At 35.5% G+C, this 72,089-nt stretch overlaps 5 protein-coding genes across 5 annotated transcripts in view; 3 read left to right on the plus strand and 2 right to left on the minus strand.

Moving 5' to 3' along the window:
• The window catches only part of LOC103433526 (rop guanine nucleotide exchange factor 7-like), a 3,637-nt gene extending 423 nt beyond the window's left edge, over nucleotides 1-3,214 (minus strand). Inside the window, exons 1-7 of the mRNA XM_008371791.4 lie at nucleotides 2,415-3,214; nucleotides 2,024-2,140; nucleotides 1,740-1,894; nucleotides 1,292-1,366; nucleotides 922-1,212; nucleotides 487-843; nucleotides 1-395 (exon numbers count right to left, since the gene is read on the minus strand). The exon at nucleotides 1-395 is cut by the window's left edge and continues 423 nt beyond it. Coding sequence (XP_008370013.1) covers nucleotides 1-395; nucleotides 487-843; nucleotides 922-1,212; nucleotides 1,292-1,366; nucleotides 1,740-1,894; nucleotides 2,024-2,140; nucleotides 2,415-3,030 — 2,006 coding nt within the window. The 5' untranslated portion in view covers nucleotides 3,031-3,214. The remainder of the gene's footprint in view (nucleotides 396-486; nucleotides 844-921; nucleotides 1,213-1,291; nucleotides 1,367-1,739; nucleotides 1,895-2,023; nucleotides 2,141-2,414) is intronic.
• A 5,938-nt stretch (nucleotides 3,215-9,152) lies between these two features.
• On the plus strand, nucleotides 9,153-11,022 carry LOC103433528 (probable glutathione S-transferase). Its single transcript, XM_008371793.4, has 2 exons — nucleotides 9,153-9,697; nucleotides 10,380-11,022. Exons 1-2 carry the CDS (start codon nucleotides 9,386-9,388, stop codon nucleotides 10,731-10,733), a joined length of 666 nt encoding a protein of 221 aa, XP_008370015.1. The 5' UTR covers nucleotides 9,153-9,385; the 3' UTR covers nucleotides 10,734-11,022.
• A 7,144-nt stretch (nucleotides 11,023-18,166) lies between these two features.
• LOC103433529 (glutathione S-transferase U8-like) lies at nucleotides 18,167-27,681 on the plus strand. The gene is made up of 2 exons (XM_008371794.4): nucleotides 18,167-18,730; nucleotides 27,116-27,681. Exons 1-2 carry the CDS (start codon nucleotides 18,416-18,418, stop codon nucleotides 27,467-27,469), a joined length of 669 nt encoding a protein of 222 aa, XP_008370016.1. The 5' UTR covers nucleotides 18,167-18,415; the 3' UTR covers nucleotides 27,470-27,681.
• Nucleotides 27,682-31,876: 4,195 nt separating this feature from the next.
• Nucleotides 31,877-33,455, plus strand: LOC103433530 (probable glutathione S-transferase). Its single transcript, XM_008371795.4, has 2 exons — nucleotides 31,877-32,254; nucleotides 32,906-33,455. Exons 1-2 carry the CDS (start codon nucleotides 31,940-31,942, stop codon nucleotides 33,254-33,256), a joined length of 666 nt encoding a protein of 221 aa, XP_008370017.3. The 5' UTR covers nucleotides 31,877-31,939; the 3' UTR covers nucleotides 33,257-33,455.
• An 11,043-nt stretch (nucleotides 33,456-44,498) lies between these two features.
• LOC103433531 (universal stress protein PHOS32) lies at nucleotides 44,499-45,811 on the minus strand. The gene is made up of 4 exons (XM_029101222.2): nucleotides 45,481-45,811; nucleotides 45,180-45,289; nucleotides 44,975-45,093; nucleotides 44,499-44,706 (listed from the first exon to the last, which is right to left on the minus strand). The coding sequence occupies exons 1-4, from the start codon at nucleotides 45,653-45,655 to the stop codon at nucleotides 44,616-44,618; spliced, it is 495 nt and encodes a 164-aa protein (XP_028957055.1). The 5' UTR covers nucleotides 45,656-45,811; the 3' UTR covers nucleotides 44,499-44,615.
• Nucleotides 45,812-72,089: the final 26,278 nt, after the last annotated feature.

Raw genomic sequence — 72,089 nt, forward strand, 5'->3', positions numbered from 1 at the left:
GAATCTGGTTTCTCAATTGGATCACTGTAGTCCTTTCCTTTTGCATCGATGCTAAGATAATCAGTCAGGACTTTTTTAACGCCCAAACCACGTTGAGGGATCTTGCCGCTGGTGATGAATGGTGATCTGTCTCCCCTCAGAGGGCTAACTAGCTGTGAGGGTGAAAAGCTTGGCGTGGTGAAAGGTGTTTTGTATGGAGTGCTTGAGATGGGCACCGAGTATTGAGTAGGAGTGCCCTTGTGTGGAATCATACTGACTTTCGAGATTGATGGGAACTGATCAGAATGTCGTGTCAAGTCATCTACATAAAGCAGGTCATCAATGCGTGCCACGATGTTAAATGCCAGGCTCTCCAAAACCCTTGAATAGCTCTCCAAAATGGATTTCCCGACATCCTAGCAGATCAAAATTGACCAATTAAGTACAAAGAAAAAACAATTAGAAGGCACCAATGAGAACAAAGCTTTTTAGTGGTAAAGTCGGAACCTTATTGTGCTGAATCTTGCTCATATCGAGGGCCGTCTGTGGAAGACCAGGGAAGCGTTGCTTCAAGCACATTAACAGACTTTCTGCTCTTTCTGGAAGCAACTCCTTTTTCTCTGCATCAATCATCAGCTCCTTGACCATTTCCCATGATGACTTCGAACCAAATCTGTTCGCAATACTTGTAGGTTTTGGGTTTGCTTTTTTACGCCACATATATATTGAGGCCTCCACTCTATTCGCAATCTCTATGGCTTGATGTTCAGAGGACAAATCAAGGCAATCAAGCAGGCATTCTGCGGAGAACTGATCTGATGTAATGTATCGATAAATAACATCCCCTAAGCTTACTCTTCCATTCTGAAACCAAGTTAAAACAAAAGTTTAACAACTATGTCTTTGTAATCACATATCACAGGTATCTTGAACGTTTCCAACCTTCGGAAGAGATTCCAGATATGATTCGGGGACTTCCATATCTGCTAGAGTAATACTATTGATTGCCATGGCAGCTTTTAATATTTGGCTCGTGCAATCACGCTTGTGCTGCAATTGCTTTCTTGAATTTTCATGGAGTCCACCAGGAGGAACTCGGGGCACAGGTAGCCACCACTTTTCCTCTTGGCGCTGAAATGCTCTTCGGAAAGAGGTTGACCCATCTGCATCTGGGGCCAGAATCCCTTGATCAACATACCAGAATTCCGTATTGTTAAAGCCATCTAAGATTTCCTGCAAGGATTGGCTAAATTCAGAATGGAACTCACAAACTGGATCTAAGTAGCAGGGGAAAAGTTTTTTAGAACCTTACAAGAAGCATGTTATCCAATTTACGAAGGGCAGGGAGATTAACGTAAAGATCTGAGCGCGGTCTGCAAGTCATGACCTGAATTGAAATATATATGAGTCAGAACAATTTCAAGGAACTGATCATTTATTAGCCCCCTAACCCAACGTTTTCATTGCCCTACCCTTTATAGTTGAGGTTGCTTATCAAAATATCATCACGTGATTTATATGAACATAAAAGGCTCTACGCCTGCATTTCTATTTCAATGAACCACGGTTAAAAATAGCGCACGCTTCATTACTGCAATATACTAGGAATTGCTCACTAAAACTCACAATCGAGACTTTTGACCATTCTTTCAGATGTTTGTTGCCACTCAGTACAATATATAAAGCTGAGCCAAGGGTTTCCATATCGAAAGCTAAATTACTATACTATTCTTTTAATCGATGTTGGAATCAGATCGTACCTCCAATTTGCTTCCATCAGGAAAAGTCTGCCAAGAAGGTATCAACTCAACAATATGATCACTCACACAAAGAAGCCATTCCATCTCTCTTCGCCACATCGATTTCTTCTCTTGCGGTAGAGGTTCTAGTCTCCATAGTTGCCCGAATAGGGTAGCTGCAAGAGGGAACCAGAGAATAATAAGAATTAGCATCAGAATCTATAACAAAATTTTCGTTAAACAACGCCGCAAATCAACCAATCCTTAGTGTTAAGACATTGAGAAAATAAAATAAAAGTGCGTACCGCAAAGATTAGTAATGGCATTTGATATAGCCAATGCTGTGCAAACCCCATTTCCACAACCTGACATATCTTCTCCAAGCAGCAATTTCGAAAACCTCTCCTTCATCAACTCAGTCTCTACAATCCCATAATAAACCAAAACCAAATTATGTTAAATGAAAATGCATCAAATTGACATGTAGCTTGGTTGTCAGGCCCATTTCGAATTGTTTATGTAAGTGTTAAAAGTGCTTTTTGACAACTTTAAAAGTGCTTCAAGGTCCTAAAAGCACTTTAAACCCTAAGTAGGTGCTTCTAACAAGAGCATTTCCATCAAAAGCGCTTATGAGCAAAAGTGCTTCCTACAAAAGCAATCCCAGACCAGTTATGAATTGGAGGGGAATAATAATACCTGATATTGTTGACCCTTGTTTCTCTAGTTTCCTATCATCCGAATGGGTTTTCTCCGCCGCTTCATCACCGTTCTCACTGGTGCAATCCGGCGCCTCACCTTTCTGAACGGGCCAACCCAACGACGGCGGCGAAGACGACTCCTCAGAGCTGCTGTGGCTCTGCTCCTCCTCCTGCCCCGTCGTCTCCGACCTCAAAAAATACGAACTTGAACTGCTCTCACGACCCTTCTCCTCAATCAAATCCTCAAAGCTCCCATCTTTATCCAAAGCTTCAGCAAAAAAATCGCCACTTTTCTCCCCAATAACTTCATCTTTCTCCACCAAACCCTCCATCGAAGCTCCTCCTTCGTCACCAAAACCCGGCAAATCGCAGAAAGCAGAGTTGTTCACCACCATACCATCGTACGGAAGCTTTCCTAAGCAGCAGGAGTTGTAGATTCGAGCTCTGCAATGCAAGTTCCGGAGATACTTCGACGCCCAGAAACAGAAAATAGAAAATGGGTTGCGGCTGTTGAAGCTTCTGAAGCTCAGCAATGGCGGACAGAGCTTGAGTTGATGAAATTGTAGGTGGGTTCTTGATTCTCTTTCTTCTTGGTGAGTGAAAGCTCCATCCATGGGGTCTCAACCATGTCTGACAGCGAAAGGTATGATTTTTCCGGAAGGAGGTTCGGTTTATTTATATGAACAAAAATGTGGAGCTGGTAATGATTAATGGAGCTTGCTCAAACACATGAACAGCGAGAGAGAGAGACGCATTTGAACTTTGAAGAGCGTATGTTTCTACCTTTTATCTTCGCATGGTTCGAACTTCGGATTATCTACTTTTTTAATTAACTTTTTGAAAATTATTTCTGTAATAAAAATTAACTAAAATTAATTAACTATATTTCTCACTCTAACACAGATTTTAAAAAAGTTAATCAAACAGGTAAATGATCAGAATTAAAAGTTGAGTTAACATATAGAATGTTTCCATCATCAAACTACATTACAAGATTAAATGAGAATATCTGAATAAGAAAATTGTCAATATATTCTTTTCACAGTACAAAAGATAAATTTTAAACTAAATTAAGAAATTTTTAAACTCGGATGCAAAGTGAGTGAATCCTCTTCAATCAATGTGTTTTTGAATCAGACCTAAACTGCCGGTGGCTCTCTTTCTCTCTGTTAGCATTTGCTCTGTTTTGCTTAAACAAGGATTAAAATGATAAAATGTGTATTAATAATTCTGACTTGGTTTTGAAAAATACAATAAACAATGCTTCTGGGAATCGTGCAATCGATGGATCTCTCAATGATGCCTACCAATTTATCCTTGGATTCGGTGTCAAGTGACCGCATTACCCTTCCACCTGAAATTGCTAAGCCCAATGTTTCACCACTGGTTATTTAAATTATATTTTATAAATACATGTTGTGATTGTTGATAATTAAATTATAAATAATGATTAACTTTTTTAAGTTAAATTTGCAAACTTAATAATGTTATTGTTGATGATTGGATTATTACTTAAGCGTTGATTAACATGCTTATTTCATATTAGTGACACATCATTTGGTTTGCAAATTTAGTTTAAAATTTCAATCTCCCTAGCATTACTCTTAAATTATTATATTTTTTTTAATAACACTTTAAATTATTACTTAAGTGTTGATTAAAATGCTTATTTCCTATTGATGATACATCACATAATCTACAAATATAATCTAAAAAATTGGTAATCCTGGCATTACTCAATTACTAATCCTATTGGGTGAAGTGTGATCACGGTAAATGGAGGAGATGTGTGGGAATTTTGTTCTATAAATTTTGGGATCTAGTGCTCATACAAGTACATAGTTCCATGGAGTAAGATAGAAGTATGGTTAGAGCATATACGTTAATTATCTTTCATATTTGTTTCTTAAGAAAACTAATGAAAATGGTTTGAAAACTTTGAGTTTTAACGATTTAAACAAAATAAAGGGTAAAGTGAATTGTATCATAATTGACTTTTTTAGTGTAAAAATATGGTTTTTCGTTAAAGTGAACAGTACCGGAAACTTTTCGTTAAAATTCTCTTGTTTCTTATGATTGAAAAACATGTGTTACAGTCGTGATTAAACTAAGATGAAAGATATTAAACATTTAACTATATTCCCATTGTAGTCAAGTATCTCATTGTGTTTTTTTTTTTTAACAAACGATATTATCTAAACTAAGATAGAGGGAGTTGGTTTAGCCTCACAATGGGTTAGTAATAATGTAATTCTAATTCACATTTGACGAGAATCGAACTTAAGATCTCTCACTTACAAATGAAGAAAAATATCATTAGACCGTAGTACTAAATGACAAGAATCTCATGTTCTTAAAAGACCAGTATTAGTGTTTCGTTTCACCCAAAATTAAAAGGCAAGAACTAAAATGAATCTTAGCAAACTCTTGGTAAAGAAATATAACTTTAAAAAAATATCTTAGCAAACTCATTTTGAAAATACAAAGAAACCCCAAAAGAAATGTTTACATGCAGATGAAGTCCGGGTCATTCCAGTAAAACCAGCCTGCTTTTAGAAGCAGAGTTTCCAAGTTCATAGAATGCCAATAAATAATTCGAATTTTAGGGTAAAGTATTTTGGGAACAACAAAACAAAGTAATGGTGGAACATCGTAATCTTCTCAAAGGAGTTTCAAATTGTTTATATAAACATTTTTTTGTTTACATCAACATTATTATAATTAAACTAGCAACTAGTTTTTACTTTAAGTTTACCATATCAGATTAAGTTACTGAATTTGGAATATACTCAATGCTTATTTGTTATTACGGCCCTCGTAAGTTATAACTCTATTCCAATTCTACATTGTCAGCTGAAGCAAAAATTACACCACATCGTTTCTTGAAACTCAATTTTGCATCACTTTCTTACATTATGTCCATTTTATTTAAAAATTTACGCCACTTCGTTTTCTGAAACTCACTTTTTGCATCACTTTCTTATATTCTGTCAATTTTGTATCTATATAGTCCGCTAACGTGGCATGATGGAGTCCCATTTATTTCTGTTTTGATTGCCATTTGTGCAAAATAATATATTATTTTGCACAAATGGCAATCAAAACAGAAATAAATGGGACTCCATCATGCCACGTTAGCGGACTATACAACAACAACAACAACAACAAAGCCTTTTCCCACTAAGTGGGGTCGGCTATATGAATCCTAGAACGCCATTGCGCTCGGTTTTGTGTCATGTCCTCCGTTAGATCCAAGTAATCAAGCCCAGTTCAAGAATAAGCCTGTGGAAAGTTACTTCTTCAAAAGCAAAAGTATCCCATATCATCTCTTCTCATTTTTCTTCTCTTTATCCTTCATGCTGCCTGCAAGATAGGGAGAATGTGAACAATCAGCCGGAGCTTTGATTCCTTACCTTGTCTGTTACCTCTTTCAGCAGATCCCCTAGCTCGGCGACTTGGGGGACTCCTACTACATGGTTTGTATCGCGCTTGACCAAGCCTGAAATTACAAGTAAGCTTCAAGTGACATTGATACATTACCTTGTGCATCTCCACCAGTTACAGATACCACCCCTGGATGGAGGAAGAGTACTTCCAGAGAAGATTCCACATCTACCTATGAGACAGATAAGGAAAGTCAAGCCGATACCACACTCCGGGACTTAGAAGTTTCGTGGTTACGAGATCATTCTCCCACAATATTTCCTAATGTCATTTGTACTAAATCATTCACTTGTACTCCCTAAAGGAGAGCTTGAACCTATGTACTTGTGTAAACCCTTCACAATTAATGAGAACTCCTCTATTCCGTGGACGTAGCCAATCTGGGTGAATCACGTACATCTTGTGTTTGCTTTCCTATCTCTATCCATTTATATACTTATCCACACTAATGACCGGAGCAATCTAGCGAAGATCACAAAAAGTGACCGTTTTCGCTACCTAGGATCTATCTTGCAAGAGAACGGAGAATTAGATGGAGATCTCAACCATAGAATACAAGCTGGATGGATGAAGTGTAAGAGTGTATCCGGCGTGTTGTGTGATCGTCGTAGGCCACTGAAGCTCAAGGGAAAATTTTATAGGACGGCAATAAGGCCAACGATGTTGTATGGCACAGAATGTTGGGCGGTGAAGCATCAACACGTACACAAAATGGGTGTAGCGGAGATGAGGATGCTTCGTGGGATGTATGGGCACACGAGAAAGGATAAGATTGGGAATGAGGATATCCAAGGTAAAGTAGGAGTAGCCAAAATTGAAGGAAATATGAGAGAAAATCGGTTCCGGTGGTTTGGACATGTGCAAAGAAGGCCTACTGACGCTCCGGTTCGAAAATGTGACTACGGGACAGAAGTTCAGGGCCGAAGGGGTAGAGGAAGACCTAGGAAAACTTTGGAAGAGACCCTAAGAAAAGACTTGATTACTTGGATCTAACGGAGGACATGACACAAAACCGAGCGCAATGGCGTTCTAGGATTCATATAGCCGACCCCACTTAGTGAGAAAATGCTTTGTTGTTGTTGTTGTTGTTGTATAGTCCGCTAACGTGGCATGATGGAGTCCCATTTATTTCTGTTTTGATTGCCATTTGTGCAAAATAATATATTATAAAAAAAATTAAAAAAATAAAAACTAAAGTTCTTCTTCCCCTCGCGTTACCGCCGCACCTTCCTACCCAAAATACACTAATTCAAACTATCAACCCACCAACTCAAAATCAAAATTTGGGGATTGAGTATTGGAGTTAAAATACTTGTGCGAAATGCTTTTATTTGGGTTTTTTGATTGAGTTTTGTTTGTGATCACAATTGGGAAGAATGCTGAAGCCCGACTGCATCAAGGTCATTGTTACTGGAAACATTAGAACAAGTTTGGTTTGGTGGGTCTTCACTATCTGATGAAATTTCCGGTTCTTGATTTGAACTTCCAAATGGGTTTAACAGTTATCGATCATGCCAAGTCAGTGAACTTAACAGATTTTTAAAAGATTAACGGAGTATGAGAAAGTGATGCAAAAATTGAGTTTTAGAGGGGAAATGGCGGAATTTTGAAATCTTATAGACAAAGTTAAAGTCAATACGACTGTAAATTAGTAGTGAACCCCTAAATCGTCTCCTTGAAATCTTATCGGCAAAGAAGATTTGTTCATGGTTGAATGGAGCAGTTCATAATTGAGTTTTGTTTATGCACGGGACAATATAAAGCATTATCATGATTAATGATGACCAAAGTAGTTAGTGAGAAAGAATTAAAATTAAGATCAGAATTGGGTACTAATTAAAACTCTCAAGTCTCAACCATCTAAATTAATCTCCATTTTGTTTTGGTTGGTGACTTTCCGTGCAAGGCATTACTATGTAATTCCAATTTGCGTCGGATGAAGGATATGATTTTGGTTGTTGTTCTTGTTCCAACTTCCAAGGCTCCTCCCAACCGTTGTTTGGATGTTGATTGCTAATTTGAATAGACGTAGAGGGAAAGACAAGCTTCAATTCCAAGCTGCTTCTGAATCTCTACAAATTACAAAAAGAAAGAGGAAAGAAATGGAGCCTATGATAGTATGATGGACCACTTTTGTGTTTTAAGTTGTTGATTCCTTGTTAAAGCTTGTGTTTCCATTTATTGCCATGGCTCCATCCTACATTTCAATTTTCAAATGCAAACTTTCATGATGGTAAACAACTTACATGGTATGAGTATTGATCCCGAAGACTCGGAAGCTGGCCATTTGGGCCTTTTCTTTCCAAAAAGATGTGAAACACGCTAGATAATTGATGGACCACATTGCTAATTATTTGTTTATTGTTGTTTGCAAATGTGGGAATATGATCATTTGTTTAGAGGTATGAACGAAGCATAATGGACCCAAGTTGAGTTGTGTTACAATCAATTGCATAACACCCGTGTGGGTGATTTTTTGTTGTTGTAAAATTCACATTTTGATCAATGATTATAAATCTCTTACATGTGTTAGCGATTGACATTAGCAAAATTTTACATGTTTTCTTATCAAATAACAAATTTTCATTAAAAAGCTTGCAACAATTCAACTATGACATCAAAACATCTACTCTGTACTTAAACAAAAGACACAAAACTAAAGCGGACAAAAACTACACAAACAACTATATAAAGCAAACATCACCCAAATTGATCTTAAGTCAAGTTCACAAGAACCATATCCACCAAAACCCTAAAACGACTCATTAGCCTAATGGGTACTACTGCCACCGCATCTAACCATGAAGAAGATTCTGAACATTTTCTCCGGTGATCCATCTGTTTTGAGACTTCATGTCTTATTGAGGCCCAGCCTACCTTGTTGAAAGTAGAATAAGCCCACTTTCAAGGCTTGTAAGCTAAAAAACAATAGCACTTTGGAGCCTAATTGCCTCTTCGTTGCAAATTGTTAGCAGTTTGTCGTATTTTGATCTGGAGACTTTGTTGACGTTATTGACACTCTAAAAATCTCGTTGTGTACTACTCATAAGTTTATTTTCCTTATTAAATATCGAAAGTTTGAATTGTGCAATAAAATTAGAAAAATGTCAATAACGTCAGCACCACCCAATAGAAAAGTTTAAAACTTTATGAAGTCTTGGTCATAATATATTGATTATTAAGGCCCTTAGCGCTAAGCAATGACCAAACACATCAGAAACAAAATTTAAAGTTTACATAAGTTGGACTAAGTCAATACAAACAGGTACGATAAAATTAAAACCAATAAAAACTAGCCAATGGTTTCAATGAAGAATTGTCAAAAAGCAATGCTCTCCAGATCTTTCCTCCACCAAATCACCATTTTAAAAAGATTACTGGACTATTGACTTTGAGTAGAGTTGTCCTAGCGACCAAGTAAACACTGTCTTCCTATCTCTGTAAAACCCAGAAGGAGTTTAATCCAGTGATATTATCCACAAAAGGTGATTAATTAGCAAAACTTGATTAGTTAGTGCTTATATCATGGCTGAAGTGAAGCTGCTGGGATCTTGGGGAAGCCCATTTAGTAGGAGAGTGGAAGCAGCTCTGAAGCTAAAAAATGTGGAGTATGAATTTGTTGATGAGGACCTGCAGAGCAAGAGTGCTTTGCTTCTGAAATCCAACCCAGTTCATCAGAAGATCCCTGTGCTCCTGCACAATGACAGACCAATAGCTGAGTCCCAGGTCATTCTTGAGTACATTGATGAGACTTGGAAGGAGGGTTTTCCCATTTTGCCTAAAGATCCTTATGAAAGAGCTCAGGCACGTTTCTGGGCTAGGTTCATTGATGAAAAGGTAAAAATGTTTCACTTTAATCTTTCCGTATTAATTATATAAAAAAAAGTTATCTTCTTTATTGTGCATCTAAATCATTGATGATCAAGGTTATTTTTAACAAAGTTGATTATAGCATGAATGTGTAGTTTACATTAACAGCATGTTTAACATAAGCATGTGCATGGTGATTTTGCATTGAGCATATTAGCTAGAAATTCTTTTGTGACTACCAGTGTAAAATGTTTATATAACTAAAACTTCGATCATTGTTTGATTAACTTGAATTTTGTTTGAAATGTGTACTTGTGCAGTCTGGATCAAACATAACAACACATGTCTGACCCCACATAATATGTTGGTAGTATAGAATGTATATGCTATGGAGTATGAATTATTGATGAAGTTGGTTTTTGTATGACATATGTAGTCTAGATTAATAAAATTTATATCATACCGTCGAGGTTTCTTAAAAAAAAATGTGGTCTAGACTAACAACTTGAAAACATATGTCTGGTTACATAAAATCTGAATTAGTGATCAAGTTGATTCTTATATGATATGTGTGGTCTCAGATAATAGTTATACATCATTAGTTTGGCAAGTGAACATTATATAGTCCAATTTTCTGACAGCACTAATTAATTTTGCACACCATAATATGCCTAATAAGCTAAATTCATATTTTGTTTGCTTATTTTAGTGCTTGCCTGCAACATGGAAAGCTCTCTGGGGCAGTGAGGAACCTGAGAAGGCTGTGGAAGAAGCCTGTGAGCTTCTGAAAATATTGGAAAATGAGCTCAAAGACAAGAAGTTCTTCGCAGGAGAAACCGTTGGACTTGTGGACATTGTTGCCAACTTCATAGCCTTCTGGCTTAGAGCCATTCAAGAACTTGTTGGAGTGGAGCTGTTGAGCAAAGAGAAGCTTCCCAAACTCTACAACTGGAGCGATGAGTTTTGTAGTGTTTTTCAGGAAAATCTGCCTCCCAAAGATAGATTAGTTGCTCACTTCCGTGGTCGCCTACAAAGCACCACCACCACTACTACTTCCAGCTAATTAAAAGGGTTCATAAATCAGTCATAAGATGGTTTACTTCGAAGCATTTCGTAGTTCATGATATTTATAAGAATAAATGCAGGATTGCACTTGTGGCTAGATCGCGTTCTCTTGTGCGTGCACGCTCGCGTATGATGCATATTTATCTTGTTAGACGTGATATTACTATGTACTCTAAGCTAGATTGAGGGTTGGGCAGAGTTCGAACACCGAAGTGCAATGAATTGACGAAGAATGTCTAATCCACTTAGGTAATCCATCATTTGCAAAGTACTTAGTTACTTATATATTCTATATAGTGCCATATTTTTTTTTAATGAAATCTCTGAAATAAAAGTTTTCCAACTAATTATCATTGAAATATATGATTTACCATTTACCCATTTACATATAATCAGAACAACGTTAACTATAATATTTGCCTCCTACAGAAAAATGTAAAAAATACATAGTAAATCAGTATATAATACGCGTATGACAAATGAATTTTTCAAAATAATTCTATTTTCCGTACAAGTTTCAATAATTCATTAAATTACACATTTTAGAACCTTAACATACAATATTCGTATTATACACGTACTTACATACATTTCATGTTTAGTACACGTTATTTTCACACATCTTTCAGTGTCACACATGTGATGCCCCTATCTCGACATTCGTCCATGATCGACACGTGATGTTAGAACATACCAACATCTAACTTACCTACCTTTCTCGAGACATGACCAGAAATAACGAACAGTTTTATACCGTAGTATCGTTTCCTATTATTTTATAAGTGCATCTAACCTTTGCGTTAGACTGTCTACGTACCCTGTCACAGGATCAAGTCATTCATAGTTCACTCTTAGATAAACTCTAACATTTCTCATGGCATTCCTAACTATAAAATATAAAGTTATAGTTAACTTTGAATGTAAGTGATGAATCTATATGTCATTCCATCTTTCACATACTTCAAAAAGATTTCTAATAACAAAACCATAACCAATAACATTTCAATGGATCAACAAGGCAAAAAGTTTAATATTTACCCACATTAATCAATCAATACTATCAAACATCACTTCACTAATCGTAACAAAGCCAACATCTGTAAGGATTGCCGTAATTTTACACTAGTATTATAAGGAAACAACATTGTAATCTTAAATTACAAATACAAGTGTAACCTTGAGCAACATCTACTCACAAGAATCTAACGTTCCGGACCAACTCAACGCAACCAACTTGGGAAAAGGATTATGGACCAAGGGATTCCAGACCAACTCAACTTAATCCAGCTATAGAATGCGCATTGACCCCCAATGTGGATTAACCAGGTGGAACCATAGGCATCCATCCAATAGGGTGGTTCCCCAATACGGATTAACCAAGCAGAACCACCTATGGATCTAATGTGGTTAGGTAAACAATGATCCCTAAATGCGGATTAACCATGCGGAATCACCCCTATAATGCATATGGTTCCCCAATGCAGATTAGCCAGACAAAACCATCTATGGAAATAATGAAGCCAAGTAGGCAGTGACCCACAAATGCGGATTAACCAGGTAGAGTCACCCCTAGAATGTGTAGGGTCCCCTAACGTGAATTAACTAGGGGGACACTTATAGAAGTAATGAACCACGTAGGCAATGACACCCATTGCAGATTAATCAGGCAGAGTCACTCTTACAATGCATATGGTCCCCCAATACGAATTAACCAGCGGGATCATCCATGTACCACATTGTTACATGGTGCAATCACATTATCACACATCATAAATCCTATTATACATTCATTCAACATGAATCACAATTGTAAGTACACACATGCACTATTGAATCCACATGAACAACAATTATCTAATCACACATATGTACAAGTTCTACATAATACTTCTAATATGGCCACCATCTTATCTCCTCATACTAGTATTTGCACAATATCGTTACTGTCATTTAGAATTCAATACACACATAAATTCTGGTTAGGTGTCACTTACATGCAATTCGAGGCACACATCCTCCAAGCAGTGTTCTAAAAGTCGGCCTAAACGGCTGCCTAGGCGATGGGTAGCAGGTTGCCGATCCGATTAAGCCCAAATCGTTGTATAAGTCGGAAAACTCATTCGACAACGCCATGCAAGAATCTAGGCGGGATAGGCGGAGTAGGCGGGGCTGGGCGGCTAGGAGATCTGCCTGGGTAGTTGATTTCTTATGGAAAAATAATAGTAGCCACAATGAAAATTATGAAGTTTGGTGACCACTGAGAAAAACTGGAGAAGATAGAAGGTCAGAGCAACGAATGAGAAAACGATGAATAGTTAAAAATAAACTCGGCTTACGACGTCGTTTCCTTATCGTTATATTATATTTAATTCAATTGGATGCCAACATATTCCCATTGTCCAAAGTTAAATGGACTTGAAAATTAATGGACATTTGACCCAATCAACATCGTCCAGTATGAATCTAGTAATACAAATGATAATGGGCTTTTTCATTTCTAATTTTTTATTAGAGTAAGAAGACTTACAATAAGTTTTTAATATATTTGCTATTTTTAAGTATAAGAATGTAAGTATTCATATGTTTTATGATAAATTTAATTAAAATAAAGGAACCACCCAACCCAACCCAACCCACTAGTACTTTTATTATGAACCACCCAACCCACTACGTGGGATTTTTACTTTTTAAAAAAAAAAATTAGATATAATCATTTAAAATGTCTTAAGTTATATAGCATATATGTTTAATGTGTTTTTAAATTTTGGACTTGTTAGATACTCTTTTTGTATTTTATCATTCTTTTATTATCTTATTTATAGATTTTATACAAGTATAATTTTTTATGTGTCAATATGCACTTATTTATAAGATATACAAGAAATTTACCTAAATCTGCCTAGGCCGCCTAGACGCCCGCCTAAATCCCGCCTAGGTGCTAGACGCCAGTCCGCCGCCTGACTAACGCTTAGCGTTTTTTTAGAACCTTGCCTCCATGATGGCTCATTGAGCAAGATACGTCCACTAAACTTTGTCAAGTCTCTAGTAAACTAAATTTGAGTAATTAAAGACGTTTTGGGAAATTTGACCAAAAGTCAACCCTTGGTCAACGCGATCAACGGTAAGGTCAACAACCATATGTAATCTAATCCGGTAGATCCATACATCAGAATTCGATCCATAAATTTTTAAATCCTCAAATATTATGTATAACCACATGCTATAATTTCATGACAATCCAACGCCCAGATTGTACGTTCAATAACTATATTAATCCAATCGCAAGATCCGTATGTTAGATTTCATATCCATAAATTCCTAAGGTCCTCAGAACATACAAACAACAACACACTATAATTTCAGGACGATCCAACGAGATATTTATCCACTAAAAAGATCAAGTGGTAGTAAATTACGAAACTAGGTCCAAATGATCGAATTGCGTCAAACGGGGGTATCAAAAATAGATTCAAAGCATGAAGGTGGTTTCCATCGGGATGACAATGGATCGTTGGAAACCCTAAAATCGTTCAAACGCCGATTTGACGTCACCGGGGCTCCCACAGCATGAACCTTGATTGGGTTTTGTTGGGGGTCAAGGTGAGTTGAAAACTAGTGAGGGTCAACGTCGGAATGCACGGAGGACGATGATCGTCGGTCGGGAAACTTGGGGATTCCATGGTTTTGATCTGCCACGAACAGCAGCCAAACGACGAAGACTTGGGGTGGAAAATAAAGCTTGAGGAGCACTGAGTCGATCTGCGGTGGCGTTGGTTTCATCGTCGTCGGAATTCGACGAGATCGTCGTCAGAAATTCACCTGGGAAGCAAGGCATCGAGGGCTAGACAATAGAGAAACGGGTCGTACATACTCAGTTTTTATTTCGGAACCCCCCTAATATGGGCTAGGTTGAGCTGCCATATATGAGTGAAATTACCATTTTGCCCTTAATTTTGGAAGCTCGTAGTTCATTCCAACTCCGTTTTGTATATAGTTTTCATCTACGTGCTCATAGGATGGAGCTCAATCCAAAAACACTAAGAGTGGCCTAAAAAAGTCTACGAAATTTTTATTAAGAAAAATCAAATTTTATAACTAAATAACCAAATTTCCAAAATTAAATGAAATATAAGATTAATTTTCCTAAAAAATACGAAATATGAATTATTGAATAGTGGAATTCGGTATTGGGATTTCACAACACATATTGTGAACGTTTTTAATTTAATATATTATTGAAGAAATAAAATAATTATTTAATCTATTAAAATGTTAAAAATGGTCAAATATTTTAAAGTAATTTTTTAGAAAAGTTACCAAATAATGCACGTACTTATTTTTCACGTACTATACCCCGTTTCGTATTTTACTAACTATGAGAAGTGACAAATTTTTTCTTAATATATATATATATATATAATGTAACATCCCACATCGTCCAGGGGAGTGATCCTTAAATGTATATTCTCATCCCTACCTAGCACGAGGCCTTTTGGGAGCTCACTGGCTTCGAGTTCCGTAGGAACTCTGAAGTTAAGCGAGAAGGATGCCAGAGCACTCCCAGGATGGGTGACCCACTGGGAAGTTGCTCGTGAGTTCCCAAAAACAAAACCGTGAGGGAATGGTAAGCCCAAAGCGGACAATATCGTGCTACGAGAAGGATGCCAGAGCACTCCCAGGATGGGTGACCCACTGGGAAGTTGCTCGTGAGTTCCCAAAAACAAAACCGTGAGGGAATGGTAAGCCCAAAGCGGACAATATCGTGCTACGGTGGTGGAACGAGCCCGGGAAGTGGTCCCCCCCGGGGCCGGGATGTGACAAAATGGTATCAGAGCCAATCCCTGGCCGGAAATGTGCCGACGAGGACGTCGGGCCCCTAAGAGGGGTGGATTGTAACATCCCACATCGCCCAGGGGAGTGATCCTTAAATGTATATTTTCATCCCTACCTAGCACAAGGCTTTTTGGGAGCTCACTGGCTTCGGGTTTCGTATGAACTCTGAAGTTAAGCGAGAAGGATGCCAGAGCACTCCCAGGATGGGTGACCCACTGGGAAGTTGCTCGTGAGTTCCCAAAAACAAAACCGTGAGGGAATGGTAAGCCCAAAGCGGACAATATCGTGCTACGGTGGTGGAACGGGCCCGGGAAGTAGTCCGCCCCGGATCGGGATGTGACATATAATGCCTTGTTTCCTATGATGCCATCGAAAACAAAGGTTTACTACCATCTGTGACCAAAACTATTATCTTTTAATATCACCCAGTTGTAATTATTAATAAGATTAGTAGTCCTCTCTTTTTCGGGCGCTCTATAAAACCTTCTAGTGAGGAGATTAGTCCACGCGAGTCCTCTTTAATCTCATTAAATTTAGTTCATGCACGTAATAAATACAGGATTATACTAATAAGTAATCAAGTCCAGTCTATTGAAAGTTAGTGATGCCAAAAAAATTACCCTAAGGGCCCGTTTGTTTGGCTTCTCTAAGTCTCACTGGACTGGATTGGAGTATAGTCCAGTGTTTGTTTGGAACACGGACTACTTTTAATGGTACTACGAGGGACTCACCTCGACTAGCAACCTCCTTAGATGGTCTTACAGAGACCCCCCGAAAACAACAGGACTGCTAAGACCGGCTTTGTTCGTCAGCTTCACTTGTCTTCTTCGTTTGTCTGCTTCGCTCGCCAACTTTCCCAACGGGTCTCAAATCGCTGGGCTCCAGCTCGGAGAAGAGTCTGGGTTGGCTGGATCTGGGGCCTTGGAAGATGACGGTGGTTTGTTGTTTGATACAGGATCTGCTGCCATGGTTGTCCAGTAATTACCAAACTGCCTTCTCTCTCGCTCGTCGGATAATTGTCGACTTCCTCACCCGACTGATTAGTAATCGAATTGAAGGTGAGGTGGGTTTTTTACCCGACTTCCTCACTCGTCGGATACTTGTCGACTTCCTCACCCGACTTTCTGAGAATGTGTGAAAAGAATAGAATTGCTGATGAGAGAGAGAGAGAGAGAGAGAGAGAGAGAGAGAGATTGAGAGGGAGATGGACGGGAAAGTGGAGAGATTTGGGGAAGGAGACGAGAATTCTAGAAAAAGAAAATGAAAATGAAAATAAAAGAAAAAAAAGTATTAAAAAACATATAGATTAAATAGTATAATATTATAATTTGATAATTTATAAAAACATATTAAAAAAGATAGGGATTAAATAATATAATTTTAGAGTTTGTTAATTATTCTGCTTCTTAGTCCGATACTGCACCAAACGCTTCACTAAGTTAGTCCAGTTTAGTCTAGTCTAAGCCAGTCCAGCTTAGTCCCTAAAACTAGTCCAGTCCGAGACAGTCCGGTGCAACAAACGCACCCTAAAAGGACTAAATAGCCTAAATGGGTACTACTGCCACTGCATCTGACCGAGGAGAAGATTTTGAACATATTATCTGGTGATCCATCTGTTTTGAGACTTTATGGCTTATTGAGGCCTAACTTACCTTGTTGAAAATAGAATAAAGTCACTTTCAAGGCTTGGAAGCCCAACCTGAATAGCATTTTGAGGCCCAATTGCCTATTCGTTGCAAATTGTTAGCAGTTTGTCGGTATTTTGATCTGGAGACTTCTAATTGCAACCTAAATCTAATTATCTAATCAACATACCTAGTACCTACCATTTGAAGAGTTTTTTCTCTTTATTTGTGAACTAGAGGTCTTAAGTTTGATTCCTCTGAATTTGAGTTCAACACGATTAGAGTTAGCTCATTAAGTAGCTCATTTAGCTCATCAAGTCTGCAAAGTGTAGATTTCCAACATCTGACATAATCCAAACAGACACCAAACACCGTACTCCGTATTATTAGTATTATCCGATGTTTTATACGGTGTGCCAAACAGGGCCTAAGTAGCTTAAATATCCACCCTCTATATTGTTGTTTAAAGAGAAAAGGGCATTGCATCATTGACACTCAAAATCTCATTATTATATACTACTCATAAGTGTATTTTACTTTTTGAATAATGAAGTTTGAATTGTACAATAAAGTTTTTGAAAGTAGCACCACCCAACAAAAATAGTTTAAAACTTTAAGATGTCTTGGTCACAATATATTGATTATTGAGGCCCTTAACGATAAGCAATGACGAAACACATCGAAAGCAGAATTTAAAATTTACATAAGTTGGACTAATTGAACCCAAAAGGAGAATAATATAATATCAATACAGCAGACAAGCTCATTTGAATGGACCTGGATTGTCTGTCATTCTCATCCCCTCCTATTTTTGTGGTCACGATTAAGCCACGTTAACATTTTATATTCCTATAGTTTTTTGTTTTTTTATTTTTATAAAAAAAATCAATATAAAATATTAACGTGACTTAACCGTGATCACATAAATAAAAGAGGATGAGAATAAGATGGGATTGGGGATGGTAGACAATCCAAGTCTCGTTTGGATATGGTTTTCAATGAAGAATTATCAATAAAGCAGATTTTCTAGATCTTTCCTCAATCAAATCACCATTAATTTTAAAATTATTATTGACTGCTGAACATTGTGTAGGGTTGTCATAGCGGCCAAAAACAGTTTTCCTACCGCTATAAAACCCCAAAAGGAAGATTAAACCAGTCATAATATGCACACAAGAAGGAGATTAATTAGTGTTAAACTTGATTAGTTAGTGCTTATAGCATGGCTGAAGAGGTGAAGCTGTTGGGGGTTTGGGGAAGCCCATATAGTAGGAGAGTGGAAATAGCTCTGAAGCTGAAAAATGTGGAGTATGAATTTGTTGAGGAGGACCTGCAGAGCAAGAGTGCTTTGCTTCTGAAATCCAACCCAGTTCATCAGAAGATCCCTGTGCTCCTGCACAATGGCAAACCATTAGCTGAGTCCCAGGTCATTCTCGAGTACATTGATGAGACCTGGAAGGAGGGTTTCCCCATTTTGCCTAAAGATCCTTATGAAAGAGCCCAGGCACGTTTCTGGGCTAGGTTCATTGATGAAAAGGTAAAAATGTTTCACTTTAATCTTTGTGCATTAAGCATGTAAGAAAAGTTATCTTGCTTAACAGTGAATCTGAATCATTGATGATCAAGGTTATTTTTAATAAGGTTGATTGTAGCATGAATTTATGATTAACATTCTCTTAACATAAGCATGTGCATGACGATTTTTGCATTGAGTATATATATTAGCTAGAAATGCTTTTGTGACCACCATGTAGAAATATTAATATTAAAACAACTTTAATATTGTTTTTTTTTTAGAAAACCTGGACGGTATAGAACAACTTTAACATTAATATTTCAACACTTCCCCTTAATGTGAAGTAGGTGATTTCTTTGAGCTTCCTATGACTTGTGGAACTTTATTCTTTGGATTTTCGGATTTTGATGCTAACATGGATGTCACAAGAACTTTTAGAGCATCTCCAATAGAAATGTCAAAAGATAAATGTTAAATGTTAATTTGATGGCTAATGTAGCAATGTAAGATTTTCTTCTTTTCCAACTAATTTTTTTTTTGTTATAAATGATACTTGTAGGACTCATTTTAAAAAGAAATCAATTAAAGTAAATTTTCAAGATTTATAATTGGTCCATTAATGGGATCCATACAACAAAATAATTAAAAATTATTTAACATCACATTTTCTCATATGTTAAATTTGACATATGAAAACTCAGACCATCTTCAAAGGAGATGTCAAATCCTACGTGGAATGTCATGTAATCAAATTTGAAGGTATGAGCAAACTCCAATCGATATGTCAATATGTGAATTGACAAATGAGTTTTTATATGTCAAATTTGACATGTGAGAAAATGTGATATCAAATAATTTTTAATTATTTTATTGTGTGGATCTCATTAATGCACCAATTATAAATCATGAAAATTTATTTTAATTGATTTCTTTTTAAAATGGGTCATATAAATATTATTTATAACAAAAAAACAATCAATTAGAAAAAGAGAAAATATAATATTGCTACATCAGCCATTAAATTAACATTTAACATTTATCTTTTGACATCTCATTTGGAGATGTTCTCATATGTCTATCCACGTAGAATTGATTTATCGGTTGGAGCTTGTTCCAACCTTCAAATTTGATTACATAACATTTCATTAAATATTTGACATCTCCTTTGGATATAGTCTTAAAACTGCCATCTTTTTGCCTTCGGATTTCTTGACACGAGAGTGATTTTCTTTTCCTCTTTTTTGAATTTGGATCCTCTTTGTAAGGATCATGAAAATCCCTTAATCCTGTTTGTTTATCGTAAATCGTGTAATCGTAAATTATTTTAAATATTTTTATTTAAAATTAAACGCAAACAGTACTTGATAAAAACTGATTGCATAATGTACAATAAACATATATAGTTTATGAATCTTAAAATTCTCACTAAAAAAATCCGAAGAGGATCTTGATGGCTCTTTTTTGCCTCTTTGGGGTGCTAACTTTGAAGATTACCATCCTTCTCCCATTTTTTTCTCTCTGTCTGCCATCTTCGCGTGGACTCCCCCTTTCATTTACTCTTTTTTTTTTTCTCTCTCTTTCTTTGGGTCGGTCTGGGACAATTTCAAAAAGCATTTTTTGCACAACATTTCTGACAATCTGGAGTGGATGTAAAACTTAATGAACCTCGGGTTAATACTACAAAGGTTTTGGATCCATGCATACGTTAAACTTGATGATATGATGATGTGACAATTCAAGGTTTTACAAGTCATTGCTCGGATTCAAGCTTCTTACACTTTCATCTTCTACTCAATGAAAAATCTTATGTTCATTTTTAGTAATTGATCTAGATTGAGAAATTTTATTTGAATTCATATAATTTCTTTCTACACTTAACTTACTCTTTACGTCCATACTAATTTTAATGCAAGAATCAATATCATTTTAACTCCAAATTTACTAACAAAAATACCCTCACAACCTCAATTTAATTGTGTAATTTATCTTTACACGCATTTGGAAAATAAAATCCCAAAATCAAACATTTGTCGTGCAGGTCATTAACGTTCGAATATTAAACTGTAATTCCTCTAGACGAACCAAATATTGAGCCTTACATACTTGCAAAGATCTAGATGTCTAGTTTACTGAGAATTTTACGGTTTGTGATTCCAATTTTTCTAGGAGATGTTATTACTATTTTGGTGCAGACATCTCAAAATCAAAGATTCGAATAATAAAATGTAATTCATCGAGATGAACCAAATATTGAGTCTTATTTGCTTAGAAATATCTGAATGTTTAGTTTATAGAGAATTTTACGGTTCGTGATTCCAATTTTTCTAGAAGACGTTATTGTTATTCTAGTGCAAACATCGCAAAATAATTATTTCCTGCGAATTTGCAAGTAATGTCGAGATTCTGGAGATTTAGTTGGGTCCAAATCAGAAAGCCAAAGATTTGTTTCTTTGATCAATGTCACCCCAAATCAATGCCCTGTAGAGCATGCTATCTTTACGCACGTACACGACACGATTGCCCAATAAAAGTCTTTGTAGGCATCTTCAGGTAGTAAAGAACCAAAACACTTGGTAACACAAGATACAGATGTATAATTCCTAAAAAAAAAGTTGATGTAGGCATATTGTCAAACTAACCAAGAGTGGATTGTTCTAAAAAAAAACTCATCCATTCCACAAACTGTGATCCACCATAATCAAACTCAATCAAACACTATGCCAAATATATTGTAAACCCGAATTCTGCTTCAGATGAGGACCCATAATTTCTCTAATGGCTAAAACGAATTTAATTTAGAAGTAAAAGATGCAATTCAAAGGAACATACGAAGAGGACACAAAAATATAAGAAACTCCACAGTCACCAAATTCTTGTTTCTAAACACTAAAAAAAACTAAAATCAAACAAAAAAAACTTGCATAAATCGATTCATATTTTAGTTAGAGGATTCAAAACTTCAAAATCACCAAGCATGAGTAAAAAAGAGTTTGATTTTCTCTACAAGAGCTCTTAGGGTTTTAGTCAGTTTGAACATAAGATAAAAATTGATGATGGTAGAATTTGATTATTGGATATGGGTTTATTGATAAATTTTCATTTTATTGTTAATTTCATATTGTACTTTATGACAATTACACAACAGGATAAAAAAAAAAGATAATTCACTTTAAAATTTAAATTGGGTGGAGAAAGAGGTCAAATGGTTCCAAAAAAAAAATATTATCATTGTTGCAGTCCTATTAAATTAGGAATGTGATTGTGTAAATCCTAAAGTATTTGGATATCTTTAAAAGATTCTCTAGGATTAGATATTATCCAATTAGAATTGTAATCCTATTGGAGTTAGGAATTTACCTTCCCTACTACTATAAATAAAGGCACAATGAGGTGATATAACACACACCTCACAAATACACATCTCTCTCTTCTCTCTATGTGCCGCCGCCACCTCTCTTCCTGTCCTTAATATTGATTAGTAAATTAGGCCTACAATACGTTATCAGCATGTTCTTGGCAGAAGCTAAGGAACTAAAAGTTCGTGGAGGAGACTCTTCCACAACATTAAAGGCTCAATTGTTTTATGCCAATCAGATTCTTTTAAAATAAATTAAGATATCTAAACAACCGTGAAGCATGAAAACATTCTTTATGATCCATGAACCCCTTATATTTATATTTTTCTTTTGATACACACACACACACACACACACACATTCATGCAATACGTAATTATACTCTGAAATTTGTGAGTTAAAGCATCAAAATAATTTAGAAGCCATAAGGGTCCCTAGAAATTGAATAAAAAATGGGATTTTTTTGCGGCTGAGCCGCTGCTTCCCGCCACACTGCCGGTGGCACCGATGAACGCCGGCTGGCCTACAGCCACGCCGTCCCTGAACGACGTGGTTCTGACGGTTGGACCTTCGGCCTAGTTTCGGTCTCCTACGGGGCATGCAGCCCTAGCCCACTCCACCAAAGCTGCAGCTCTATTGAGCTTGCTCCCGCGCCCCTGGCCCAAAACCAGCAAGCCTGCTGCTTGCTAGGCTTTTCCCTCCGTCTCGGCCCCCTTGCAGCAGCTCCACTTGCTGCTTGGCTCGCCATGCCACGACCCATATACAAAGCCAACCTTCAGTTGGGTTTTGTCGTGCACTAGCCCAAGCCAACAAACGCTGGGCTTGCTGCCTCCCGCGCTACGTCCTGCATCTAGAACCCAGTTTTTAGCTGGGCCTCTTGCACCCTAGCCCAGTGCTTGTAGCCTTGCGCTGCTGGGCTTCATCCCAAACACGGCCAGCTGGCCGCAGCCAAGGAGGATGAGGAAGAGATTTTATTAGTTGTAATCCTATTGGGAGAATTTATCTTTTCTACTACTATAAATGAAAGCACAATGGATGATATAACAATACACCTCTCTCTTCTCTCTCTGTGTTGCCAACCCCCTCTTTCCCTGTCTTTAATATTGTTCAATAAATTAGGCCTACAACACTCATCTAGATTTTGTCTCAAAATGGAATGCATCATTGACCAATATATATATATATATATATATATATATATATATAGGGAAGTGTTATTAGCACTCCAAAAATTTCATTCTACACTCCTCACAAGTGTATTTTTTTTCCTAATATAAAAAGTTTAGAGTGTAGAATGAGATTTTTAAAGTGCTAATAATAATTTCGTATGTAGGTACGTAGGTACATACGTAGGTACGTACGTATGTATGAAAACTGCAAGTAGTGTGCTTGCCCTCAGACGTGGGGTGTTCCACTACTCCATAATGCAATCTTTATGGTCCTACTTTGAAGGAATTACAATTAACCAAGTTATTAACTCCTAGCTGTGAACTCTAATGTCTGACAGAGATAATGAACGGTATAAACCCTGATCATAATTAGTAGAGTCCAAAATAAGTTTTAACAGTGGAGTCATCCCGAGTCGCCTTAACACGATTTCTCGACAATAATCCCATTCCACGGTTCTCGCTCCGGACCGTCCTTAGTAGAGATGCCGTCACCTCTGACAGCATTTTCACCAACACCGGATATTTGGACGGGAAGAAAAGCTTTGCTTTTTTTCTCTACTTTGCTGCGTCCTTCATGGTGCTTGCAGAGGTTGAGTGCTTTCCTTCTTGTAGCTCTCTTTTCTTCAAGTTACCCAGGGTGATTCTCCCTAACATCTATTTCTATAAGAACTCACATGGAAAGAACCTAGCTTGTTTTTTTGACATGTTTGTCGATTAACTCTCTCTGACTCTCTCTTGCTCACGGCTAAGATGATGGAAGAGCTTCTCTCACACTCGTGTTGTTTTGTGCTAGGCTCAAGCTTCTAGCTTTTCACCCTCACACTGCACACACTATAACGTGCGCCCAGTACAGTTGCTTGATCAAATACCAATTCAGCTTTGAACTTTGCTTTAATGCTCTTTCAATTGAATTATGTCAGATGCTGGAAATCTACACTTTGCAGACTTGATTTTTGCAGAGAGCAAATCTTTGCTGCAGTTTTTTCTCTACTCTTTGAAGGGTGTGGCTCTTATTTTCTGAACTCTCGTTCACTCACAAATGAAGGGTTCAACAAGCTCTTTTCCAAAGCACTTTGCACTCTTGGTGCTCATGTCACAAGTTTCTGTTTTAGCTTGAACATGTCTTATTCTTCTCTTCTGTGCTTTGACAAATTTTCTGGATTTTTTTTCATAAACTTGCTCCATTTTTTTTCTCCTTGGCATGCTAAGATGAGCCCCATGTGCCTTCTTGCTGCCATCTCTTTGTTGGTTTGGAGGAAGAAATCAAACCCAAAATGGGTACCTTCAGGTTGTTGGAGGCAGTGAGCAAAGCATTTCTTCTTTGTCATCTGTTGCCTTCTCAAAATCCATTTCTCTTTTGGTTTTGCTGATCTCTCACCACATACGGCCATGCTCTCTTCTTGTTGTTGGATTTGACTCAGAGGTCGAACACTTCGTGCTCAAAACTTGTTCTCCTCCAACGTAAAGAGAAAGATCTCAGAGGTCAGCTCCTCTTCCTAGAAGTTTAGACTTGTTTCTTTTCTATAGCATGTCTTCTTCTCTTTCTCTTTGAACCAAAACTCTGATACCATGTTGGTATTCAAGCAATCTTTCATCTCAATAAACTAAACACACGGATTATGCTAGAAAGATGAAGCTATATGACAAATATGATCAACAGCTTGCTGCAGAAACAGACTGCAGGGAAGAGCTTTTCACGAAGAGAGATTTTTCTGATTTGGATTAATAGTCCCAAAACTTAGGACAGCTGCTAAGGCTATAGTGCAGCAACATTACAGTTCATCTATTCCATACACGTGGTAGCAGATTAGAGGTCACAAAATATTACAAGGTTACCAAACAGAACAATTTAGGTACAACAAAATATAAAGCAGCAGAGTATTAATTTCAACACTCCCTCTTAATGCTTTGCTGCTTCATTCCCAAAAGTTCTCTTACGTATATGAATCTATCTTTTGGTAATTCGATATCAGCAACTTGATCTTCAGTCTTACTGTAGACCACATCCACTTCCTTGTCTTCAACAACACCTCTGATGTTGTGATGCTTTAGAGCAATATGTATTGATTTGCCGTGACAGACATGACTCTTGTTCATGGCAATAGCTGACTTATTGTTACAAAGGATAGAAGTTGTTGATTCTTGTTTCTCACCAAAATCTTGCATAATTTTTCTAAGCCACACTGCTTGAGAAGTTGCAATTGAAGCCGATATATACTCAACCTTTCCCGTTGATAATACAACTAACTTCTGCTTCTTAGATGCCATGAAAATACACTAGTACTTAGAGTAAATGTATACCCAGAGGTGCTCTTTAAGTCATCCACACTACCTCCCCAATCACTGTCACAAAATCCAAACAATTTTGGCTCAACATCGCTTTCATGCATAATACCAAAGTCCATTGTACCTTGTATGTATCTGAGGATTCTTTTTGTAACTCCATAGTGAGTACGAGTTGGTTTGTGCATAAATCTGGGCAACAAGCTTGCAACATACAAAATATCAGGTATAGTTGCTGTCAAATACATAGATTTATCAGCATCACCACTATCATCTTATCTTTAAAACTTTTCATTCACAACTAGAGGTGTTGCTACGGGCTTGCAACCAATCATTTTAAATTTCTCTAGAAGTGTTTTTGCATATTTCTTTTGAGTAATAAAGATACCATCGTATGATTGAATATACCAATTCCCTAAAAATAATGCATCATGCCTAGAGCACTCATCTCATATTTCCTCATCATGTCCTTGAAATTCAAGATTATTCTATCACTATTTCCGATATAAACCAAATCATCAACATATAAGGAAACCATAAGGATATCTGAAGTCCCTTGGTTTTGACTTAGAGGGCAAGTTCACTCTCGCTTCTTTGAAATCCCAAATGGTTGGTTGCATGTGAATGAAAAGGTTCAAAGAAAAGATGATAATAGTGATGCTGATGAATCTAGTAGTGAATGAGCATCATCACTAGAGATGGTAGTTGTTTTAATATCAATGTATAACAGGCCACAACTGCAAAGCTAGTGAGTGTGACAGAAGCAAGTGGGTAGACTTTTCCTGTAAGGAAAAGCTAACTATATAAAAGAATAGTGTGGTTGAAAATATATTCAACCAAGGGATTTCTCTATATATGAGAGAAAGTGCATAAATGCAAGTGTGTGCAACCAGAGCTTGTTACCATAGTGTGCAAACCAAGAACTTGTTATCAGGAAGTGTAGAGTTGGAAACAAGTTTGGATTCTAACATAGAGCCGGCCTCTCATGAGTTCCAAGAAACACTAACAAAATCATGATATAAATGGAAACAAGTTTGGACTCGATTGGAGCCGACCTCTGAGTCAAAGTTTATGTTTATTCTTCTTCTCTACCTTGTCAAAATTCGAACATACTTGTGTACAATATTTATATTACTAAAATTTAAATCATTGATTAAGTTGAATCTTGTTTGAAATGTCTACTTGTTCAATCTGGTCAAACCTGACAATACATGTCTAACCTCACATAATATGTTGGTAGTATAAAATTTTATGCTATAACTTATGAATTGTTGATGAAGTTGGTTTTTGTATGAAATATGTAGTTTAAATTAATATTTCGTATCAATAAAATTCATATCGTATCGTTGAGGTTCTTTTAAAACAAATGTAGCTTAAATTAATAACTTGAAAACATGTCTGGTTACATAAAATGTTTGTCAAAAAACTGAATCAGTGATCAAGTTGATTTTTGTCTGATATGTCTGATCTCAGACAAGTGAACATTCTATAGTAGTATTTTCTTGCCCATGTTCCATCTTATTGACCGCACTAATTAATTTTGCACACCATAATATATGTCTAATTAGCTAAATTCTTATTTTGTTTGTTTACTTTAGTGCTTGCCTGCAACATATAAAGTTCTGTGGGGCTGTGAGGAACATGAAAAGGCTGTGGAAGAAGCTTGTGAGCTTCTGAAAATACTGGAAAATGAGCTCAAAGACAAGAAGTTCTTCGCAGGAGAGACGGTTGGACTTGTGGACATTGTTGCCAACTTCATAGGCTACTGGCTTAGAGCCATTCAAGAAGTTGTGGGAGTGGAGCTGTTGACCAAAGAGAAGCTTCCCAAACTGTACAATTGGAGCGATGAGTTTTGCAGTGTTTTTCAGGAAAGTCTGCCTCCCAAAGATAAACTAGTTGCACACATCCGTGGTCGCCTTCAAAGCACCAACACCACTACTACTTCAAGCTAAAATGGTTCATAGAACCATAGTCATAAGATGGTTACCTTCGAAGCATTTCATTGCTCATGGTATTTTATAAGAATAAAATCAAGATTGCACATATCGCTAGATCGGGTTCTGAACATATACATGTATGTATATGTATCTGTGTGATTTCCTTCGAAGCATTTCGTGGCTCATGATGTTTTATAAGAATAAAATCAGGATTGAACTTGTGGCTAGATCGGGTTCTTTGAGGGATGGATCCTTATTTTTTTTTCAAAAAATAGAGATTAGTTGTGGGGCCTACATCATATTGAACTTAAAAAAAAAATAGAGATTAGTTGTGGGGCCTACACTATATTGAACTTCAACGATTTAAACCATTTATTTTTCAAGTTGCAACTCGTAGTTCATCTTGTAAAATATTAGCCAAATCAAAAATATTTTAAGTATCTAATTGAGTTCAAAGAAATTGATAAACATTATGTTCTAAGAAACATTAAATTTTATCGTGATAATTAAATAGACAAATGATCTCGAATTGAATTGAACTTTTGCAAGGATGATCAGTAAATCGAGACTTACAAAATAGACCGTTCAGATCGTTGAAGTTCGTTGTGAAGTGGGTTCCACAACTAATCAACATTTAAAAAAAAACAGGAGTTCCTTCATGTAAAGGGCTTGCAAAGCTCTATATATATGTATGTGTGCACGCGCGCTCGCATATGCATGCATATATATATCTTGATAGACGTGACAATACTACGTACTCTAAGCTATATTGATGGAGGGAGAAAGTTTGAACACCAAAATATAATGAATTGACGAAGAATGTTTAATACACTTCTTCAATCCACCACTTGCAAGGTTCTTAGTTTACTTATATATTCTATGCACCGCCAATTTTTTTATATGACATCTATGGAATATAAGTTTTTCAACTAATTAGTGTTGATATATATGATTTACTGTTTACATGTAAATCAGATCAACATTAACTATAACATTTGCCTCCTACAGAAAAATGTAAAATACATAGTAAATTTGTATATAATGCAGGTACCCGTATTACACACATATTTTTCAAAATACTTTCATTTTCCGTACATGTTTCATTAATTCATTAAATTACACGTTTTTAGAACTCATACACATATTATTCACTACATACAAAGAACGAAGCCAGAGATTTGCATGGATACCTGGTATCCTCAAACAACAAAATTACAAATTAAAAAGTTAAAGAATGTACTAAACAAAACACTTGTATATTAATCCATAAAGTCTTTCATACAACATATTACAATATCTCTCGATGCATTTTTATGTTTTTAAAACGTTACATGACAACCTCATTATCAATACCATCAAATATATATATCTCTCTCTACAAAAATAACCATGTTATCATTCATCCTTGATCTCCCATCCAATTTCTCAATCAATCTAGAATTTTTCATAGGTGAAAATGCTTTTTCAACGATGACAGTAGCACATAGAAGAGTTAATACTAATGTCACAAACAACTTGAAGAGTTTTTTTGCGCGCGCACACACACACACACAAATTGAGAGAGGGCATGCGCCCTCCTTGGGCCCAAGGTGCCTCCTCCATCTATACTACATACATGCTTTTCACATTTAGTACATGTTATTTTTCACAGATGTTTGAATAATACACACATCCTAGACGTATTTACATGTAACATATTGTTGAAGAAACAAAAATAATTATTTAATTTAATTTAATCTTATTAAAATTTTAAAAAAAATGGCCGAATTTTTTAAAGTAATTTTTAGAAAAGTTGCCGATTAATACATCTACTTATTTTTTACGTACTATACCCGTTTCGTATTTTAGTAAGGCTAAATCGCAAAAATATTCCTTGAGATTTCAAATCAATAGAAGTGGTCCCTAAGATTTTCCACCATCCATCATTTTCGTCATTCCGTTAAAAACTCCATTAAGTGTCTCGGAGCTCTTGGCTGGAAGTATGAGCAATTTTCAAAGATTCGTAACTCAATCGTTTCTTAACCAAATTTGACCCATAATATTTCAAAATGAAGATAGGAAAGTGTAGAATAAGATTATACCTATTTGGAAGCCCAATGGTTGCCGAAGATGGTCGGAAAATAGCCTCAATGTTGATTGGTTCGAGGAAAAACTGGAAAACTCGCCGGAAACTGGGTAAACTTTAAACGTTCATAACTTCTTCAATACTCAACGAAATCAAGTGATTAAAATCATAGTTCTCGACAAGACAAAGAGAATGGTACCTTTTTCGACAGCTAACTCGTCGTGGTTTGGCCGAACAACGGCTCGAAAATGACTGTCTTGGTTTCGAGTTAGCCACTTTCGAGCCTTTTCCGGCCAAACCACGATGATTTAGCAGTCAAAAAAGGTTTCATTCTCTTCATCTCGTTGAGAAGTATGATTTTCGTTTTTGAATCACTTGATTTCGTTGAGTATTGAATAAGTTATGAACGTTTAAAGTTTACCCAGTTTTCGGCGAGTTTTCCAGTTTTCCCTCAGACCAGTCAACTTTGAGGCTATTTTCCGGCCATCTCCGGTAACCATTGGGCTTCCAAATAGGTATAATCTTATTCTACACTTTCCTATCTTCATTGTGATATATTATGGGTCAAATTTGGTTAAAAAAATATTGAGTTACGAAGTTTTGAAAATTGCTCAAACTTCCGGCCAAAAGCTCCGGGACACTTAACGGAGTTTTTAACAAAATGACGAAAATGATGAATGATGGACAATCTCAATGACCACTTCTATTGATTTGAAATCTCAGGGACCAAAATGATGTGTTATACAAATCTCAGGAACCATTTTCACGATTTAGCCATTTAGTAACTATGAGAAGTGCAAAAGGACTTCTAAATTTTCTAGCTGTAGTGACAATATTTTTCTTCATGTATGTAATGCGTTGTTTGCTATGATGTCATTGAAAACAAAGGTTTACTGAACAAACTTATAACCATGTGTGACCAAAACTACGGTCTTTCAATATCACCTAGTTGTAATTATTAATAAATATTAGTAGTCCTTACTTTTTTGGGAGGTCTCGCCAAGACCTAACGTGAGAGGTAGTTCACACGAGTCTTTTTTAATCCTATTAAATTTAGTTCTTGTACGTAATAAACACAGAATTATACTAATATGTAGTTCAATTCAGTCCATTAAAATTTAGTGAAGCCAAACAAACGTATCCTAAAATGACTCTTTAGCCTGTATGGATGCTAGTGCCACCGCATCTGATCATAAAAAAGATTTGATGACCATATTCTTCGGTGATCCATTTTTTAAGACTTCATGGCTTATTGAGGCCCAGCCTACCTTGTTGAAGGGGTGTGTTATTCACACACACCATTTTACTTCTCACACACCCCTTAATAATTTCTGTCCGTTGATCTTCTTCAATTCATCCGATGCAACGGTTGAAAATTAAAAAAGTGTGTGAGAAGTAAAATAGAGTGTGTGAATATCACACCCTCCTGTTGAAATAGAATAAGCTAACTTTAAGGGCTTGTAAAATGCAATAACATTTTGGAGCCCAATTGCCACCTCGTTGCAAATTGTTGGTAGTTTTTAGTATTTTGATCTGGAGACTTCTAAATGTACACTAGAATCTAATTATCTAATTAATACATCTAGCATTTGGAAAGTTTACTCTAAGTTAGAAGTTTTAAGTTTGATTATTTTGAATGTGAGTTCATCATGATTATAGTTAGCTTATTGTGTAGCCTAAATACTCACGTCGATATTGTTGTTTAAAGAAAAATGTGTTGTCGTTATTGACACTAAAAAAATATCGTTGTGTACTACTCATAAACAAAACTACATAAGCGCATTTTCCTTTTTAAATAGGGGTGTGCTATCCACACACCCCTTTTTACTTCTCACACACCCTTGTTAATTTATGTTTGTTGATCTTCTTTAATTCATCCGATCCGACGGCCGAAAACTAAAAAGGTATGAGAGAAGTAAAAAATGATGTATGAATATCACACCCCTTTAAATATTGAACATTTGGATTATACAGTAAAACTTTTGAAATATCAATAACGACAATAACCTCCCAATAAAAAGTTTAAAATTTATTGAAGTCTTGGACATAATATATTGATTATTGAGGCCCTTAACGCGAGTTGGACTATGAATACAAATAGGTATGTATATGATAAAACCAATAAAAACTAATGACCCAATCAATGGAGAAGAATATAATACCAATACAGCAGATAAAGCTCATTTGGATTTGGTTTCAATGAGAAATTGTCAATAAAACACATTTTCTAGATCTTTCCTCAACTAAATCACAATTTTAAATTACTATTGACTATTGAACACTGTAGAGTTGTCTTAGCGGCCAAGTAAACACTGTTTTCCGGCCACTATAAAACCCCAGAAGGAAGATTAAACCGGTCATAATATGCACACAAGAGGGAGATTAGTTAGTGTTAAACTTGATTAGTTAGTGCTTATATCATGGCTGAAGAAGTGAAGCTGTTGGGAGTTTGGGGAAGCCCATTTAGTAGGAGGGTGGAAATAGCTCTGAAGCTGAAAGGAGTGAAATATGAATACTTTGAGGAGGACCTACAGAGCAAGAGCGCTTTGCTTCTGAAATCCAACCCAGTTCATCAGAAGATCCCTGTGCTGCTGCACAATGACAGACCAATAGCTGAGTCCCAGGTCATTCTTGAGTACATTGATCAGACTTGGAAGGAGGGTTTTCCCATTTTGCCTAAAGATCCTTATGAAAGAGCCCAGGCACGTTTCTGGGCTAGGTTCATTGATGAAAAGGTTAAAATATTTCACTTTAATCTTTTCGTATTAAGTATATAAGAAAAGTTATCTTGCTTTATTGTGCATCTAAATCATTGATGATCAAGGTTATTTTTAACAAAGTTGATTATAGCATGAATGTATAGATTAACAGTCTGTCAACATAAGTATGTGCATAGAGATTTTGCAATGAGTATATTTGCTAGAAATTCTTTTGTGACTACCCGTGTTAAACTTTATATACTACTAAACTTGACAATACATGTCTGACCCAACATGATATGTTGGTAGTATAAAATGTTTACGCTACGTACAAAATATGAATTGTAATTAAGTTGGTTCTTTGTATGAAATATGTAGTCTATAGGTTAATAAAATTTCCATATCAATAAAAAATTTCTCGTACTGTTGAGGTTTCTTTAAAAAATTTGTAATCTAGATTAACAACTTGAAAACATATGCCTAGTTACATAAAGTTTTTATGTCAGAAAAGCTTCATCAATGATCAAGTTGATTCTTTTGAGTCTTATAACATTAGTTTGACAAGTGAACATGAGTGTATATAATTCTATTTTCTTGCCATGTGACAGCTTATTGACCGCACTAATAAATTTTGCAAACAAAAATATGTCTAATAAGCTAAATTTTTATTGTGTTTGTTTACTGTAGTGCTTGCCTGCAGCATGGAAAGCTCTCTGGGGCAGTGAGGAACCTGAGAAGGCTGTGGAAGAAGCCTGTGAGCTTCTGAAAATACTGGAAAATGAGCTCAAAGATAAGAAATTCTTCGGGGGAGAAACGGTTGGACTTGTGGACATTGTTGCCAACTTCATAGCCTACTGGCTTGGAGCCATTCAAGAAGTTGTGGGAGTGGAGCTGTTGACCAAAGAGAAGCTTCCCGATCTGTACGATTGGAGTGATGAGTTTTGCAGTGCTTTTCACGAAAGTCTGCCTCCCAGAGATAAACTAGTTACTTTCTTCCGTCGTCGCTTTCAGAGCACCACCACCGCTACTTCCAACTAAAATGGTTCATATCATAAGATGGTCTCCTGAAGCATTTCGTGGCTGATGATATTTTATAAGAATAATATATATGTAATGAATGACGAGGAATGTCTAATCCGCTAATGTAATCCACCACTTGCAAGGTTCTTAGTTTACTTATATATTTTATGTACCGCCAAATCTTTTGTTATGACATCTACACATAAAAGTTTCTTAACTAATTAGCGTTGAAATACATGATTTACATACTATTTAAATAAATCAAATCAACGTTAACTATAATATTTACCTCCTATGGAAAAATGTAAAATACATAGTAAATTTGCGTATAATACACACTAGCCTTTTTGCACACGCTGATGCGCATGCAAAAAGCCTTTTTTTACATCACGACATTGGCATCAATTTCCGCCTACATTTTCAATGCGCTTAAAATTGAACCAAGCAGAGCAACCTGTATGGGAAAAGAGGGATACCGAATTTAGGTAAAATAAATTCAGCACTTGAATTTCTTATCTGCATAATTTTCTTAAAAAATAATCAATGACTTGAATTTTGGCATAGTTTAGAATGTCAATTCCTCCTAATCGCGTGTAATTACATTCAAGGGAGATAAAGCCATCTGCAAAGCAGCATAAAAAAAACCTAGATCTTGCAATAATCAAATCACTGCAAGAAAAAACAAAATAAAAAATCCAACTTTAACATTCTTTTTGCATGAAGCAACAATCTTGCCGATAGAATGAAACGAAAGCAGAGAGAAACATGATCAGAAGGAAAAATGAATTTGATGAATGATAGACAAACGTTTGATGGCGAAAGAATCAGTCGATGTTGAGGAATTCGAACTTTTGTCACTGATTTGGTCGCTCAATTCTTCTCCCGATTCTGGTATGTTGGTTGTTCTTCCTCCGGAGAAGCACCAAGTTTTCACTGAAAAGTAAATAATCAAAAACAAAAATGAAAATGAATTTGGTGAATAGTAGACAAACACTGGATGGAGAATGAATGCAGAGGAAATGGAGAATCCGAGATTGAAAGTTACCTGCGATAAGAATCAGTTGATATATAAACTCCCAAAACAATTATATGGCATGGATGAAATTAAATGAAATCAATAAAAAGTGGAGAAAAGAAACCGGCTTCACCCACACAATCACTAGAGAGATACCCAATCCTTGTTCATAAATCTGCAAGATAACATAACATAACTACGTGCTAGAAACAATGAAAATAGTGTGGTGATTGAAAGCAGCCACTAATATCGAAAGTGAATTGCTCTAGTTGGGAGAAGCAAAACATGCCAAAAACCCAACTGCTCCCTTCCTTCTTGTGCTGGAAATTCCTATACTCTTCTCGAGTTTCTAAGGCAACGAACCTTAAAGTTTGTACCCATTTTGAGAGAAGAATAGGGGTTTCTTTTTCCCTCTAACCGCCCCGCTTTGTTTGTGAGCGCAAAGACATGGAGGAATTGTTTGTGAGCGCTGAAACATGGAGAAATAAGGAATGAGTAATACATGTGCAAGGAAAAATTGCACAATCCAACATATTGAACTCGAATTATCCAACAACTGCATGGGATTAGTGAAAAGCAAACCTGTAATTTGCTTCAAGTTGTGAGCGAGCAATGACTTTTGTATCATCTTTGTTAGAATATATAGAATGAATGGTTGGGATGTTGACAAGTGTAATAAGATTACATTTTCTGTTGTATAGTTTGTTAAGATTGTGAAAGGGACTATAAATACTCCTACATGTAATATCTTTCTCATGAAGTAATATACAAAGATTCAATACAATTCTTCCCTCTCTTTTCTGTATCTTCTTCTACAAGATATAATCTTAGTGAGATCTTCTCGGTTTATCATGATTAACATGGTATCCTTCGCCGTCTTTGCTAGAGCAACAATTGATCCGCAACAAGCTTCCGCTCATTAACTTCGTCTGCTCTTTGATCGATCTTCTTCTCTCTTTTGGGTTGTTATTTCTTCTGCGATCTTCAAGAATCGAGGTTTCTGTGGTTCTACGACTGATCACTCTTCGTCTTCTTCATCCGTTTCGTTGCTGCACACCAGGTGTTTGTTTGATTGCTCCAACCAAGAATTTTTTTTCTGCAACATGGTAACTGCATCGCAGCTTCAGATTTTACAGTCTTCGATTACTACTTTAATCTCTTCTGTTTCTTCATCTGTGAATGTAAAATTGGATGAAGCAAATTACTTGAATTGGCATTTTCAAATGGAATTACTGTTAGAAGGATATGGAATTATGGGTTTTGTTAATGGTTCAAATCCTTATCCTGTTCGGTTTTCACCGTCTGTTTCTGCAAACTCTGATATAGAATCTGGTAGTTCTTCGTGTAATCTTGAAACTGATGAGTATAAAGTGTGGAAAATGCATGATAGGGCTATTATGCAATTGATTACTACTACCTTGTCTCCTATTACTGTTTCGTGTGCCATTGGTAGTTCTTGTTCTAAAGATTTGCGGACAAGATTGAAGGTACATTTCTCGACTGTATCCAAGACTAGTGTGTTTCAGTTGAAGTTCGATTTACAGAATATCAAGAAAGGTACCAGCACTGTCTCTCATTATCTTCAGAAAATTAAAGAATCCAGAGACTACTTATCTGCTGCAGGAGTGCATTTTGAGAATGAAGATATTGTTATTTTAGCACTCAATGGCTTACCATCTAAGTATAACACTTTCAGATGTGTAATTTGAGGTTGCGAGAGTGTTATTTCACTCAAAGAGTTTAGGGCACAATTGCTTGCTGAAGAGGCTATTCTTGAGACTAATTCTACTCCACCATTCCTGTCTGCTATGTTGGTTGATGCCAGTAATAAAGGTCCATCTTTTCAGGCAAGTTCCTCTCAGGGCACCAACTATCAAGGCAACAATAATCAAGGCATTTATTATCATGGTAACACCTATCAAAGGAATACTCCTGGCAGCTATCAAGAGACTAATTCTGGGAATTATCAAGGCAATAATTCTGGTCAATCCAGTTTTGTCTTTAAGCCTTATAATCATAACAAAAACAAAGGAAAATGCAAGATTTATCAGGGTCATAAGTATGCCTACTCTAAATCAAATTTTCCTACTCAAACTCATGTTTTGCCAATTCCAACTCCTGGTCTTCTTAGTCAGTTTCCTATGCCTGCATATGATGGATATCCTGGTTCTTATATTTCATGTCAGTTATGCAATCAAGATGGCCATACTGCTCCATATTGTAACAATGTACCTCGAGATAAACCCAAGTATTTCATTTGTGGTAGATCCAATCACACTGCTCAGTATTGCTTTCACAGATACAAAGTCCCTCAGTTTCAATCACAGTTTCAGCAGCAATTCCCAATGCCTGTTGGTCAATCAACCTCTCAGAATCCTATGCAAGCAATAAATACAGTACTTTCTCAGTCCTCACCAAGTGTTCCTGGCATGTCATCTCATCCATGTAATCCTCAAGTGTGGTTGACTGACTCGGGTGCCACTAATCATATGACATCTGAGTTTGGTAATCTTTCTTTGGCCACTCCTTATCCATCAACTGAGATGGTACACACTGCAAATGGTGAAGGTCTGAACATTTCTCACATTGGTAACACTGTAATCAGAACTCCATTGCAACCCCTTAAACTCAATTCAGTTTTATATGTTCCCAAGTTATCTCAGAATCTATTATCTGTTCATAGAATCTGCTTAGATAACAATTGTTGGCTGATCTTTGATGCTTTCAATTTCTGGATTCATGACAAGGCCACATGGATGATGCTATACAAAGGAGTGTGCAGTAATGGTCTCTACCCAATTTCATCCTTGTCTAATGTCAATTCCTTTCAACTTCAACCCTCAGCTTTGCTTGCTACTATTTGGCATAGCCGACTAGGTCATCCCTCAAACCATATTGTTTCCTTAATACTCAGAAAAGCTAATATTCCTTGTACTCATGACAATTTCCCTGTAATGTGTCAAAGCTGCTTAGAAGGCAAGTTTTGTAAACTGCCATTTCAGTCAAGTGTCAATAAAGCTCCAAATCCTTTTGATGTACTGCATAGTGATATATGAGGACTAGCACCTTGTGTTTCCTTAGATGGTTTTAAATACTGTTTGTACCATACTTGACCAATCTCGAAACTACTGAGCACCGGTCAACGTTATACCGTCAAGGACCCAGAAGAGTTTCCCTTCAACCAGGAGGCCAATCACAATGTGACACGTGTCGACATCAGAAGCCAATCACAGCTCGACACATGTCAACATCAGAAGCCAATCACAACACGACACGTGTCAATGTTAGAACAAAACTAGAAACTCTCTTCTATAAATAGGGATCATTCTCCCACAATAATCTCTAATGTCATTTTGTACTAAACTATTCACTAGAACTCACAAAATGAGAGCTTGAACCTATGTATTTGTGTAAACCCTTCACAATTAATGAGAACTCCTCTACTCCGTGGACGTAACCGATCTGGATGAACCACGTACATCTTGTGTTTGCTTCCCTGTCCCTATTCATTTACGTACTTATCTTCACTAGTGATCGAAGCAACCAAGCGAAGATCACAAACCTGACACTTTCTGTTGTACCAAAGTCCTCGCTGATTTTGTGCATCAACAAATACTATGTCACTTTCATTGATGAGTGTACAAGATATTGTTGGATCTTTCCATTAATGAATAAATCAGATCTGTTTGATATCTTCTGTGTCTTTCACTCTTTCATACTTACTCAGTTTTCTGCATCACTTAAAACATTGCAAAGTGATGGGGGTGGGGAATATATGAGCAATAGGTTTCAATCTTTTCTCAAAACAAAGGGTATTACACATCAAATTTCATGTCCCTACACCCCTGAACAGAATGGCTTAACAGAGGCACCTTGTTGAAACTACAGTGACTTTGTTACAATCATCTCAATTACCATCTCAATTCTGGTCCTTTGCTGTTCAAACTGCAAACTATTTGATTAATAGGATGCCATCTCCTGTGTTACAGAATCAATCTCCTTTTGAAATTCTGTTTGGTGCAGTTCCTTTGATATCTCACTTAAAGATTTTTGGATGTGCATGTTTTCCTTTGCTTAAACCCTACAATAGTTCCAAATTGCAACCTAAAACAATGAAATGTGTCTTCTTAGGTTATGCCTCCAAGTATAAGGGTTATATATGCTATGCAGTCACAAATCACAAGTTTTATATATCCAGACATGTGATGTTCAATGAGCAAGAATTTCCATATAGATCTTTATTGACAGCAGCTAAACCAAATGATATGACCCATACATAATCTTCCATTTCTTTACCTTTGCCAGTTGTGAATTTTGACAATGAAATTGTTTCTTCAATACCAAGTATCCCTGTCTTTACACATCCAGAGTCTCCCATACTTTCACCAATCCTAGAGTCCAATCCTCCAAATATCTCCACTGCTGCACACTCATCCTCTCACATCCCTGTGGACCTTGATTTTCGACCTGACAGTCTTCAAGTCATTTCTTCAGTACCATCCTTGAATCTGCATCCAATGCAAACAAGGAGTAAGAGTGGCATTGTTAAGAAGAAGGTCATCCTCACTACTGTGGAAGATTTTGGAGGTATTGATTTGAATCTTACTGAGCCATCCACTTATAAATCTGCCCTTAAGATTCCTATTTGGATGAGTGCTATGAAGGAAGAATTAAGTGCTTTGTCTAAACAAGGAACATGGAGTTTAGTGCCTTTACCAGCACATAAGAACTTGGTTGGTTGCAAATGGATTTTTAAGATAAAGAAACATGCAGATGGCTCTATAGCTAGACTTGTGGCACAAGGTTTTAGTCAAGAACCTGGCTTGGATTATAGAGAAACTTTCAGTCCCGTGATGAAACCAACAACAGTGAGGCTCATTTTATCCTTAGATGCTCAGTTTGATTGGCCTTTAAGGCAATTAGATGTAAAAAAATGCTTTTTTGCATGGCATTCTTCAAGAGGAAGTTTATATGGCCCAACCTCCAGGTTTTCTTGATCCACATCATCCTGAATTGGTTTGTAAACTGCACAAATCATTGTATGGTCTTAAGCAAGCTCCTCGAGCTTGGAATGAGCAATTTACTGCTTTTTTGCCATCTATAGGGTTCAAAGACACATACTCAGACTCCTCACTATTTGTCAAGACGGCAGGTTCTTTTATTGTGATATTGCTCCTGTATGTAGATGATATTATCATCACAGGCAGTAGTACTGAGGTTATTCAACAAGTTATTGACTCTCTCACTTATGAATTTGATCTCAAGGACCTTGGTGATTTGCATTACTTTATGGGAATTCAGATTACAAGGACTTCTCAGGGATTGTTTTTATCTCAAACAAAGTACATATAGGATTTGCTGCAGAAAACTGAGATGTTTGACTCAAAGTCCTGTGATACTCCATGTCTTCCCTATAACAGGCTGCTTAAGGATGATGGACATTTATACAATAATCCAACTCTATACAGAAGTGTGGTGGGTGTTTTTTAGTATCTCACATTTACCCGACCTAACATTGCATTTTCCATGCATCAGGTGTGTCGATTCATGCAAGCACCTATGGTTTCTCATTTTACTGCAGTCAAGAGTATCTTACGCTACTTAAAAAGGAAAACTAATGAAAAGGGCTTGAAAACTTTGAGTTTTAATGATAAGGACAAAATAAAGGGTAAAGTGAATAGTACCAGGTTTGACTTTTTAGTGTAAAAATGTGGTTTTTCGTTAAAGTGAACAGTACCGTGGGCTTTTCGGTAAAACTCCCTACTTAAAAGGGACAATCAAGGTTGGAATGTCTTACTCTAAGGGTGATTTGAGCCTTACTGCATACAGTGATGCAGATTAGGCTAGGGATTCGAATGATAGACGCTCTACCACTGGATTTATAGTCTTCTTGGGATCCAATCCAATCTCCTGGAGTTCAAAGAAACAACAAACTGTCTCCAGATCATCCACAGAGGCTGAGTACAGGGCACTGTCCACAACTGTTGCAGAATTGGATTGGATTTAACAACTACTCGCGTTTCTGCAGGTTCCCATATCTGTTCCTCCCAGATTGTTTTGTGACAATCTTTCGACCATTGCCTTATCTCTCAATCCAGTGCAACATCAGCGAACAAAGCACATAGAAGTGGATGTTCACTTTGTTCGAGAGAGAATTGCTAAGAAGCAGCTCCTGGTGCAGTTTGTGAATTCAAGGGAACAATATGCTGATATACTGACAAAGGGCTTAAGTGCTTCTTTGTTTCTTACACATTGTTTCAATCTCATGTTAGGTTTATCCAAACATGACATTGCGGGGGGATGTTAGCATATATAGAATGAATGGTTGGGATGTTGACAAGTGTAATAAGATTACATTTTCTGTTGTATAGTTTGTTAAGATTGTGAAAGGGACTATAAATACTCCTACATGTAATATCTTTCTCATGAAGTAATATACAAAGATTCAATACAATTCTTCCCTCTCTTTTCTGTATCTTCTTCTACAAGATATAATCTTAGTGAGATCTTCTCGGTTTATCATGATTAACAATCTTCTCCTCCTGCAAAACTGTTTCATTTTTTTTATCAGGTTCTTATTTTGTGTCATTCCTTCTATATATCTCTCATCCCGCAAACTGCTTCTTTTTGCACGATTAGGGCGTTTCTTTTCCTCCTGAATACAACTGCACGTTCACATTTATCTTTCTTTCCGCAAAACGGTTCCCGGTTAGGCGCATAGCAGTTTCTAATCTATTCCCCACGTTTATCTTTTCTTTTCTTTTTCTTTTTCTTTTTTCTAATTTTTAATTCTCTTTTTTTTTAACATATTTTTCTTTTTTCTTTTTGACAAAAGTATCCCTGCTATTTTGTTTCTATTATTTTCAGCTAGTTGTGGATTTTTTTTTTGTTTGAGGGGCTTTATAGTTCAATTTTTATTTTTATTTTTAATTTTTTATGAAGCTTTGAGACACCAAACTCTCATTCTGACTTTCTAATATTAGAGATTAGATATTAGAGATATCATACACAAATTTTTCAAAAATACTTCTATATTCCCTACCCGATGTAATAATCCATTAAACTACACATTTTTAGAACTCTAACGTACAACATACACGTACGTACATACTGTTCACGTTATTTTCACACTTTTTTCAATAATACACATACTCTAAACGTGATTTTAACATGTCATTGAACAAACAAAATAATTAATTAATTTAATTTAATAATAGTAAAATTTAAAAAATGACCGAATTTTTCAAAGTATTGTTTAAGCAAATAATGCACGGATGTACTTGTTTCGTATTTTATTAACTATAAAATGTAAAATGACTATTTTAAATTGGAGAAATTAGGTTCACATCATTCTTTTTACTACTCCATTGATTAAAATTCTATTCATTTTCAATTTTTGATCAAGTTCCTTGGTATTAATAATATCATTAATTATTTGAATAATAAAATATTTTTATTTTTAAATATATTCCTTTAGTGTTAAAAATGTTACAATTAGTATATTTATGGCTAAATTTTTATCATATATTTTTATTTTTAGTTTGTACCTTTTTTTTTCATTTTTAATTTGTACCCATATATTAGTTTCTTTTTGTGCCCATATTTTTTAAAGTTTTATTTGTGTTTGTACTCATGTGTATATCGTCACGTGACATTGTATATTTAATCAATGATAGAAAAATTACATATGGTATACTTATGTTTTATGCCTAAACTTTTTATCATATATTTATATTTTAGTTTGCACCCACTTTTATTTTGCAACATTTTTTTTTAATTTGTAGTATTTTCTTTTTATTTTTATTTTGTACTCATGTATTAATTTCTTTTAGCGCCTATATTTTTTAAAAATTCATTTGTACTCATAATTTTTTAATCTTTTATTTGTACCCTAATTTATTTATAATGTACCAATTCTTTTTCATTAATGTACCACTTTGTTATATGTGATATGTACCAATTTTTTTAACACTATGGATACATTCTTTTGCCATTTATTATTTCTTATTTTTACATAGTTTTTATATATTTATTCAATCAAAATGTTTGAATTTTTTTATTGTAACCGTTTCTAATAGTATTATAATGAGGGATTTTAAATTTATAGGATTATAAATCTCATAAAATATCAAACAATTAATGTCAAAACTATAAAAATATAAATATTAATTGTAATATAATGAGGTGTACAAAGTCAAGGGACTTTGATCAAACTTTGAATATCAATAAGGTTTTAGTCAAATAATGTTAAGGATTAGGGACCGCATCCAAAGTATCACTTTTAAATTTGTTGGCACTGGTGACAATTTTTCTTCTTCTTATATATGTAATGCCTTGTTTGCTATGATGTCAATGAAAACTAAGGTTTACTGAAGAATACTTATAACCATGTGTGACCAAACTATTGTCTTTTAACATTACCTAGTTGTAATTATTAACAAATATTCTTAAATAAGCTAAGTACATCTCTAATCATTTCTCCTTAATAAATCAACCAATAATTGCAAACAAATACCTGTAAAGAATTCAGACAGCAGACAGGTTGTATGCCGTTCATGTGATTGATAAAATTGAGGGTTCATCATAAAACCAATTGGCAATATGGGAACTAGCCCAAGATCATATAAGCACATAGCAAACATTGTCCCTCATCACCAATGTGGGACAACTCTCAACAGTGATATCCTCCTATCGGTTTTTATGATCCTGAAAAATAAATTAAATGACAAACCTTAACGACGACAATTAAAATTGAAAAACGAAAGAGTGGGCAACCGATGAATGAAAGAGTGGCGACCGATGAACTTATTGTAATTTAGGAGCAACTTGTCTGTGAATCTGTTGACACATGATGTTACCAACTCACTAATATTTATTTATTAATGCTACACTTCAAAATATAAACTCGTCACCTACCGTGTTAAAAATTCGTACCTCTATAAAACCAGAAGGAAAAGCCCCACAAGAGAGATACGACTACTGCTACCGCTGTAATATATCATGGCTGAGGAAGTGAGGAAGTTTGGGGTTTGGGGAAGCTCGTTAATTATGTCACAGAGTGGCCGTATACGTAGCTCTGAGACTGATAGGCGTGAAAACCGAATTTTATGGTGACAACCTGCAGAACAAGAGTGCTTTGCTGCTCAAATACAACCCAGTTCACAAGAAGATTCCTGTGCTTGTCGACAAGGACCACAACGAGAAACCAATCGCAGAATCCCTAGTTATTCTTGAATACATTGACGAGAGTTGGAAGCATCAAGGCTCTCCGATTTTGCCTCAAGAACCTTACCAAAGAGCCAATGCATGCTTCTGGGCTAGCTTCATTGATGAAAAGGTAGGGATTAATGTTTCGATTTAATCATTTTGTATCTGATTCAACATAAAATGCGTGCTTATGTTGCTCGACAGTAAATCTAAAGCATTGAGTATGTGTGGATTCTCACTGGAATGTCTGCAACAAGTTACCACGTTATAGTCTAAAAACATAAGATTGTCTATTTTTATGTTTTCAAGGTTTAGTATGTGCCGGGAATATACAAAGCTTTTTGGGACAAGGAAGGAGGACCATGAGAAGGAGGTGGATGAAGTGCGAGCTACATTTTGTGATAGGATAACATTAGGGAGATTAAATTTGTAAATAAAAACTAAATAATATGAAAGTTGATGATGAATTATACTTAAACGTTGACAAACGTGTTTATTATTATGGGAACTTTAACGAAAAGCACCCGGTACTGTTCACTTTAACAAAAAACCACATTTTTACACTAAAAAGTCAATCCTGATACTATTCACTTTACCCTTTATTTTGTCCTTATCATTAAAACTCAAAGTTTTTAAGCCCTTTTCATTAGTTTTCCTTATTATTATTGGTGACGCATTTTTTGTAGTAAGCACTTTTGTCAGCTCTATTTAAGGCACAACAAATTTTGTTACCCAAATAAAAACACAACAAATTTATTTATTGAAAAAATCCAAATGCTTAACTTTTTAAGGATTTTTTGTCAAACTTTGTTGGAGACACTACTTTAGGTATTGAAAAAGGGTTATACTAGCAAAAATATTATTTGGGGTAATTATTTTTAATATGAAATATAATTAAATCCATAAACGCGGGTAAAGACAATGCGACAGAGATGTTCGTTGAACAGTGTTTTGCGGTCAATTTAATTGGCTATGATTTCAAGAACAAATTCATACACAGAACCAAATGCATTCATCTTCAACAAAGCAATGCCAACGTCGAAAATAATGGCAGATTATTATAAAAACCGATCCAAGTTTCTAATTATTTATCGATAATACAGATTATTATAAAAACCAGATCCAAATTTCTAATTAATTATCGATAATATAGTTTTAATGTTGTTGCATGCTTGGGTCCTTGACGATGGTCACAGGGATTGAAGCATTGGTGAGCACAAAGTTGCTCACACTCCCCAGTACGATCCTGTTTAATTTCCAGAAAACAAATAGATTAAACATATAATCCAAATTAATTAAGACAACCTTATTAAAAAATTAAAAGAAAAAATTGAAGCATTGGTCCTAAACTGAAAATTCGTGAGTTTTTTTTTTTAAAACTTATTTCCCTATTGTGCATGGAATATTTAGTTCAATTACCGAAGTTTCAACTCGATTAAAATTTAGGGACAATGCTTCAATTTTTTAAAGTTGATTATTGAAAAGAAAGAAATCTAAGAAAATCGCACCCATACCTTTTGATGGTGCTAAGCCCTCTGCTTCCCATGACCAAAGAGTCCAGCTTCAGATCTTCAACTGCTTGAAGCAGCTTCTCCCTTGCATCTCCCCAATACAATTTTGTCACAACAATCACCTGCAAATTAATCCCATAAAAAATCAAACACAAAACAATCACTAATCAAAACCCAGATAAAGATTATCCAATTAATTAAAGCAAACCTCTTTCTGCCTGGAAACAGTGTCGAGTGTGTCAAGAACTTCCATATCAGTTTGGACACCGTAATTCTTCATAATCTGTGGCTCCCTAAACTCTGTCAATGGAATCAGAGCTGCAAAAATAAAAAAATCCCAGATCAGAAACATAACCAATTTGATTCAAAGCTTCAAGCTTTACCTATAAATAAATAAAAGTATTAGATCATAAATTCTCTATGCAGGACTAAGAACCCAAAACCCATGGATAATGAATCAATAACATGTCACCTTTGTCATCTACGAGATTATAAAGATATATACTTACGAGAACCGGATTGGGCCCAGAGCTGGGAGCGGGACTCGCCGAGGGAGTTGGGTTTGATGTGGATGATGTAAAGGGTGTCACCTTTGTCAGCCAAGTTCGCAATCGCCCATTCCAAAGCGTTCTTGCTGCTCTTCGAGAAGTCCATCGCCACTCCAATCTTCCTATCCTTTCCCATTCTCTCTCTCTCTCTCTCTCGCTCTTCTGCAACTCTAGGGTTACAAATCCGACAAGGAAACACAATCGTTGCGTGAGAATTTCCCCTTAAAAAGGATGGGTTCGAAGCTTGTCTTGTAAGCAGAATATAAAGGAAACGGAATGATGACGCGTTGTAGGCTATGTAGCTAATGGTACTGGGTTGTGCGTTTTACTGCTGGCTGGTATTTGTTTTTCGTTTCATCCTGACCGTCCACGTTGGGCCATGGCCTTAGTGGTGGGTCCGACTTTTGTATAATACGGGACTAAAGACCGTTGGATCGTCGCATGGGGCTCTATGCTATGGTCACGTGATAGAAGCATGAGGACACGATGACTGTGAATGCATTATTATGTTTGGGATTTAGCATGGCGTGTATATAAGTGTATGGATATTGGATATGTGTTAGTTTAACGAATCAATTGCTTTGCTTATAACCTTAAACTATTCAAAGTAGAGGAATGGTTTTTGTGTTCTTATTTTTACCTCATGTAATTTTACATTACTTTTATTTTTAATAATTAATGGATTGAATAAAGTTTTGTTTGTTTAATTTTTTTTTCTTCTTCAGAAAATGAGGACAATTGATGACAAGTCACGGTTATCCACCCCTTCCGGGGGCCAGGAAGACTCACAGAGACATTAGAATTTAGTCATGGGACTCACTGCACATCAAAACTCAACGATCTAAACAGTCTATTTCGTAAGTCTCGATTCATAGATTATCTTTGTAAAAATTCAATTCATTTTGAAATTATTTGTCTATTTAATCATCACAGTGAAATTTCAATATCTTCTTATAACAAAGTCTTGATCAATTTATTTGAACTCAATTAGATGCTTTAAATATTACTAATTTGGTTAAAAAAATTCAAGGATGATTTATGAGGTGCAATTTAAAATATAAATTATTTTTATCATTAAAGTTCGATGTGATGTGAATCTCATAACTAATCTCCAATTTTATAAAAATTAAGATATTTTCCCTTAAAGACCGCCTTCACTATATTGCAAGCGTATCTCAAACGGGGGTTTATTTTTCAATTATATGATGCTATTGAAATTATACATGTCTTCGTGTCACGTAAATTCTTGCTTTTTTTCCCATATTTGGATGAAGGAAGCGGCTTTGCACTTTCCTTTGTCATTGTCATATGACTCATACAAAGATATGAATATGATCATATCTCACCCTTAATTCGTGGCCAATATCTACGCTGGAGTTCTAATTGAATTACGTACCATAACAAGAAAATGGAAAAACCAATCCATTATGCAATGCAAATGCGACAAGCATCTTCCACGTCCACATCCGTACGTATAAAACTTCGTTTGAAACTAGTTTTAAAACGGTTTAAAGCGTTTTTTAAAAATATTTTTAGAATAATCATGATTAAAAATAAAAGTGAGTCCTAGAAAAATATTTGACGTGTTGCACACAAAACACACATAATTGATATTTTTTTGCAGAAAACACTTTAAGTGTTTTTGAAATTGAAAAACATTTAATATTTTTAGTCATTTTAAAAATATTTTTAAAAATGTTTTAAATATTGATTAAATCTTTAAGTTGACTGTTGAATGGTTTTGTATCTCGTTATAAAATGTTGAGATTAGTGATAAAAGTCAAGACATGTTTAGCTGTGTAGGCTGCTAAGTTTAAGCAACAAGATTAATTGTGAACCGCTAATTAAAAATTTGACGTTGAAGAGATTTTTTCTTTGTTTTATTGTTTGAATGGGATAAAATCCAGATTTTAAGGTCATGCATGCGTGCAGAAAATTCAGCACGACAATTGACAAGTCAAGGTCACCTCGATCTATCAAATCAAATATGACCTCAACAAATGACACATTAAAGTGATGAGTAAATTGTAATTATGATCCATTAACTTTAACTTAATTGAAGCAACGGTCGTTTAATTAAAAATCTATTATTATTGGTCCATCAACTCATCAAAACGTGCAGCTATGATCCCTCAACTAAAAATTCATTACCATTGGTCCCTCAACTTTAATTCAACTGGAGAAATAGTCCCTTAATTTTAATCCAATTATAGCAATATCATTCCAACATAACTCATTTTAACAAAAAAATTGACATAGTTGACGCAAAATGACTATAATTACACATTTTGATGAGTTGAGAGACCCAAATTATATAAATGGTTATTCCAACATAACTTATTTTGACAAAATTTTGACGAAATTGATGAAAATGACTGTTGCTACACATTTTGATAAATTAAGGGACCAATGTTAATAAATTTTTAGTTGAATAACCATTACTCTAATTTAATTAAAATTAAAGGACTATTTCTACAATTTATTCTAAAGTAATTCCACCTCTAAAAGTTCTAGGCTATCAATGCCTAAATTGAATAGTTCAGTCTATTTGTATTAAAATTAATTTTTAAGTAATTTTAGATAAAAAAATTTTAATTAAAGGGGAAGGAGCATGATTAGATATTTACAGAAAAAATATATAATTTTTAAAATGATTTTTCTATTTTTTAATAGTTTAAATCATGATTGATGTCAGCGTGATGTCATACCACCCGGGAGTTGGGCTAGGTGATTCGGGCCTTAAGGAACAATCGAGCTCCCCCCTTCAGCCCAGTGGATTGGTGTGGGCTGCAAAGTTTTTTTGGGAGGGGGGGTGGGGGAAGGGGATTTTGGGGCCTAGAGGATTTCAATGAGCTAGAAGTGCACTTAGACGGTATTTGGGTCAATAAAGATGGTGAATTTATGTATTTTAATTTTTTTTCTTATGCCAGGAAATGAGTTCTAAGATTTGAGTCTTTGCAACTAAAGAGAAAACAACTAAAAACTCAAATTTTGAGTTTTGACAATTCAAGTACGTGCATTGAAAATAATTGGAGTCAAAACTCAAATCTTAATTTTTTTTGTTGCCATGAGCTCCATCAAGGACCCAAATCTCATATTGAAACTTAAATTTGAGTCACGCTTTGCCTCAAAATCCAAATACGAGTTTTAAGTCTCATACATTAAAGAGTTTTGCCTTGTATGTAGATCCTTGTATTAAAATATTCTTACTGAGTTTTTGTTTTGGGTTAGTTTCGAAGAAAGGAAAACACACTAACTTTTGGAATTTGACCAAAACACAAATAATAATAAAAACAGTTTTAGTAAAGTTTTGGGCTGTATTATGTTTTGAAGCCCCTTGTGACTCGCTCAGGCTTTTTGAGCAGGCAGTAACAGTACAAGGCCAGAAGTGTGAGTTTTTAGGCCTGCATATTAATGGATGGGATTCTGAAAATATGTCATGTTTTTAGGCCGGCATATTAATGGATGGGATTCTGAAAATATGTCATCTTTTGTGAAGTCCACTTGGCCACTAGCCACCTGCCTGCCTAGACAGTAGACAATGGGGTTCAGAACGGACAAGGATTGTCTGCCCTCCTACTTCCGATGTCTTCATGTGCCTTCCTGTTTGTGTGGTTACGGTTAAGCCACGTCAACATTTTATATTGTTTTTTTATAGAGATAATAAGACAACAAAAATGAATAGTAATATAAAATGTTGACGTGGCTTAACCGTGACCACACAAACAAGAGGGCACGGGAAGTGGGAGGGCAAACAATCCTTGTCCGTTCTGAACCGTGGCACCTAGGAATAGGATCTCTATTTTGTGGTATATAGGCTTGTAAGAGAAATGTGGGGGCTTTCTTAAAGTGGAAATCTTCGTCATTTTTATGGGAATTGTGCTAAAAACTTGAGGTGGCGGAGAGTTCATGGAGAGTTCATGAAGAGTCTTATTTTTGAAATAGCCTCTTTAGTATTTCTCGGACTTGTAGTCATACAGACTACAGAAGGCTAAGTAATGTTAGGAATACTAAATTTGTAGACTAAATTTGCAAACTAAATTATATGTCACCAATAGTAAATGAGCACGTTTATCAACGTTTAAGTAATAATCCAATCATCAACTTCCATGTCATTTAATTTACAAAATTAAGTCTCCCTAGCATTACTCCAAAAGCCTAGGCTAAAATCAAGATAAAGTGTCTAAAATGACAAAATGATCCTCATTTTTTGTCAAATAATTTTGACCCATTGTTTATTAAATTGAAAGTATTTTTTTTATTCATTTTGGTCCTTTAAATGACTGATGGTGGACAAACTTATGGACCATTTCTATTAGTTTCAAAATTTCAAGTATCAAATTAAGTGGTTATGTAAATCTCAATGACCATTTTAACTAAAAGTAAAACTTATATTATGATTAATTTACACATTTCTTTTCTTTTCTTTTTTGAACAAAAGTACGAATTCATTAAGCAAAACAGAATTCGTACAAACTGAGGATATTGTGCAAAATGGGCCTCCATAAAAAGGACAAATTAGGTTCCCATTCAATGTCCTTAGATTTTAATAAATTTCATTAATTATTTCAATAGTAAAATATTTTTTATTTCTAAATATATTCATTTAGTTTTAGAAACATTACATTTGTTATATTTATATTTATGGCTAAATTTTTTTTGTCATATATTTTTATTTTTAGTTTGTACATATTTTTAATTTGCAACACTTTTTTTTTAATTTGTACCAATTTTCTTTTTTAGTTTTAATTTGTACTCATATATTAATTCCTTTTCATGCCCATATTTTTTAAACTTTTATTTGTATCTGTACCCCATATTTTTTTAATTTTGCAAAGGGGTGTGCTATCCACACACCTCATTTTACTTCTTACACACCCTTTATAATTCTTGTCCGTTGATATTCTTCAATTCATCCGATCCGACGGCCGAAAATTAAAAAGGTGTGTGAGAAGTAAAATGGGATGTGTGGATATCACACCCCTTTTGCAAAATGTACCCATGCTAATTATATGTATTTATTTTATGTTTTAAAATATATCAATAGTTATTTTTTAAAATATGTTAATAATTATGTGGGCATATTTTTTTGCTATAATTTTTGTGAAGAACAATGTTACTAATTGATTTTTAAGTATTTATTATATTTTTAAAATATTATATGAATTTGTTTAAATTTTATAATTTGTGGGACATTAAATACATAAATGCATAAGTTATATCTCTTAAATGAGGCTAAGGATCTCGATCAAAATATTTAAACAAACAAGTTTCAGTCTAACAATTAAGTTGATTAAAGATCGAAAGTAAAATGACTCATAAAAAAATAAGTAGAAAAATAGTACAATGCAAATAACCATTGAAAAAGAAAAAATACAGGAGGAAAGAAATTAGGGAACTTTAACGAAAAGCACCCGGTACTGTTCACTTTAACGAAAAACCACATTTTTACCCTAAAAAGTTAATCATGGTACTATTCACTTTACCCTTTATTTTGTCCTTATCATTAAAATTCAAAGTTTTCAAGCCCTTTTCATTAGTTTTCTAAAGAAATTAATGGACTGCTTGGACAGACCGAGAGTGGAGTGTCCAACTGTTCATAGCCGTAGCTTTTAGCAATTGTTATTAACAATAATTTCTAATAAGGAAATTGTTATTAGCACTCTAAAAATCTTACTTCAAATTTTCTATAATTATAAAGAAAAATACACTTATAAAAAGTGTAGAATAAGATTTTTGGAGTGCTAATAACAGTTCCCTCTAATAATTGTACTATAATTATATATGGTTTGGCAACAAACATTGAGGAATTAACCCACTGTTGACTGATGATTTTATTAGAACAGTGCTATCCAAACATCTTTGTCCATTTTTATACAGCTTTGATTAGTTTCTTTCACTTGATTTTCTTAAATGCATTTTATCCGACGTATGAAAATTAACATTATGTATAATATAAAAAATGATGGGTGGTACTATTAACATAATCTTTTTTACCTTTTACATATGCCTCTCAATTTTCGACTGTTGGATTAAATGATATAAAACTGATCAACATACAGAAATCAATAAAACATATGTGAAAGAAAAATAAATGTGCAGACTGTTAAAAAACGATGCTTAATAGCACCAGCCTTTTACCTTTTATTAACAGATAAAATTGTTTTAAGCTTTTAGCTTTAGTCCGCAGATTAAGGTCGAGATTATTGTGTTATGTGAGTTGCGTGGGATGGTTTCCACTAAACAGCAGCCGCTAGAGACAATGGCAATATGTATTGGCAAGCATGCAGTAGCAGATCTGGGAATGGTGTTTTGGAGGGAAAAGGATTGTTTGCCCTTTCACCTCTCGTGTCCTTCTATTTTGTGTGGTTACGGTTAAGCCACATCAATATTTTATATATATTTTTTTTATAGAAATAATAAAATAAAAATAAATAGTAATATAAAATATTGACATAGTTTAACCGTGACCACACAAACAGAAAGGCACGAGAAGTGGAAGGGTAGACAATTCTTGTCCATTTTGGAGTGAGGATTCTCATCAGATGCTCTTTGTGAGGATCTCAAAAATTCTTCAATCACATATGTTTATCGTATATCGTACAGTTTTCGTCAACTACTATTTATATTTATTTTTAAATAAAAAAATTTACAATAATTTTTGCTGCAAAATATACGATGAACGGATATAATTTGAAATTTTTTGAAATCCCCGCAAGGATCCAGCAAGGATCTCACTAGGTGTTTTATGGGCTGGTCAAACTTCCACTGCATGGGAATAGACAGATGGTCAAACTTCTCCTAAAAAGAATCTCCCAAAACTCTTCTTCCATGACAGTGAAGACACTACTCTCACCATTAAAAAGGCAAACGACAAGATTAAGACACCAAATCCATACTTTCACCCGCTAATCAAGGTGACAAGTTCCTCGATACTCTCTCTCTCCCCCCCTCTCCTTCTCTCTCCCTGTCTCTCTCAGCCTCCATGTTTATCAAAGACTATATTCCACACTCGTGAGAAATCTTTTAGAATGACATGACACATAGTTTAATTAATCTCGTATTATATCATGAGATTTGTGGATTGTGAGAATACGAAGAAAATCCCACGGGTCAGAAAATTGATAAATCTTACAAGAATTTATAATAAGTTGGGTCATTTCTTCTATTTTTAATTAAGTTTAGATTATATCTCAACTTTCTTTATAGTATTAGATTAGTTAACTCACGTGTATGAAGCCTATTGATCTCACATGCTTCATGTCGATTGATATACATTGTTCATATGTTTGGTTTTAGTGCCCTCCTATGAGCGGCCGAGTGAGGATGTGAACAAATGTACTACAACAAAAAAATTGAAAAACCCTGCAAGGACTTATATTGAATTGGGTCACTTCTAATCTCACAGTGAAACATCAACTTTCTTTATAGATAACATGATTGGATATGTCATAACATAAAGGTTTACACTATATATATATATATATATTCATGCGTCAAAACATGTATGAATGAACTGATAACATCACGCGACACTATGTAACAACCTCACTAAAAACCCGTCTTCACATTAATCACTTTTGTAAATACATGCTTAATTAAATCTTAACCACTTGCACAGCTAGACTTCCACAGGTGCCACTGTCAACGTCTGCTATTTTCTTCCACCCCATGTTACTCCCAAGCATGATAAACTAAATATGAAAATTTAAAAAAAAAAAGATAGCTTAGAAATAAGTCTTTGCAAAGTATGATTTTCAAGTTGTCTTAATTTGATGATCATTTTGTTCTTTCAGTGCTGGCTTCTAGGTTTGACTCAAGTAGTATTACTAAATCCTTTTTGCAGCCCAATTATCTCCTCTTGCAATAATAATTGTCATAAGTAAAGCAATTTGACGATAAGTTTATCGAATTAAGAATACAACTTTATGCTATTAGCTTTAGTCTCCTACTTGCTTGTGACTCGGGATTGTGTTCGATCACTAACTTTCAAGTGATTAAATATGTTGGGTGAAGTTTTAATGAGGATAAATTTTTTTATTGTGCTCGAAATACGGATAGTATATCACGAGTCATTATATAAGTAGGAGGAAGTTTTTATTTATCAAGTTGTTAAATAAAAGTATCTCACTATTTGTATAGACACGTAATGTACAATTCCATATTTTGAATACACTAAAAAAATCTTATGAATAAGAAGATTAATCTTATGTTCGTTTTAAGTAGTTTGTGTGCTAATTTATGCTACATTGTACAACATATGTGCTTGTCAAATTTTCTCTATAGTAAGAATCTTAAGTTTAAAATGGAAGACGATTCATATTGGCTAACTCATGTCATGTAGCTATTGTTGCTGCTTTGCTGGTTTGATTACGAATGATCTTCTTATTTAAAAAATTAATCAAATCATGGAGAACAAATAAGAAATAGAAACCTTGGGAAACAAGGCAAGTAAAAGCAGAAATCTGGGTATATAGACGATGACCGATTTTTACATGATCACTTCGAAAAAGTAACAAAGAAAATATAAAAAAAGTAACAAGAAAAAAAGATAAAGGCAAAAAAAGAAATTGATAAAGTGGAAAAAGCAAATAATTAAGATGGTATAATGCATAGCAAACTTAGGCGTTACTCAATTATGTATAATTGGAGTAACACATTCACACCGTCCTTTCATTCTCAAGATTATAATCCAGTAGTAAGATATCCACAGATGGCAAACCACATGGAATCCACTCATGGATTCGATCTCAATCTATGGCATAACATGCATATATGTTGCTCAAACTCATTGCCTTTCATGTTAACAAATACTAAGCTTAAAAAAATCAATTATATATAGCACTCCACAACATAATATAATGTGAATTATCATGATAAGATTCCATGAACTCTCGTGTGTTATATATATAACGGATGCGTGGCACCATTTTTTTTATAAAAAATTTGACGCACGTTTTTATGGATGACCTACTTTGTATTGCATTTTAACGATCCAAACTGCCTATCTTTTAGAACTTCCCTCAAAAATCATATCTACCAAAAATCACTCAAATCTGAAACCATATGACCTTCGAATTAAAAGGGTTTGGGGTGTCTTTGTAGAATCGTATTCGTCCATTTTCTCCACTACAAATAAATGTCTTAATAATTTTAGATTGTCTAATTTTTTACAAGAATGATCTACGAATGATGTCCTAAAAGATAGACGGGTCGGGTTCGTCAAAATACATTATGAAGTGGACCCTACAAAAACGTATGTCAAAGGTTGTGAAAAAAAAAGTGGTGTTACCAATCTGCCACCAAATATCCTTGTAATTTATTTTGATTTTGATTACTTTCAGCCACGTAATTTTTAATTTTTGTTACATCTACGTCCGTGTAGTTTCATTTCATTAGGATTTGATCCACCGATAAGGCAAAATTCTTTCCAACTTGGTTTCTTATGAGACGGTGTGCACAAAGATGATGAAATATCAACTTATAATTGATGGATTGGGCTAAAGTGAAAACAAAACAATACTATGAGGATGAGAATGCAATAACAAATAACTACATGATTAAAGTGAAAGTTCGAGTGAACTATAGGGACGCTAGTGTAATTCACTTTCACTTAGTAATAAGCATATATATGCAAAAAAAATCAAGTGAAAATATCATATAATCAGTAATCTGCTCTAATTAATAATCATAACCGTTTATAATCAGTTAATCTTTCTCTTAAAGATCAATCCCGCAAAAAATAAATACAAATTGATCTTTGAGGAATAGCTCAAAAGAATAGAAGATTATGATCATTGAATTACATGGAAAGATCCAAACGAAGATGGATCTCTATATGCAAAAATCTCACTAGAAGCTGATCTATTAACCTCACACATATATGCATAACACAATACAAAACTCGACGAACAACAGAAGCTAGAGAACATGATGGGCAAGGTACTATAGATTCATGGCACTAGAAGATACAAGACTAAATATATTTATGTACACTACAAAACGTGAGACGACACAGTGACATGTCTGCTTGCAAGTTGCAGTAGCACACCAATTGACCCTATGGACACATCTGAGTGCGCATCACCGGCCACACATGAGGAGCAAACATCGGCTAATAGTGTTTTGTACTAGAAAGCATCTTCACTAGGAAACAGCTAAATTAACCGCAGGCATAAGGGGGGATTTTGGTTTCTTTCATATCTATGTTCTTATAAAACGGACGATCAAGTAGTGCTTACTATATATATGTTCAGATCGGGGATTTTGGTCTCTTTCATAATTATGTATTTTAACTATCCAACCATTTATCTTTGAGTTCTTTCTTCAAAGATCATTAATTTCTACAAAAAACCACTCAAATCTAAAATCATATGATCGTTGAATTAAATGATAGTTATTTTAGTGTTTATTTGGAAAACCGCAATTGTCTATTTTCTACATTACAAATGACTGTCTTAATAATTTTGGAATCGTTTAATTTGTTGAAAAAAATAATCTATGAACGATGAATTGAAGTACAAACAATTCAAATTCTCGAAACGAATTACGAAATGAGAACCTAAGTGTATTCCTGCAAGATACTAATTTTATAATATTACACGTACGCCCTAGCATGACAATATTTATCACGCACGGGCATGCCTTGTAGACAAAAGGCGGGCTTGATTTAGTCATGGAAATAGGAAAAGCTATTAGGTTTAAGCTAGGGTTACATCAGCCATGCATGTGCCGACCAATTGCAAACACAGTTGATGCACATGCTTTAGAAATTGAGCTTTTTTTTTTTTTTTTTTGGCGAACTAGAAATTGAGCTTTGGCCTTGAGGCTCAGTAGTCAAATTGTACAACGGCGACGCATGTGCCACGTAATATAAGATTAGATAAGCCAACTGGGTTAACTAGGTTAATTCATTCTGTAATTTAATCACCTTGTGAGGCTTAACAAAAGCAAATGTACTATATGCATAATGTATTACCTTTTCTATAATATCATCCTCAAACAACCCCAATGTTGATATTGTGAAAGATAAAAACTTGACAAAAAAATTTACAACTTATATTCAATTATTTCACTTTTAGTTGTACGGAAAGCATATAACTCAACACCTCGATTTGTGCACATCCTTAAGTTGAAATAATATTAATGTGATTATTAGTTGGCATGCATGTTCGACTATAACATTTTAACCGGTACACACTATAGAAGAAAGAAAGCCGAAATTGAAAGCTCCATGTCACACAAAGGGGCTTCATAACTCGTGCAAGGATTAAATCAAGACAAATGGAGCAAGTGCTAGCTAATTTGAAACTGATTGAGAATTAAACTCGAATTACTACTTTTTTTCATCACTTCCAAGTTGGCCCCTTACTAATTAATTAGGGCTTGCATAATATTACCAGTCAAATTAAGCGAAGAGTGAAAATGACATCATATATATTGATCACTTTCTCTTATATCTCTTTCGGCGGCAAAGTTCAAAACCCTAGAACTAAATACAAGCAATTTTATGCTTTTACACGAGAAAGCATTACATGTGTGACTAAGAACACAAAAATGTGGCAAGCATGCGGTTCATTTATTTAACATGGTCTGAACCTGAAAACCTTTGAAACGGTGGAAAAGTGGCTTCATAAAATAACATAAATGTTGTTTATTTTACAAAAATAAAATAATATTTAAAAAGCTACGAACTTCTTTACCCAGAAGTTCTTGTGCTGTCCAAGCAGTAAACAAGTAATCATGTCCCTTAATTGTTTTTAATTTGTTAATTGAGTTTGTTTAAATAGTGAGTTTAATTAAGTACGTTTAGTATAACTAATACGTCTTAACCATTGAGTGGAGTTTTGATGCTTTTGCCGAGAGGGAGAGAGAGAGCGCCGGCCAACGCCGGCAGCTGTTTGCCATGTAGAGAAGGAAAAAGACGCGCCGTAATATTCTTCCCGGCAAACGACGGTCGTTGAGACAAACAGAAGGAAAAACCGGTTTGAGTTTGACCAAGATAATATAATAGCACTTGAAGGTGGCAAATCATTACAAAATACTTCATTTTTCATTACAATCGATATTACTACTTTAAACGACAAGAAAGAAGAAGAATGAATGTGTGAACTTGGAACAGAGTAAATGTAATGTTGGATATTCTTGTCCGTTTTTATTCATTCTGTTTTCTAAGTTCCACTTGTATCACTTGTGATACGAAGTCATCCTATATTTGGCCTCACATAAATAATACAATATTAATAAGCAATATACAGAAAAAATGAATTATAGGATAAGTGTTGGAGGTGGAAAGGTACGTTTCCTACAAAAGAGAATAACATTGGACGCAAAGTAAGGGATCTGATATGTCCGCCGTCCCCTCACTAAAACATGTTTGCTTTCGGATGGAACATCTCTTTGAGTATGTAGGGATTTGTTCGACGGTGGTGATTTGATGCAAAAGGAATATCTGCAACATCAAAATCTTATCATGTTCAAGTCAAAATCTTTAATCCTATTTCTGATTTTGTTTTGAACATAGTAAAATCAGTTTTCGCTTATCAACTTTCAACTTTAGTTTTAAGATATCATAATATTTTTAAATGTGTCAATTTGCTTTATACCGTCAAATTTGTTCATTTCTGACTTTAGGGTTTTCATCATCTAAGTACATAAACTAATAGAAAATCTAATGAATATACCAATTGGATCAAAAATGACACATTTTCAAAGTTTACGAAGCTTTGTAAACAAAATTAGACTTCGAGAGCAAAAGTATATGAAAGATCAATTAAGGGAATAATGTTGCATTTTCCTACGTGTAGACTTGTTAATTAATTAGATTTTAATATGAATCCAACGTAACTAGCAAGATTTGTAATTTCAATATGATAATTTGGATAATCTTTTTGTTTAACAAATCAAATATAATTTGATACTAAGTGTTTGGACCTAATTTTGCACGTACTCAGCCAAACCTTGTTCACTATTAAAACGCTCATATCATTTGAGTACATGTGCCCATATAGACTGATAAGGTGAAACCGATTCGGCCCACCTATATTCTCACGAATATAATCGAAGCAACTGAACTTGGTGCATGAGATCTTGAACTTTGTAGTGAACTAGGCAATATTGTCTTCATGTTTTAGAACCCTAGGCCAAGATGTGTTCCATCCTTGACCGTAATCGCTCAAGTGCAGAAGTCAGTAGCGCATTTGACACCACCAAACGAATCTATTGGTGTTAAGCATATATTAATATATATATATATATATATATATATATATTCTACTCACCGACAGAGTTCGATTGCGAGTTGGCATGCCTGCATTCATAATAATGACGTAGTTAACTCATAGTACTCAGTCTGCGTGCCACGTAGGCTTTGTAATTTTTAAGGTCAACATTATGATAATTTCACCAAACTTGGGCCATATTATTATTATACAAATGAAATACTTAATCTTTTAGCATAAGGATATGGATTTTCTTGTTAATGTTCCGTTGATTTTTCAGATCAGGATAGTCTTGACCGATGCAATTTATCCGTTTACATTTCTACTTACTCGTAACATATTAACCCTAAAATCTTAACAAGTAAATTATTACAAAGTCCGACAGAGAGAGCGTATTGGGTGATGATGCCAGAAACATGACACTACCTTGGTGCGAAACACAAAAGGATTTGATTTCCATTGGCTCATGGCCTCTGCGCAAAGATCGTTTTCTGCTGGCTGCCGATCTTCCCACAGCTTTAGCTGCAAACAAACAATTGGTACAATAACCTGCTCTCTTCTGCCGATTGCATGCCAACCATTTCACCTCACACGGCAAAACAGAAAAGGGAAAAGGAAAAAAGAAGTACCAACATTATTAAAAGAGAAAAAAAGGTTGATTACATTTCACATCACTTGGTTTAGGTTGATTTTTAAATCGGTTCCGAAATTTTAATTGTGGAAGGTGATTTTTAAACAAATTTTTTAACTTCTGGTATATGTCTAGTTTTATTTTTGACCATCGAATTAAATAAATAAAACGTAAATTATGTAAATGATTAAGTATCAGTGCGTGAGAGGCTAATTTGTACATTTTTTCTTTTCTCTTAATTGTTTTTATATTGGAACATACAATTTTAAATATTATCAATTTATGACATTAGTCTGGTTTACTGTTTGATACTCTATAAAATTAATGATATTATAAGCGTGAGACTTGTTATGAGCTGACATAAACTACACTTGCACAACAATAATAAAAATTTATCAATTTAATAGAAGATCAGATGTTCAAATATAGATTATAAATTGATAAATACTACATAACTGTTGGGGCAGTTAGACTCAACCCCTTAAAACATTCTAAAAACTACCTAAGTTTTGGGGTAATTAGACTCAAAATTGACCCTTTTAGCCAAGTTAAACTAGCTAAATCGTGTCTACTTGATTCAGGTCTCCATAGATAACTTTAGAACTAAAACATGTTTAACATTTGTATATATCGTTACTGAACGCTAGTAAACTTAATGGATATCCATTTTTTAAAACTTTAAATAATTATTTAGATTGTTTTACAAAGTTGGAATCAATTTAGAATCTAAAGGTTAAATAGTTATCCGAGCTTAACCCCCTAAAAACCGAAGCAAAAGTTTAAGTGCATAAAAGTTAGGGGGAGAAAAGAGACAAAAGCAAATTCGAGTGAAAGAAAAGAAAGAGAGAGCGAGCAGAATTGTTGCATTGCATGGAGGGGAATGAGGTGGCGAAGTGCCAAGTGGAACCATGCAAGGACAAATGGCATGTTTATGCAATTTCACAATTCCTTGTTTCCGTTTCTCAAAAAAATAAAATTCCTTGTTTCCCAAAAATTAAGTTCATTTGACATTTTCAACCGCTGATCGAACGAGGGATGAGTGAGGGAGGCTGGTACTGGCCCACTGCCTTCCACTTCCACGTCTCCACCACTTCCACATATACAGGGGATTTTTCACATCCCTCGAAGGATTTAAATATCGAAAATATCGGCGAAATATTTTCGTTTTTTTGAGTTACCGATATTTTAACAAGTATCCAATGAGTTTTCATCAAAATATCGCGATATTATCGATAATATCGCGATATTAGTTATGTCAGCTCACACCCCTTCAAATTCATAGTTGGCGGGTGTGATCGGTACCATGAATGGGTTTAAAAAACCGAAAATTGAATAAAACTGGATCAATTAGGGGCAATATAATCCTTACGTAAAGGTCATCCTATCCAACATTCAAGCATTAAGATATGTTTCAGACACCGAACCAAAATCGTAAAACCAAAAATAAAAAAAAAAATAAAAAAAACTGAATCGAAAAAGAAAAAATCGAACCGAACCGAATTCCTTTACACTTTATGAATGTATGCCTATTCTTGTGAAACTTTGTTGTCAAGTTTGAAACTAAGAGCAAGTTCATCCTTAAAAAAATGCGCTGGCACTCAGCCTGTTTAATCCACTCAGTGAACAGTGATAGACCCCATGAAAAGTAAATTGGTCAAATATTTCTTCACCCCTAAAAAATATGTTGGCACAAAGTTTAAAAATATCTTGGCACAAACGATCTACACCCCTATAAAATGAGCTGGCACCTAGTCCATTTAAAATATTATTAATCTTTTTATAAAATAATAAATTTTAAATTTAGTTTTAATTTCAGATAGGATTTTTAACCAATCTCATTGCGCCATGTTTCATTATCCAAACGTACTATTTTGTGAATAGATTTTCACTAAAATTTTCAACCAATCCTGATGCACCATGTGTCACTATCTGTTTATAATAATTTAGCCAAGATTTCAATAAGATTTTCAACCAATTTTGTCACGCCACGTGTCATTATCCGAATATATTATTTTGTGGATAGATTTCTGATTAGATTTTTAACCAATCCCGATGCGCCACGTGTCATTATCTGTTTACAATAATTTAGCCAAAATTTCGATAAGATTTTCAATCAATCAAGTAGTGCCATGTGGCATTGTCTATAACCTCATCCTTTCTTTTTTTGTCCATATAAACCCTACATCTTTACATCCATCATCATTCACACACCAAACTCAATCCTTCATTTTAGCTCAAAATCCTTCTTCATCATTTTTAAATCTTGAGTTTTTACAATGTCTTCTTCAAGGAGATTGTCTAAACGGTTTGAGGAGCAACAGAAAAGATTGTTGGCACAACAGGAAGAATTGTTCAATTTTGAGGAAGGTGGAGATGAGGCTTTTGCAATGGAGGAGAATGAGGATGATGAATATAGAAGACAGAGGGCCTCACATTCCCGTTGTGTCATGAAAGCTATGGGTCAAATATCCAAACCTGGATATGCTACAAACTTGGATAGAAAGAGGGAAAGACGAGGTAAAGGTCTATTGGAAGATTATTTTATCCCCATCTGTGTATTCCCTAATCATGTTTTTAGACGTCATTTTAGAATGCAACGAAGTTTGTTCGACAAAATCATGAGTGCTATTTGCAACCATGATCCATACTTTGTGCAAAAAAAGGAAGATGTTTTTCATGTTCTAGGTCTTCTTTCTAAACAAAAAATTATTGCTGCCTTGCAGATGCTTGCATATAGAGCATCTGCAGATCAAGTGGATAAGATAACGAGGATGTGAAAATCAATTGTTTTGGAGTCTCTAATGTGGTTTTGCTCCGTAATCAAAACCCTATATACCAATGAGTACCTTTGGAAACCCATGCCAAGGGACCAGCGAAGGCTGTTGAGGAATGGTGAGATGTGAGGCTTCCTTGGCATGATTGGAAGCATTGACTGCATGCATTGGACCTGCAAAAACTGTCCAAGTGTGTGGCAAGGAGCTTATGGCGACAGAAGATGAGCTAAAAGTATCATTTTGGAAGCGGTGGCTTCATTTGAAACATGGATTTGGCATGCATTTTTTGGTGTTCCAAGGGCTCAGAATGACCTAAATGTCCTTGCCCAATCTCCAATCTTCCACGAAGTGCTGCAAGGAAAAGCACTCAAAGTCACATATTGGGTCAATGACCATAGATACGAAGGACCGTACTACCTTGCAGACGACATTTACCCAATATGGGCAACGTTTGTCAAAAAGTGCCACATCCACAAAGTGAAAAAAAAACACTTCACACAATGTCAAGATGGGTGTAGGAATGATGTAGAGCATTGTTTTGGTATCCTACAAGCTTGTTAAGCGATTGTCATGTCAGCTGCCAGAATGTTTGATGTCGAGGCTCTTCAATCCATCATGATGACATGTACCATTATCCACAACATGATTGTGGAAGATGAGTATGATTGTGATGCTGTTGATGAATACGAGCCGGACACAATGAACAACTCAAGAACACGTATCTATTGTGCTCATAATGGCACCGAATATCTCCTGCAACACGAGCCATTGGAACGGGATGAATGTTACAATCAATTGATCGTTGAGAGGTGCACTTCAATGTAAAAGCCATATTGGCACTGTACTCGTCAAAGTGACTTGATTGAGCACCAGTGGGGATTGCAACAAGATAAAGATAATTAAAAGGAGTTTGTGGTGGAAGAATAAAGTTCTTGGTGTATTTAATGTGTTTTTGTAAGTTTATTTGGTGAGTTTATGTAATTTTATTTGGTGTCTTTTTTTTTAAAATTTATTTGGTAAGTTTATGTAATTTTATTTAGTGTGTTTTTTTTTAAAGTTTATTTGGTGAGTTTATGTAATTTTATTTCATGTGTTTTTTTTTAAGTTTATGTGGTGTGTTTAAATAAAGTACTAAAAATATTTAAGAAATTACATCTATTACCAAAAATAAATAAGAAATTACATAAAGTACTAAAAATGAAGACGAAATTACATAAAGTACTAAAAATTAAGACGAAATTAAATAAAGTACTACAAATAAATACGAAATTATACAACGTTTGTGGAGCTAGGAACTTTGTTGCTAGGATTTGTGTAGCTAGAACCCCCTCAACTTGTTTCCGCATCTCTTGCACGCCTCTTTCACACCACGTCTTTTTTCTCTGATGTCCAAAAATATTTTGAATTCAGAGACATTCCTACTAGAGGCTTGTTCATAGTGTCACGATCTGTTTGAGCCATCCTTTTTTCTCTAAGCATCTCGTTTTCTCGATTAAGTGCTTCTTTAATCATCTCGTTTTCTTGATTAAGTATTTCTCTTTGTCTCTCAGCTACCGCATCACGTCTCTCAGTAGTTGCTAATATTGCTACCATAGCAGCAACTTTTTCCTCATCTCTAGTCGCTTCTCGCGCCATGTTCAGTTCACCTTGGCGAGTAAGTTCGTCTATATATTTTGTGTAGTCATTTTTTAAAGAACTCCCTTTTTTCTTTGCCGTATTTTTACCTTGAGGCCTTAGGGACCGACGAGTCGGCTAGGTCTCTGGCACTTTTTCGGGCGTCCCTTCTGACACTTCTTCAAATGTGACTTCTTCCTGTGAGGCCGTGTTTAGTTCTGGCGAACTGTGTAAAGGGACGCCGTGCACGACAACTTCTGAACTTGTTGGCACAATTTTGTATCTGGGATAATTTTTTACAACATCTCAACATTCCCATTTGTTGAATGATTTGTTGTGGTTCTTCGAATTGTAGAATGCTTATGCTTGTAGTGTCTACAAAATGTGGGATAAGATAATATTATAAAATACGGGTGCAACACAAATAAATAAATTAAAATATTGATTTGGGTGGAATACATATAAATAAATAAAAATACTGTCACTTGATCTACTAAACTTGTCACACTACGTAAATTAGTGAAAGCAATCGAGAGAGTGTTTTTCCAACAAGTGAAGGACATGTTGAGTTTTTTTCCAATGCCCTTGAAGACCTTGACTACTTCTGGCGTCTTTTCCAAGCCTAGCGCAAAATGCTTCCGTAATTTTACTCCATATTTCTCACAACTCCATCTCATTATCCGTAATCGGGTCATGATTAATTTGAACCCAGCATTTACACAATGTAACATCTTCGATGAGCTTCCACGTAGCCATTTTTTTCACACAAAAAGTATATGAAAGCTTTGGTAGAATGTGTTGAAAATATTGAAATGTGGTGTACAAGTGGAAGATGATGGTTAGGTATTTATAGGAAAAACTAATAATTTAAAAAAAAATCTTTATTTTTACCAATTTTTATTAAGTAAATTAATATGGACTATTGGATTTGAAAAATATTCAAATCCAACAGTCCAGATGTTGACACGTGGCCAACGATCATAATTCTGACTGTTGTGCCTTTTTTTAGGCGAAAAACGTGGACCGTTGATCTCTGGATAGGACGGCCCAGCTCAGAACTAGCCACGTGGCCTCCAATCAGATTACTTAGTGCGCCTGCTCATGCGGGCCCCGACCATTTTTTTCGCGTCGGGGACGCGCGACCACTCGAGGGTGTTTCCCATGTGCCTTGCGTAAAAAAATTTAAAACGGCCTGTGACATCACGCTGGCGTTAGCATGACGTCACGTAGGTCGGGCCTTGGTGTTGTGTTCCTTCTGAGTGAAATATATGGTTAGTATAATGACACAAGTAAGGGTGTCGAACCACAGAGACTGATTAGACCTCTATAAATTACTAGCCTTGAAAGAACCCTAACTAAACAATGAAAGTAACAAATTGAATGTAGGTTTTGTGCTGTTAATGAGAATAACTAAAAATGCAAGAAAAATGTAACAACGAATGATATGTTGATTTAGAAACGATGAGGATGGGTCAAGGGATTTCGAGTTCACCATTACAAAACCAATTCCATGTTTATAAAGTTAAACCATATTCAATTACTAACCTGTTTCCAGAGTTCGTTTTACATATATATGATCAGCCATATGATGTGTGGTTTTGATCAAATTCTCATAATCTACAGCCTAATTGGGATGTTCAACTTCGGTTCCAAATTAAGAGTCTTTAGCATGCAAGAAAACATTAAAGAACCAAAGAAAATACATGGCAGGATGTTTGCATAACATTCTCTTCATTCATTCACATGTCTACCAAGATTAAGCATTATGTTTACTATAATCTTGATCAAATGATCTGTAAGAAATCCTAATGGTGATTAATCATTAAAATTAACAAACAAATTTAACAAAAGATTTAGTGAATGAAACAAGAGACAGATTGATGAATTGAATATTTTACATAAAAACATGGATCAATTGTGCAAGGCTACATCGAAATCCCTAGCTATGAATTAGTTACACATCATGTTCACAGAGATGAAATTGGAAATACACAACATGAGTTAAAATAAATCAAAGAGAGAGGAAACCCTTGAAGCAATTCTGATATTGAACTTCTCCAAGAACAGCTTGTTGGGATGAGTCTTCGGTGATGTTGGAGTGTATAGAATGAGTGGAGTTTTAAGTGTGGATGAAAAGAGAGAAAAATAGTGACTAGAGTTGTGAAATTTGCTCAGAATGACATGTGTGTGTAAAAGTGGCTGAAAAGATAGGTTTTATGATGTTAAAGAGGCTGTTACAGATTGCCAATACATCCCAGTAATTGGGCATTTAATTCCCACATTTTTTTGCTGTTATTGGTCTTATAAAGAGTCATATTCATCACCATATTCATTTTCCACTTTTAATTCTTTGTCTACATCAGCATCTTTATTCAATTCTCCATTGTGAGCATCATTTTGCCTTATTTGTCCTCAACTGAGCTCCAAAATACGATTAGTTGTACACTAACACAAAAGAGAGTAAAACGTAACCAGTTTAACTCAAAAAATATCTCAAAAAGACTAGGAATGGATGATATAAATGTATGAAATATATGAGTTATCACTTGGCTCAACACATTATGGGATGGCCTATAGGACGGCTTGGGCTGGGTGCCAGCCTATTAAGCTGGGCTAGAGGAGATTGGATGGGTGCCGGGACATTTTGGCTGTTATGAGTCGGCCTATCCATCCCCAGTGGACTTGCTCTAAGCCCAAGGCTTTTTCAAGGAGCATACTTAGTTCAATTAGGGAGGATATTTCATTGCTTATAACGAAATTTTTTGAAAGGCTTTGGAACTTGGAATAGCTTCTTTATTTGTTTTCTTTTAGAATAGATACGATGATCATTTTTCTTCAATTGAAGTTATTGATAGCATATGATTGGTTTATATGATCTTGTATATGTGCAACTATCTTCCCACTTTCTCACTTTCCCCATTTCTTATTATTAGTCTACCAATGCAAGCTTCTTTTCTAAATTTCATATTAAAAAATGATCAAGTTTTTTAAAATAAAAAAAACCGAAACCAAACTAAGAAAAATCAAAATTGAAAAAACCAAAAGAAAATTGAACCGAACAAAGTTTCGATTCAGTTTCGCTTTTAGCAAAAAAGTCAAACCGAATGGAACAGAACCTACCATTGAGCGTCACGTTATGTTACAGTTCACTTATATTATAAGACGACAGGTATGCGTGATTATCAATCATAGACCTGTCGTTCGTGTTGTGTTTTCTGTGTTCGCGTTTTCATGACATACCTGATATTTTAACGGGTTGTGTCGTGTAACACCCATTAAAGTAAATGGGTAATATAACCCTACACGAAATGTCATATCCCAATCCGACTCCGCCGTAACACGATATTGTCTGCTTTAGACCCCAACCATGCCTTCATGGTTTTGTTTCTGGGAATTCACACGAGAACTTCCCAGTGGGTCACTCATTTGGGAATGCTCTCGCACGAACTCGCTTAACTTCGGAGTTCTGATGGAATCCGAATCCAGTGAGTCCTCAAATGGCCTCATGCTATATAGAGGTGGGCATGTACATATTGATAAGCTCATATTTATATATATTTTACATCAAATTCACTTGTCTTTTCTTAGTTAGTTCCTTATATTTTTGAGCTATTTACGTTGTTTTTGTGTTTTGTGGGATTTTTCAAGCAAAGAAAAGAAAAATAGCACAAGTAGGATTTTTAGTAACAAATTCGTGAAAACTGCATGTGCAGATCAGCTGACTTTGGAAGCAAGTTTTGAACCACTAAGAATGAATTAGAGAATGAGCCTTATATTCTTGGAAAGCTACAGATGTCTATTTTTTGGATCATTTCGCGGATTGTTAATATCATATGTCTAGAAGAAGTTATGGCTGTTTTAACATTGAAAGGTTCCTAAGAGGCTGAGCAGTTTGTAACTGACAAGACTGCAATGAAAGCAATAAACCCAATAAATCTAACAGCTAAAACTGATGCAGCCAAGAACAAGTCAGCTGATACCTATTCAAATATCAGGGGAAATAAAAAAAAAAGATGAGAATTAAGTGGGAGTAATAGGCATAAAGGCTACCCAAAAAGTTACAATTGTTTTACCATTTCCTTTCACTTGTGGTCATCACTAAATGACTGTTAGTAGGGTGAGTTATGGAGAAAAAACTGGGGTATCAAGCAAGAACAAAAGGTGCATGTTGCAGCTGCAAAAAGGGGGGAGAAAAAAAATAGAATAGAAAGAAAAGGCAAGGCAGCAACGTTGGGGAAGGAAGGAAAGGAAGGAGGAAATCTTGGCATTCTCTTTTCTCGGTTTTATCTTCTCAAACTCATGTCTTTCTTTTGGTTTTATTTGATAATAATGTGTAACTAATTTTTTAGTACTTAGGGGCTGTTTTGAAGCCTTGAATATGATAGCAAGTTTGTTATGACATTTCGTATGAATTACTTTTATGAATGGATGAAAATTTGTTCACTACTTGTCTCATTGATGAATTCTTTATGTGTTTTCTATGGATGCATACTTAGTAAGCATATCTAGGATTCTAATGCTATGAATATGTGTGTGCCTGCCCTTGTCGAATGAGGACGTACATATGTTCTAGAGTAGTACTTGTTAATTGCGATTAACATATGAACTAATTTCTAGGTTAAGTAAGACAACGCCAGTACTTAAGATGCCTTGTGATGACTCAAACTTTTTTCGTTCTTAACGATTTCTACTTGTTAAATCTATGAACACGCCATTCTAAATTGCATGCTAGGAACTAAGTTAAGCTGAAAACGTCATTCTCTTAACATACTACATAAGAAAGAGTAATAGGTTGAGTTCTAACATTGAGCCAACTTGAGCATCTTCATCCGGAAATAAAAGGAATTTGAATGAAACATAACATGTTTGCACGATTATTTGGTGGTGGATAGCAATTCCCCTAACTCGTTTTTCTTAATTTGTGAACTACCTAAAATCTATTTCTGTCCTGTTTTTGTTCGATTTAATTTAAATAGCAAATCAACTCCAAAAATCCCAAACGTTTGTGTAAATGTAGTTCTGTGTGTCTAGTATCTTCATATAAAATTTCATAGACTTTAGATAAGTGTAAGTCGGTCTAATAATTATTTTTCGGTGGCTGGTCAATAGGGACAACAACAAGTTTTTGTGACATTTTAAATAGTTAGATAAAACAATCTTCTGTGGGAAAGACCATTATTTTCATATGCTACAATTGACAAATTTTATTTTATATCATATTTAGGGCCTCCATATTTAGATCTCGTACAAATATTCGGGGGACTTTAAATGTAATTATGTAATAAAGGAAGGGACAAATATGTAATAAGTGATGAGCCCTTATTCTATAAAAGGACTCCTCACCCTCACAATTAGAGATGGCCAATTCCTAGGCCATCAGAGACCTCACTCTCTCCCTCAGAGGCTCTGAATCTCTCTTCCTCACTCCCCTCACTTCTCCGAGAAATATAATAATTAGTGTGGACGTAGCCCAAACATTGGGGTGAACCACGATACATTTTGTGTTATTTACATTTCTTGCAGATTTACGATCGGATTTATGTTGTTCCAAGACCTCCAGTTTTGTGCATCAATATTTGGCACCGTCTGTGGAAATCAATACGAAAACTTGTGTCGGTTCTTTTTCATTTTTTCACCTCCACCGTGAATCTGCAAAATCACAAAAACACAAACAGAGAAATTCCAAGGTAATCCAGTGTCCTCAGAATCCCTGCATTATCAAAAAACTCATCATCAGAATCTGCACTCGCTTTAGCTCCGTTCAAGTTGTTAATCCGTTGGATGGCATCTTCTCCTCCAGCACCTCTTTCAATTCTCATTCTGCATTATACAGCGTCTCATCTTCTCATTCTCCTGGGGAAATCGAAAGTTGCTGCTCTCTAAAAATTTAATGCGAAATATCAGAGGGAAAGATGGGGATGAGAGTGAGAGCCATGGGGGCACTGCCGGACCTCATTTGGAGTCTCCAGAAGGAAGCTCACCTGAAACTCGCAAACCCGCAATTGTTGTCGTCGCTGAGACGCGCATTCTCTCTTTACAATCAGATCAATCTCATCGATAACGTCCCCAGCGACCATCTTCAGTTTCAATGGTGTTGTTGCAATTATCTCTCTTGTCTTTCTCTCTCTGAATTTTTCACAAGAAAATTACAATTTTGCCATTGTCTGTAAAGGTACACGGACACAGGGTTCACAGTGAATGTGGTGGACTACGAAGGAAGCTTACTGTGTGTTGGAAACATGTTGATGTCTTGGGCTCCCAACAAGTTCTCTCAAATCACTACTGATAGCCTATCCATCTTTTGAACCGTGTGACCTGTACCAGATTTTGCAGGGGCTTCACTTGTGTGGAAAGATTTGACAGTTACAATTAAGGGGAAAAAAGTACTTTGAGAAGGTTATGAAGAGTTCAAATGGTTATGCTTTGCCAGGAACTATAACATTAATTATGAGTCCTGCTAAGTCGAGGAAGTCGACGCTACTAAGGGTTCTTGCAGGACGATTGCCTCACTCAACCAGAATGTATGGTGAGGTTTTTTATGAATGGCTCAAAGTCGCCTATGCCGTATGGTTCATACCTAGGGTCGTGTTTCTCTCCTCAATCTGCCATGCCCATTACCTCAAGAAGTCGTCTTTGTCGCGGAGTGAGAACGCCACTTCCACCCCCAGCTGGTTTTTCCGCCGACCCTTTCCGCCTCCGTCGCCAGCGAAGCACATCAAGGCCGGATTTTTTCCTCCAAACCTTCAGGAGATGCTGATGGAGATACTAAGAAAAGAAAAAGATGAGATCACCGTCCGCTGCCAATGATGAAAGTAGAGATACAGATAAGCTGTCTTACAACAATACCATTATTATTCCACTTTGGCATTGTTTGCCATCTGCCAAAAGAGAAAAGAGAAAGAACAGGAGTGGGAGAAACAAAAGCAGAAAAGAAAGGAGAAAACGAAAGCACAAAACAAAAGCAGAAAAGAAAAGAGAATGCAAAAGTGAGGAATAAACACCCCACCAGAATGATGTGATTTACTTTTCTTGTTTCTGAATGATGTAAATTATTTTTCTTATCTTTCAGAGACATCTGTATAAACCCCATCAGAGGGTAAAAAAAATAAATAAAAATAAAATAAAAATTTGCAAAGCCCAAAATAAATGGGCTGACATGTTGTGGAGGACGAAGGCCCATAAGCCCAAAACAACACCAATCAGGTGACCAAAAGTACGCCCACCACTATAAAATTATTCGGCAACCTGCCGCTATTACCACCAACCAGGTGATCAAAATTGCGTCCAATACTCCACAATTATTCGGCAGCCTGCCGCTATTATCACCAACCAGGTGATCAAAAGTACGCTCAGTACTCCAAATTTATTCAGCATCCTGCTGCTATTACCACGAACTAGGTGATCAAAAGTACGCCCAATACTTCAAAATTATACATGAGCACTACTCATGTCAATCATACATAAACATTCATGAGCATCACTCATATCAATCATACATAAACATTCATGAGCATCACTCATGACAACATCCATGAACATCACTTATATCAATCAACATAAACATTCATAAGCATCACTCATGTCAATCAGCTTCAAAAGCTTCATTTACAGAACTCTAGCTTCAAAAGCTTCATTTACAGAGCTCTAGCTTCAAAACTTCACTTGCAAAGCTTCACCTATAAAGCATCAGTGCATGGTATACAAATACCGCCTCCGAACAACCGCCACTTCGGCCCATACATGGATTCAATTTGAAGTCTCTAACCAACAGACTCTATTGACCGAAGACTTGGGGGACTACATTATGTACCATATATTGTGCCTCAACTGGGCCTCATGAAAAATACTTGGGGAACTCTAGCCCATCATTTATGTATTGAGGAACGAGTCCTTATTCTATAAAAGGGACTCCCACACCATCATTAGAGAGCATCAACTCTAGCCCATTATTCATGTATTGAGGAGCGAGTCCTTATTCTATAAAAGGGACCCATTCACCATCATTAGAGAGCATCGCTACCTACTGAGTAACCGCCTCGCCGCGAGCATCAACTCTAGCCCATCATTTATGTATTGAGGAGCGAGCCCTTATTCTATAAAAGGGATTCCCTCACCTTCAAACGCCATAAGCCGAGCTAACCAAAGCAACATAAGCCACAAACCGAGCAGTCTCGCAACATGTGCTACATTTAGTTGAGCCTCATTTCACATTGAGCGCCGCCTCATATCGAGTATTCAGCTCTAGACGACATCTATTTACTTCGGCCCACACATGGACTGAATTTCAAGTCTCTAGCCAAAAGACTCTTTTGACTGAAGACTTGGGAGACT

This window comes from Malus domestica, chromosome 04, assembly GCF_042453785.1.
Source record: "Malus domestica chromosome 04, GDT2T_hap1".
Taxonomy (NCBI): domain Eukaryota; kingdom Viridiplantae; phylum Streptophyta; class Magnoliopsida; order Rosales; family Rosaceae; genus Malus; species Malus domestica.

Coding starts and splice junctions, on each gene's coding strand:
- LOC103433529 (XM_008371794.4), top strand. CDS start 18,416: ATGGCTGAAGAGGTGAAGCTGTTGGGGGTTTGGGGAAGCCCATATAGT. Junction 18,731..27,115: donor CTAGGTTCATTGATGAAAAG/GTAAAAATGTTT, acceptor TGTTTACTTTAG/TGCTTGCCTGCAACATATAA.
- LOC103433528 (XM_008371793.4), top strand. CDS start 9,386: ATGGCTGAAGTGAAGCTGCTGGGATCTTGGGGAAGCCCATTTAGTAGG. Junction 9,698..10,379: donor CTAGGTTCATTGATGAAAAG/GTAAAAATGTTT, acceptor TGCTTATTTTAG/TGCTTGCCTGCAACATGGAA.
- LOC103433530 (XM_008371795.4), top strand. CDS start 31,940: ATGGCTGAAGAAGTGAAGCTGTTGGGAGTTTGGGGAAGCCCATTTAGT. Junction 32,255..32,905: donor CTAGGTTCATTGATGAAAAG/GTTAAAATATTT, acceptor TGTTTACTGTAG/TGCTTGCCTGCAGCATGGAA.
- LOC103433531 (XM_029101222.2), bottom strand. CDS start 45,655: ATGGGAAAGGATAGGAAGATTGGAGTGGCGATGGACTTCTCGAAGAGC. Junction 45,094..45,179: donor CTGTTTCCAGGCAGAAAGAG/GTTTGCTTTAAT, acceptor ATTAATTTGCAG/GTGATTGTTGTGACAAAATT. Junction 44,707..44,974: donor GGGCTTAGCACCATCAAAAG/GTATGGGTGCGA, acceptor GAAATTAAACAG/GATCGTACTGGGGAGTGTGA.